This window comes from Euphorbia lathyris, chromosome 7, assembly GCF_963576675.1.
Source record: "Euphorbia lathyris chromosome 7, ddEupLath1.1, whole genome shotgun sequence".
Lineage (NCBI taxonomy): Eukaryota > Viridiplantae > Streptophyta > Magnoliopsida > Malpighiales > Euphorbiaceae > Euphorbia > Euphorbia lathyris.
The window spans coordinates 53,533,466-53,605,554 of record NC_088916.1 but is presented as its reverse complement, the minus strand read 5'-3'; the positions used below and the strand labels follow the sequence as shown (position 1 = coordinate 53,605,554).

Below are 72,089 nucleotides of genomic sequence, written 5' to 3'. Positions count from 1 at the left end.
CCTCTTATTTAATGGACTCTCTCTACCTATTATAATTACAATAATAAACCCTTTTAAAGCAAGATTCATAATCAAATAAAGCCCATTTGAAACATGGACCCATGAATGATTCAAAAGAATAAAGAAAGTAATTCTAGCATATATATATATACATTTAAATCAAAAAGAGAATATGAAAATAAAAGTTAATAAAAGGAAACTATATAATACATATATGAAAATATTAGATAAAATACATTTATACTTTAAAGATGTGAAAATAGTAAATAAATCTCATAAATAAGAACCTAATATTTACCCAAAACAATTTCATTCAATAACCAATAAAATAACCCAAATATCCCAAAACTACATATATACATAACTATTATAGTTTTAAATATCAAAAAATAACATATACTAATATCTATTGATTATTTCCCAAAATGCCCAAGTAAATAATCTTCAAAATAGGATCTAATATAACTCAAATGAATAAAAGAACAAATATATACATATACTTATGTTTTAAAAATTAAATAAAGAATGATATACAAACATCCTAAATAATTATATACACTAAACATCTAAAATAGTTTGAAACACATATATTACATAACTATACATATATATATTAAGGATTAAAAGCTTAGAAGTTGAGAAAAATGGACTGAAATGGCATTTTTTACGTTTTGGCAGATTTACCGACGGAAAATCCGTAGGTAAACAGCAATTAGTGACAGAAATGGAAAATTACAGCAGCACTCTAATTGTTTCCAGATTTATTCAAAAGCTTTAAATTAAATCTAATTCAATCGTTTTCGATTTCCGAACTACCAATAATGGATCATAGTCAATAACAGAAGTTCCTAAAACGATGTTTTTATTTTAAAACATTATTTGGAAATTTCTTTTAAATTAGAAACTTATAATTTCAACGTTTTCGATACCCGAACTACCTTTTTATCGGATCACGGTTCGTATTGGGATATCAAAACGAGGTTTTCTATTTTAAAACAAAACCGAATTTTATTCAACACGAAACAAAAATTAAATAAATACGCTAATTAAATAAAACGTGATAAAATAAATAACTAATCAAATAAAGAAACTATCACCTAAAAAATAGAAGAAGAGAGTAAATGAAATAAAATAAAAGAGTCTAGTCCTCGGATAATACCTTAAATTCGGTATCTGACAGTCGAAGCCGATCGATTCCACGAGTCGTGATCTTCCTTTTTTATATTTTTTAGTAAAAGTTTAACTATAGGAAACTCGGAATTTTTGAGAAAAAAAATATTTTCCTCAAAAAAATTCACTTTCTCTCTAAAAATGTTTAGAGTGAGAAAGTCTCCAAGAAATCCCCCCCTCCTTTTTGCATTGGGATCCGTGCCCCTTATATAGGGAAACGAGTCCCGGAAACTTTGGGCGACGCCCGAGCAAAGTTGGGCGTCGCCCAAAGCCGTTGGGCGGTCGCCCAACGCGCGGGTGGGCGCGCGCGCCCAACTGCCGTTGGGCGTCCGCCCGACGCGGTTGCGCGCTCACGCCCCCCTACCTTTGGGCCTCCGCCCAACGCGATTGAGCACTCGCTCAACGGCCGCCGGGGCGCGCCTCGCGCCGTCGGGCGTGCACGCCCCGCGGCCGTCGAACTCGTGTTCCGCGTCGTCGGGCGTTCACGCGTCGTGACCACCGAACGCGTGTTCCGCGCTGCCGGTTGCACACGTCCCGTGGCCGACGAGCGCACGTCCCGTGCCGCCAAGCTCGTGCATTGCTCGGACACCGAGCACGTACTATTCATGGTTGGGTGCGTGCGTCCGACAGACGTCGAGCGCGTGCTTCGCGTCGTCGAGCGTGCGTCCGACTGTCGTCGAATGCGCGCCGGCCACCGCTAAGCACTCGCACCGTGCCGTTAAGCATTCGCGAGCTATCCGATCGACAACAGCGACCGACTGTAACTTATTTATTTTATTATTTTTGAAACTTTCGGAATCAATCGCTTCAACCGTCTTGTTTTCAGATTTTCGTCACAGGTCCTCCGACTCGGTGTCTACAGTCCCCCTGTCGAACACCACGAGTGCACGAGAAATAACCCTTGGCAACCCCATTAATTAGGATAGAGATTCTAGAAGAATTAAAAATGCTCCGCACCAAATTTTTGAATTTATCACTGAAGCCATAAGAACCCAGAACCTCCATCAAGAAATCCCAATCAATAGTATCAAACGCTTTTCTGATGTCCACCTTACCAACTATATTGCCCCCAAACATGGATTTATTTAAAAGGTTAACCCCTTCAGAGGCTCCAGAGATGCAATCAGTAATAGAGCGGCCTCTAATAAACCCGAATTGTTGAGGAGAAACAATAGATTCAGCGATGATAGCAAGTCTAGCAGCAAGGATTTTAGTCACAATTTTAAAGCAGAAATTGCTCAGGACAATGGGACGGAACTGGTCAATTGTAATTGCATCTGACACTTTAGGTAAAAGCACCATGAGATTAGAATTCCAGCCTGTAGACATCCAACCAGTACAGAAAAAACTATGAACTGTAGCAGAAACATCAGCACCGACAATATCCCAAGCATGAAGTGAGACTGTACTTTATAATAGACCAATAGACTTAAAGTTAACCCAAGTCAAGTAATATGTTATAGGGGTTGGCATATTACTGTTGAGACTTGCATGTAACAGTGTTTTCTGTCGAGACAGAAAGCTGATCTCACAAGCTTTAGATATTTAGATATCTAGACAGTTACATGGATCTGGTGAAGCAGTTCATTAGGATTGGGACCCGACTTGAGATAACAGAATGGATTGATTTATCTAATGTTTCAAATGTTCATCTCATTGGTATTAGTAGGTATAACTAATTCTCAGACTCAAACATTCGTTAATTAGTGATTCTGGATTATGGAATCTGATACTTTGATTCTGTGCGAGCACGATCCAATAGGTGAGAGCCTGGGGTGTGTGAGAGCAGGGTTGGGTATCACACAAAGTAATTACAGAATAGTTAATGTCAGATTGAGCATTCGTCACTCCCGATAAGTGGGAGATATATCCAAATGGCCGCTTGTGGTGAATTAACTGAAATCCTCGCAAGGTGATATAGTTAAGAGTAGAAATGGATATTTCACTTAACTTATCTTTCAAAGTGAATTCAACCTGTACAAGTAAAACCGGACTCTTCAGTATATGTAACCTTGACACGTTCCATGGTTATAAGGAATTGACCGATAGGATATAGTTGATGAAGGATCGTATTATATTGTACCTAATGTAGAAAGGTTAACGTCAGTTATCAACCTGACTTCTTAATTGCTCTGGGGGAATATCATATGTTCTTCTAGTAACAGCTCACAACGGTATTCCGTTATATATATGTTGGAATTAATCGTGATGAATAATTTCAAAGGATATATACGGCTAGTGGCAATAAAGAACCTAATGGGTCGCATATGGGACTTGGAATCGGAGGACGAAAATGTAATTAGTGGGACATGTATGTATGGGCCGAAATTTACATATTAATTTGGGGATAAATTAATTTGATTAATAATTATAATTTGATTATGGTTATGAATTAAATTAAAGGATTATCTGATAATATTAATTAGAAGTTTTTATGTGATTGAAACTCTAATTAATTATCCCTAACATTAATTAATTATTAATTTGATTAATAATAATTATCTAGATATAATTAGTTATTATTTAGATAATAGTGAAGTGTTTATTTAATTATCTAATTAGGAATCCTATTCCGAATAAGATTCCAATTATTTAATTTCCTAACACAACTGGGATTAGGGTTTTGAGAAGTCTATAAATAGACTCCCTAACCCCAGATTTCGGCCAGCACAAAATAAGCAGAGGAGGAATCATTCCGTCATCGTCTCGGCTAATTTACTTTGTTTTCTTACTCCCTCTTTGATCTCGTATCGATTTCTGTTAGAGGCAATCATTGCAATTGCTATACTTTAAAGGTTGATTACTGATTAGTTTTGTTTTTCTGTGTTGAACAAAACGTTCGTTGCTCACGAGTTGATAATAAGAAGTTGTGGGCACTTCGTTTGCAACGGTAGATAGTTCTTCACTAAAGGTATTACTTTCTATCCCTCTTTATATGAAATAACAATTAACAAATCTTGGAAAAGGGAAATAGATAAAATAGATAAAATTTTATTATTCCGCTACGCCTAGGCTTGTCTATTTTCCTTCACAAATGACCAAAGCTGTGTTTGTTCCAATCCCGAATAATAGGTCTAAGTCGTCGAAGCTTATAGCTCAAACGCTGCATGTGATGCAAAGGAGGGGTGGGTTCGGCCCAACTAGAAACAAGAATATCCTGTAAAGATGGGTCAGTGATCCACATTTGAAGAAATCGAAACCGAGGGATAATATTAGTGTTGACCGCACAATCCAGGAGCAAAGGTGTGTGATTGAAACAGTGTCGAGGGAGAGCAACACAATGCATAGAAGTCCAAACATTGAAAAAATTAAAGTTCCCAACCGCACTGTCAAGCTTACATTCAACATGTTGGTCGCCTCTTCTACCATTAGACCAAGTATAAAAAGCACCTCTAGTAACAATATCAGACATATCACACTGAGCAATGCAATTATTAAAATCATCACAAGCAGACCGGTTAGGGGGCAGCCCTAATTTCTCATAGGAACCACGCACCACATTGAAGTCACCAATCATTGCCCAAGGGCCAGAACAAACTTGAGCAACTGAAATCAAACTATCCCAAAGATCACGTTGAGCAATGGGGCAATTAGCAGCATAAACAACAAAGAGAGAAACTTCCATATCATCAACCGTAACATTAAAAGTAATATGTTGTCCGTGTCTAACAATTAAAGAAATAGGAGTATCACAAGTGACGAAGATCCACAAAGAATTCTGTGGATTAGTAAAAACTGAATCCATATTCAAATTCATCCATAAGGTAGGAGGAAGAGAACTGAAACTAACCATTGGCTCCGCAAGACACAGAACATCAGGTTTGTGAGCAAAACAAATGTTATGCAGCCGTCGCTGAGTGGAGGCGTTAGCAATGCCCCTGCAGTTCCAGAAAAGAGCAATCATCGGAGACGGAGAGGTAACTGGGTAGTTCTACCTGAAGTCCATAGAGGAACCAATTGCTGCTGCTGTTTCTTATTCTTATTGCGCTTCTTCTTTTTCGAAGTAACCGAGGTCCAATCCCTATCATCTTTGTCAGATTTGGTTGACTCCTCTTCAAAATCACATTCATCTGCCCAGTTGGATTTTGCAGTCGCGGTCACCTCCTGAGGTGGAAGTTCATTAGTGCTATGAATTGATTGTAAAGGCATTGGATGCTCAATGGCTTTCGGAGGCTCGGAAATAACCATCTGCCCATCATTAGCAATAGTAGTATCCATTGTTCCTTCATACGCCGATTCCGTCTCGTCACAATCTGAGGAGTCATTATCAATTATCTGTTGCTGAATAGGGTTAACTCCAGGAGGTTTGTTTGGGTCAACTAGAGGAGACGAGAGATCACCCTCCTTCGAAAGGGAAAGCGGCGGCATCGGCTGCTCCTTCAAGGCTTGCGGTTCCTTATCCAAGGCAGGATTTTGGAACTCTCGGCCCCTTTTATACGTTGCCAAATTGGGCGTCTAGGTGGCTCCTTCCTTGTTTCTTGTCGTGCTATTACTGTGCTTTTATCAGTAGGTGATGTGCTATCTGGCTTCCCTTTGTCCTTCACTCTTCTGCAATTGACCATCACATGTCCCACAGAATTGCATTCCGAGCAAAAACCTGGCAAGTTTTCATAAAATACTTGTGTCCAAACCATTAGATTATCAGTGTCAACTCTAATCTCCTTCTATAAAGGCTTGGAAAGATCTAAATCAATCAGGATCCTTGCAAAGTGACCGAACTCCCCATCAATTGTGTTCTTGTCAAAACGGAGCGGCAGTCCAATTACTCTTGCAATGTCAGCGATAATATGTTTATCCCAGAATTCCCATGGGAGATGTAAAGCGGAACCCAAATTTGCGCGCTCTTTGTTCTATAATTTACAGGATCGAATCCTAGTTGCCACGGAGAGAGACGTAGAATTCCCGGTTTCAAAGCCAAAGCACCTTTGCTCCAAACAATATTCAAATCGTCTGCAGTATTGAGAATTATATGGAAAGACCCTTTTCCCAGAGAAATCAGTTTCCACTTCATATTCAATCCCCATATAGTATTGAGTTTCAGTTTAAGGTCAGGATGTTTCCAAGGTAAATCACCTTTAGCCAAGGTTATTCTGCCGATAACCGAATGTTTATAGGCTTCCACACGATTATCATAAAAGCTGCTGTGAGATTTTGATTGCTTTAAACCCGCCAATGTCTTGAATAACAGGTGCAGAAGGACTAGGGTGAATAGTTTCTATGGTATTCGAGCCAGATTTTAAAGCATTAACAAAAGAGGCTGTGATGCCAGGTTTTGGTGTCGTTTTGCGAGGGGCAGCAAAGGAAAAAAGAGCCGTGTGACCGACGGGCTCATCCATGGCTCCAACTTTTCATCCGTAAAAATTCCTCAATTGGAACTTTTTCAGAAGCATTGTTTAGCATAGAAGAATAACTTGAGGAAGATTCATAGCACTGACAAAAAATCTCACAGAAACTCTAAGCCAGAATCACAACTGTAATTAACAAGAAGATGGAGGGCAAAATAACCACCAGCCCGAAAGAAACCCCCCACCAATGTGCGATATCAAGAAAATTCCCAACGACACTACAATAGTAACACCACCAAATAGAGAATCGAACAACGCAGGCAACTCAAAACAGAAAACCGAGCTTCGCCGGCAACAACAAAATCAAGACAGACCAAACAAACAAATAACCAACAAATCGCAGATAACAAAATCAGTCAAACAAAAACCAAACGTCGTCGAGACCAGAGAATCATTCAATTGGATTCCAAAGAAAACAAGGAAAACACATAAAACCAGAGAAACTAACCCAAAATGAAGAAACTCAAACCTCTCTCTCTGAATCTGTATCTTCTTCTTCGCCGCAACTTCTGCTTCTTCAACCTCCGATAATGACTGCTCTTCCTTTTTCGATACTGTAAATCCCTTCAAATCTAAATCCCTAACTTCGCAAATGAATCAATCCGTATCCAGAACACGAAAGGCTTCAACCGGATCCCTTACCATTCTTCCTTGACTTGCCATTTTCATTGAAATCTGTTCTTAGATTTGCCCAAAAACATTACTCGAATCTATTTGTGAAAAAGCCCAGTAGATCAACAGGTGTGATGTCGCAAGATTGGGAGCCCGTCGTGCTGCGCAAATCGACACCCAAGGCTCACCACCTGCGCGATCCGAAGGTGGTGAATCAGGCTCTCAAATCAGGCATCGCAGTCCAAACCATTAAGAAATCCGATGGCGAATCCAACAAGAAAGCAGCAGCTCCGGTGGTGAACGCCGAGAGATATATAATATGTATGATACTTGGAGAAAAAAAAATATAATTAATCTTAACAGTTGTGTTTTTCGGGGAGTTAATTTTATAGGTAGTTGAACGTTAAACGATCAAATAAATAATTGATTGCTTAATAAATCTAGTGAATTACTATACCCAGCCTCAATTTCCCACCCTCAGCCCCTCGAAAAGACTAAAATACCCTTCTATCAAATTTTAAAATTCTCAAATCCTCTCAAACACCCTAAACTCTCTTGGATCAAATCCGGACTAATTTATCAACGAAAACATGGATCGGGGGAGGGGTGGAAAAGAAAAAGGACTAGTGATACGTAATTTCATTTGATTTTATTGATTTTTGTACGTTTTTTTGAATCGATTTTGGATTATTTGGGATTTTGGAATCGCGAGGTGGGGCGTGAGGCCATCGCGCCGTAATCTCTGGTGCTGCGTATGAACATCATGACGCACCATAGGTGACGACGTGATAGCCTCACGCCTCACCACAGGCCACGGCGTGATGTTCATACACCGTCACCTGCGATGAGGCGTGATAGCCTCACGCCCTCACCTATGTGAAGGCGTGATGGCCTCACGCCCGTGTGGCAAAAATTCTTAATTTTTTTAATTTATTTTTTTAAAGTTAATTTAATTTTTGTTATTTTTATTTTATTAATTTGATTATTATTTTTTATTTTTGTTAATTTTTATTTTGTTATTTTTAGTTAAATTCTTGTTTTGTCTATTTTATTTTGTTTAATTTAGTTTAATTAAATTTTTATTTTGTTTTTAACACATTTTAATACATATTTGATGCTTCATGTATATTATTTAATTATAATGTTAATAATTATAAGTCAAATTATAATGTTAATAATTAAAATATTTAGAATAATTATAATTGTTTAGAATAATAATAATTAAAATGTGAAATTGGGAAAAAAATTCACACGTGGGCATGTGAACATCACGTTTACAGGTATTTACGTGTTTAATTGAATAACAGACCTATTTTTTTGCCTTCCCGACACGCGGACGTGTGGCTATCATGCCTCACCGTGTGGTCAGGCGTGATAGCCACACGTCTCACCGTATGGTCGAGCGTGTGGCTATTACGCCCAGCCACACGATGAGACGTGTGGCTATCACGCCCGACCGCACGGTGAGGCGTGATAGCCACACGCCCGCATGTCGGGAGGGTAAAAAAATGCCTTTTAACACCCAAAACCCCTGAAAGGGTATTTTCATCCTTTCACGAGGCTAGGGGTGGGAATTTGAGGCTTGGTATAACAACACCCATACGGCAGTAGAATTGGAGCTGGGCTTGACTCTAGGGAGACAAAATAGGTTTGGGGTTACCAATAAGGAAACGAAAGTTCTCTCTGATTATTTTATTTTTTTAAGACAAATTTCTCTTTGAATTAGAACAAGAATTATGTAAAATTTTTTATCAAAATTATAAACCACATTAATTACTATTTATTTAAGAATAGAACAATAATTTTGAGATGTTACACTATTAGGTGGTAAATGAGACGGAAATTTTCCATCCTCGTGTAGGACCCGTCCTGTCAGGGACGGAGAATCTCCAATAGAGATTGTTTTGTCTTCTGCAAATAAGTATCTCCGTTCTATGAAGATCCTCATCCTCGTTCCTGATATGCCCCCACGTCAATCTCTTTTCGAATTCTTTGATTAATTCCCGGTTTAACATTTACTTTTTATATATTTTTTTGTGATTTTTTAGAGGGTAAATTATACCCATTGCCATTGAACTTTACCCATTTTAACATTGTAATCACTGAACTTCAATTTCTTACCTTATCACTGAACTTTGTAGGTTTGTCAGACTCTGGGGTGCTTCAGCCGCTAATTCTTCTCGCTGAATCCTCGAAATAGAGATCGCTGAATCCACTATCAGAGTGTAGACTCATCTTCAAACAAAACTCTAACTCTAAACAACAACTATAATAACTACATATTATATCTCAAACTATTTATACAACTTGCAACTTTATAACAAGTTTGTGTAACACATTAATTCTGAATTTCTACATCTATTTATAATGTTCCACAAGGTGTGTTTGAAGGGTCGTATCCGTTGGTGAAGAGTCGCTTCTATCCGGACGAATAGACGTGTTGTTTCAAATTAAAACATGTAAAATTTGTGCAGGAAAGTTGCTGTTTCTATCGAGATTATTGGAATCTCGATCGCGGCATGGGGTTGAGGGAGAATTATGCACGAATGCATGTTTTCATGTCTGAAAAACGCGTCTCGCGACCGAGATATTGGGAATTTCGATCGCGACAGAGACTTTTGTCTTCGTTCGTAGATCGTTTCCCAACTCTTTATTTCGGTCTCTAAATTGTATGCGCCTTTTAGCTTATAAATGTGATTTCTCTCTTGTTTTTGCTCCGTTTTAGCTCTTATTTGGATTTTTTCAAATAATTAAGTATCTTGCACAATAGAAACAAATATAGACGTAAAAGTATTCTAAATAAATATAATTAACATGATTTTAATACAAAACTAACGTAATTATTAATGATATTTTAAGTATATTTTGGGCTTATCAATCCATCTACCCCAAAATGTAAATAAACGGTCAGCAAAAGTATCTACACTTTTGCACCCCAAAATATAAAGAAACAAACAAAAAAAAACATTAATCAGTTTACATGCGAAAACATCAAAAAGTTAACTACTTCACATGCAACTGAACGAAAAATCAAAAATAAAACTTCTTTATTCACATCTTCATTAATATGCAAGTACATTCTGAAACATAAAACCTAGAAAGAAAACTTTTTTATTCATGCTTTCGATTTTTACCTTTGATTTAAGTATTTCTTCAAATGTGCTTTGTCTCTTGTGCTTCTGAAGTTGCGAAGAACTTGAAGTAAACAGTCGTTCCACACTATCTGTTAGCAATGAGGCTAGGTAAAATACTAAGAGGGTGGGGCCTAGAGTTTGGCAAGTGTATGAGAGAAGGAAGAAGGGCATCAAGAATATCCACGTGGCAGGTTAGGATTGGTTGGGGAAATATGAGAGTGAGTGTATCCTGTAGTGATACTATTAAATAAGGTGTAGGGCAGTGATTATAGGGTGTGTGAGTATTTTGTTAGTTTTGGGGCCTCTCTGTTTTGACAGAGGTCTGGGAGGGGCATTGTCCCTGTGGCAGTTACTACTTTGTAGTATATAATCAGTTATTGTCTTTTATCAATAAACATCCATTTCCATATTCGATATTCTTGTTCTAGCTTATTGTTATTGCAGATATTCCTATCATTGGTCCGACCTGCCGGATGCCACAAACCGCCGGTGAAATGGATCCAAGGGTCCAGAGTAAATTTGACGCTACTGATACAAAGATAGTTGGGATGGAGAGACAACTTTCAGCGGTTGGAAATCAAACAACCACACTTTCACACAATATGAACACCATGGAGGTGTCAATGGAAGAAATTAAAACCCAGTTAACCGATCTGACGAAGATGGATATACTGACCGATGTTGTTGAGGATACGTACTATGCTGACCGAAATCCACGAGAAGCTCGAACAGTTAGAGACAGCGGTACTGTCGAGATTGTGGGCCAGAATCTGACGCCGGAAGCAAGACACCAACTTGCAATGGTGTCTACTACTCCTAGCTCCAGTGGGGAAAGACCACCGATTGATAATTATTTAGGAGGCAGGAAAGTGAAGCTACCCCTTTTTAAGGGAGTAGACCCTAAAGGTTGGCTAACCAGGGCTGAAACTTATTTCCGTATCAACCAGACGTCGGAAGAGTTGCGGATTCCTAACGCCGAGATCTGTATGGAAGGTCCAACAATTAATTGCTTCACTATTTTACAGGAATCTTCTTCACGATTGACTTGGCATGTTTTTAGAGAGGAACAGTGACAGAGTTCACAGAAGATTTTAAGATAGTGGCTTCGCTGGTTCCCCATCAACCAGAGCTGCAATACGTCGAGTATTTCATCAATGGGCTAAAGGAGGCAATTAGTGATAAGGTGCTAATGCACCACTGATAGGGGCGTTTCGTCCCTATCTTTTAGCGTGATTTACGGTTTAATTTTGGATGAAATAAATAAGTTTAATTGCAAAAATAGAACGTTTTAATAAAATAACGAAATAAAAACAAATTCCGTACTTTCGGATAATTTTCCTTATTTTTGATTAATTTAGAAAATAAAACGTCAAGCTAACTCGGCTCTCGAGAATTGTATTTCAGGTACGAGCAAGAAGTGAAAATCTACCAAAATACGCGGGGCGTGGAACACTGAGTCAGAAATAATTGCCTTATCCACAGGTACCACGTGGGATCTACTCAGCAATACGCGAGGCGTATCAACAACCACGCGAGGCGTGGAACATGTGTCAGAAATGATAAGCCTAATCCTGAAAGTCAGACTGCATGGTCTCCCTGAGTCAATTACCCTACACGGGACGTACCACCTTACACGCGGGGCGAGTAAGGAAGTTCTTCAAAGCAAAAAGCTCAGAGACTTATTTACGCGGGGCGTGCCTCAGCTACGCGATGCATAAATGACCCAATTCAAGCAATAAAATCTCAGAAACTCAAACACGTGAGGCGCATCCCAGTCTACGCGGGGCGTGGTTGAGACAACAAGATCTGGATTTGGTCCACATGTAGAAGATTTCTGACGGAATGGGCAATTACGCGGGGCGTACTCCACCATACGTGAGGCGTGTCATGGGAAATCCGCAGAAAATCATGTTCCCCCATGCTTGTATCTCATGAAATTACAACTTTACCCTAGCTTGATGTGTATAAATAAGAGTGACTAGCACTCATTTAGAGCTCATATTTTTACATAACCTTAGACTTTGTATACACCTTTTGATATACAATTGTTATTTTAGTTTGAGATTTTAGTTTACATAGCAATTCTCTTCCACCTTGAGAGCTTGTTTGTTGATTCCGGCATTCCATTAAAGTTCCGTTCCTTCTCCGTTCACCAAGCTCGAAAGCTCCACCTCCAAGTCCTAAGAGACGGCCTTGAGTCCGGTTAGCTAGTTCCGAGGGTGGATTCTTCCCTTTTCACTTGCTAATTAGCTTGTACTCTTCCTATGTACTAGGCTTGGTTGTATTTCACATTTACATCCTCCATATTTATGATTTATGATTCATAATCTCTTTCTCTATATTTGTGTTGATGTTTGCTACTTGTTTTGATACTCGTAATTGATTATTGTGTAGGAGAACGCGATTTCCGATGCCATTCGGGCTATCTTTAGGGATTCATATAGGTGCTGTCTTACCGGAAGTGACGCTCCGAAAACCATAGGAATTGACAAACCACGGAACTTACGGGCCCTAATTTCTGGTCCCAAGCATTAGACACGCCTTGACTAGGAGCCACGTAGTCTAAGTACTTCACGGATCGGTCACACTACACGTAGTCGTCATTGCAAGAGTAAAACATTAACCGTTTATATATTGAGAGTCATTGTTTGTCATATTTATAACTTATCGCCATCCATATCATTTCGTAGAGTTTTGTTATATAAACTTGTCTCACCCGTAGTTAGGAGTAGTTTGTAGTTGTTCCCCGAACCAACTCAAAGTATTCACCGCTTAGATAACATACAAAACCGAGTCGTTTAATACTTGCAGTTATAAATCCCGTGGATTCGATACCCGGTCTTAACCGGATTATTACTTGATACGACGGGGTACACTTGCCCCTAAATAGTGGCGTCTAGTAGAGATAGAGCATTTAGAAAGGTCACATCCATAGTCGTAACGCACTTAACATAATACATATTTTGTCGTTTAAAGAGCTCTACCTTAGCCGCACGCCCCACCAAGTTTTTGGCGCCGTTGCCGGGGATTTATAATATCTTGTTTATATTTTACTAGTTGTATAAATTGTTTATATATACTTTTCATATATATTTTTTACTAGCAACATTTTTCTTGTTTATATTTTATTTCATTTATTTTATGCACACCCGATCTCGGAGTGATACTCTCGTTCCTATTGATCTCGAAATTGAACGTACTCTTTGTAGGATTCGGAGAGAGAAAATGGCAAACCTCAACAATGAAGCTAACCAGCCTGAGGTCAACCAAAGGCCGCCGGAGCAACCCGTGAATAACAACCGCAATGGTGGAGGCAATGACATGCGCTCGATGATGGAGATTCTTGCTCCGCATCGCCCTCAAAATCGCAACGGAATCGTTGCCCCCACCATTCCGGCCGACACATATGAAATAAAGACTAGCATGATCCAACTAATCCAACAACTTGGTCAATTCAGAGGGGAACCCCATGAAAACCTAACGAACACCTTGATAAATTTCTTATGTGTGCCGAAACTTCTCGGCAAAACGGTGTTCCGGTTGAGGCCATCCAACTAAAGTTATTTCCTTTCTCTTTGACAGGACAAGCGTTGGAGTGGTTGCACTCGTTGGAGGCGGGATCGATCACATCATGGGAGGAGCTTGAGAAGGAGTTCCTTTCTTACTACTTTCCGCCTTCCAAAACGGTTAAGTTGAGAAACGATATCACTTCCTTTAGGCAACTTGAATACGAGGCCCTCCATTCAGCTTGGGCTAGGTTCCGAAAGTTGCTCCGAAGCTGTCCCCACCATGATATTCCTAAGCATGATTTGGTAAGTACCTTCTACCATGGTTTAACACCCGCTAATCGTGCAAACGTTGATTCTGCTGCAGGTGGGGATTTGTTTCGAAAATCGACAAGCGATGCTTACGAACTCATCCACGAATTAGCTAGGAAAAGTGTCCAATGGCAAGAAGATCGGCTTGTCGGACCCTCGCGACATCAAACTTTTACCGTGGAAGACGAGGCTCCCCAGCTCTTCATGGTTGAAATAAATAAAAAGTTAGATGCCTTAATGGCACAAATGAGCCTCAAAAATAAGGCACAGGTCCTGATGTGCTCACATTGCGGTGGTGATCACCATGGTAAGGATTGTCAAGCCGGAAGCCCTTTTGCTGGCGATGCCGAAAGCGTAAGTTATGTAGGGAAGCAACAAAGGTATAATTCTCATTATAACTCCTTTCATAACTCGAACACTTATCACCACCGTGACAACGATAACAACGGATGGAGGCCTCAACACCAACACCCGAATTTGTCTTATGGTAATAATCGGAATGTGTTGAAACCCCCATCCGAACCCCATAATGAGTTCAAGGAGCAAAATTTGGGCCAATTCCCTCATGTCCGAGAAGGACAAAATTTTCAACCTCCTAACAATGCGCAAGACTCTATGGTAATTAATCTCCTTAAAGAAATATCTTCCCGTCTTGCTAACAATGAGACATTTTGCAGGGATTTGGGACGTCAAGTGGCCCAATTGAATCGCCAACAACAAGAGAGACAACATGGGTCTCTCCCGACTAACACCGAACTAAACCCGAGGCCCAAGGAGCGGGAGACCGCACAAGCGATAACTCTCCGTATTGGTAAGGGTTTGGAACCACCGGTCCCAAAGGCGATTCCCACCGCTCCAAAGGTAAGCGTCGAACCGGAAGTGGTAAGCAACCCCGGTTCGGATCCGAAACCTATGACTTCCTCGAATAAAAATGAGAATGTGTGTGATCCAATTGGGGCTTACGTACCGAAGCTCCCTTTTCCGCAACGACTTAAAAAGGAAAAATTGGATCACCAATATGGCAAGTTTTTGGAGATTTTTAAGAAAGTCCACATTAACATTCCGCTTGCGGAAGCATTGGAACAAATGCCGACATATGCAAAGTTTCTTAAAGAAATCCTCGCCAAAAAGAGGAAGTTAGATCATAATGAAACGGTAGCGCTCACGGAGGAATGCTCCGCGATTATAAAAAATAATCTCCCACCTAAACTCAAAGATTTAGGAAGTTTTTCTATCCCTTGCACGATTTGTAATGTTGAGTTTAGAAGAGCTTTATGTGATTTGGGTGCTAGTATCAATCTAATGCCTTTATCTGTTTTTAGGAAGCTCGGCTTGGGAGATCCAAAGCCTACCAATATGACGCTCTAGTTGGCCGATAGATCCATTGCCCGGTCAAAAGGAGTTGTGGAGGATGTCTTAGTGAAAGTGGACAAGTTCATTTTCCCCGCTGATTTTGTGGCACTCGATATGGCGGAAGACGATTCGGTACCGATCCTCCTAGGACGACCATTTCTTGCAACAGGTAGGACTCTCATTGACGTCCACGAAGGTAAGCTCATCCTACGGTTGCAAGACGAAGAGGTAGAGTTTAACGTATACAACTCCATGAAATTCCCATCTAATACCATGGAGGATTGTAACTTTTTAAATTCCGTAGACTCTATTGATCTTTTTGTTGAGGATTTTTGTGTTAGGTCTTCTGCGAGACCTCTTCGGAAATAGATGGTAATGAGCATTTGGATGAGGAGCCATTGAACAAGCCATTTGAATACTCCTCCGAAATAGAACGGTGTCTGTTGGCAAGGAGCCGGTTCGAGGGTTTGGACCGGGATAGCAAAGCAAAGCCGAAGTCCTCTCTCGAAGAGCCTCCGACTTTAGAACTTAAACCCTTGCCTCATAATTTAAAATATGTATTTTTGCAACCTCCTAATTTCTTACCAGTTGTTATCTCTTCACTTTTGACAGAGGAAATGGAGGAAGCGTTAATTGCGGTGTTACAAAAACACAAGGGCGCATTTGGATGGACCATTCATGACATTAAAGGGATTAGCCCCACCATTTGCACACACCGCGTCTTTATGGAGGATAAAGTCAAACCCTCCGTGCAGCCGCAACGACGACTTAACCCCAATATGAAAGAGGTAGTGAAGGCCGAGGTAATCAAACTCCTCGATGCAGGTATAATCTTTCCTATCTCCGATAGTCCATGGGTTAGTCCGGTCCAATGCGTTCCCAAAAAGGGGGGCACTACGGTGATTGAAAATGATCAAGGGGAATTAATTCCCACGCGAAAAGTAACGGGGTGGCGAGTATGCATTGATTATAGGAAACTTAATGAAGCCACCCAAAAAGATCATTTTCCCTTGCCGTTCATTGACCAAATGTTGGAAAGAATGGCGGGACATAAATTCTTTTGTACCCTCGACGGCCTATCTGGCTATATGCAAATCCCCGTTGATCCTTCGGATCAAGAAAAGACGACATTTACTTGCCCATATGGGACATTTGCATATAGGCGGATGTCGTTTGGGCTTATTAACGCCCCCGCCACCTTTCAACGGTGCATGACGGCTATATTCTCCGAGATGATTGAGGATTTCATGGAAGTCTTCATGGACGATTTTTCTGTTTTTGGGTCGTCCTTCGAAATTTGTTTGAGCAATCTTGATAAAGTCCTTCAACGTTGCGAGGACGCTAACCTAGCTATGAGTTGGGAAAAGTGTCAATTTATGGTTCAAGATTGTATTGTTTTGGGACACAAGGTGTCCGGGGAGGGAATCGCAGTCGATCCGGCCAAGATCGAGATAATTGAGAAATTGCCTCCTCCAATCAATGTTAAGGGAATCCGGAGTTTCTTAGGTCATGCGGGGTTCTATCGATGATTCATTAAAGATTTCTCCAAAATAGCGACCCCCTTGACCCAACTCCTTTTAAAGGATGCGGAATTTAGTTTTTCCTCCGAATGTTTGCTTGCATTTAACACGCTAAAGGAAAAACTAATTAATGCACCCATCATGGTGAAACCCGATTGGAGTCTCCCCTTTAAACTTATGTGTGATGCGAGTGATTTGGCTGTAGGTGCTTGTTTGGGCCAACGGGTGGATAAAATTTTCTGCCCCATTTTTTATGCGAGCAAAACGCTTAATGAGGCCGTACAAAACTATTCCATTACGGAAAAAGAGATGCTTGCTGTCGTTTTTGCTTTCGATAAATTTAGATCATATCTCGTGTTATCCAAAATTATCGTATACACTGACCACGCAGCTCTCAAGTACCTAATGACTAAGCATGATGCCAAACCATGGTTGATACGGTGGATTCTACTCCTACAAGACTTCGACATCGAAATTAGGGATAAAAAAGGAGTGGAGAATGTCGTAGCCGACCATCTTTCCCGATTACAAAGCGAGCAAGCCACATCTCCGGAAGTTGTGGAGATCAAGGAGACCTTTCCCGACGAAACTCTCTATGCGGTAACGCCTTTACCTTGGTACGCCGATATGGCAAACTTCAAAGCCGGTAATATTCTTCCCCCGCACTTTACTTACGAGCAACGTAGGAAGTTCTTTCACGACGCTAAGAATTATTTTTGGGAAGAACCCTACTTGTTTAAATCTTGTGCTGATAATATCATTCGTTGGTGCATACCGGAAGAAGAGGTAAATCATGTGTTGCATATGTGTCACACCCAAGAGCCGGGGGGCCACTTCGGCCCTAGTCGGACTATGGCAAAGGTTCTACAATGTGGCTTTTATTGGCCTACCTTGTCCAAAGATTCCCAAGACTTCGTCAAATCATGTGACGCTTGTCAACGGAGCGGGAACATCTCCCGTAAACATGAAATGCTCCAACAAGGGATCCTAGTTTGCGAACTTTTTGAAAGACTGGAGCCTAAAACGTATCTTGGAAAAAACGGTTAGTGCCTCTAGGAAAGACTGGAGCCTAAAGCTCGACGACGCTCTTTGGGCCTACCGCACGGCATTTAAAACGCCTATCGGGATGTCTCCTTATCGTTTAGTTTTTGGGAAATCGTGTCATTTACCGGTGGAATTGGAACATAAGGCCTATTGGGCTCTGAAATTTTTAAATTTTGATGTGCAGGCCACGGGGGACCAACGTCTCCTCCAACTCAATACCCTTGATGAACTTCGTATCGGCTCATATGAAAATGCCAAGATCTACAAAGAACGTACGAAGAAATGGCATGACAAGCACGTGCAAATCAGGGAATTCAACAAGGGGGACCAAGTCCTCCTATATAATTCTCGCCTCCGCCTGTTCCCAGGAAAATTAAAAAGTCGGTGGTCGGGACCGTACACCGTTATTAATGGCCACTCGTCCGGAGCGGTCGACATCCAAGGTTCCGACAACGCAACTCACCGGGTGAACGGCCACCGTCTGAAAATATACTGCGGAGGCACTCTTCCACAACAAGGCGAAGCCACATTCCTCCAAACACCGTAAGCATGCACACATCCGAAGAAAGTCGAGCTACTCCGACTCTAAACGTAGCCTCGGTTTGCGTCCCTCAAACCCTTTGTATATATGTATCATATCCGTTCCTTACGCGGGGCGTACACACCAGCACGCCCCGCGCAGTTGGGTCTCTGGCACCATTTTGACAAATCACGCGAAACGTACGTACCTGTGCGCCCCGCGTAGCCAAGTTTCTGAACTTTTTACTAAGATCAAACCTTTGGCCACGCGGGGCGCCCCTCTAAGTACGTCCCGCGTGTTAGTCATTTTTCTTGCATAAAAATCTCAGAAACTCAAACACGCGGGACGCCCTTCTTAGTGCGCCCCGCGTATTTGAGTCTCTGGTCAAAATGCACCTAAAACGTCCCTCCTACGCGGGGCGCCCCCCTGGGCACGCCTCACATAGGACCTGACCTTCAAGGGTCCTATTTTTAATTTAAATTCCATCTTTATTTTTGTTTTTGTTTTTCTTTTCTTTTGCGACGTCCTTGGAATAAACGTCATTTTAATAACGCGGAGGGCCGCGGAACCCCGCACTCACCGTTTGTTTTGCACTAACAAAAACAAAAATAAAAATTAAATAAACAACAAAATAATTAAACTAATTTATTGATTCTTTAATTTTTCCGACACACTACCTCCCTCGGAAATTAATTAAAGTTCCGTTGTTTGTTCTTAGATGTAAAGACATTGATACAAAGGATCGGTTTTAGTAAGAAATTTTAGTCTTAATTCTGAAGCTCTAGAATTTATGCAAAGCTTAGGTTCGTACTAAACAAAAGCATTGAGTCCTAACCCAAAGGTTATCTCTATAATGAAATTTAAAAAGGCAATAAAAACGGGATAGTTGAAAATTTGACGAGAACTTGAATGTACACAATTTAACCCGAAATTTTGTGAGATATTTTTGAGCCTAAAAGAGTTCGCACGAGAACTCTATTTCTTTCACAATTTTTTGGGAGCTTTGACTTCACTCGACTCATAGAATTTGCACCTAATACCGGGTTAAGTACACTTATTTTGGTTAAAATGGCAATAGATGATAAAACGGACCCACTTAGTCTAATTCTTTTCTTAAATTATTTTTCTCGTTTTCATCAACCTCTAAGAAACCCCCTCGAGCCTTTTAACCGACTTTTCTCGTTAATACCCTTTTTAACAATTAACCCTTTTTCCTCTTGTTCAAATACCAACAAAATCAAATCGCACCCGAAATAAGCCAAGGCCTTGATAAGTAAGCACCATAAGCTTTCGAAATCGTTTTTGTGCCGCTCTCAAAACAAAAAGAAAGAGAAAAACACAATAAAGAGCAAAAGGGCATTCTCAAGCTCCACCCGAGCAATTTCGAGTTATATTTTATAAACTTGCCAAGGCCCAAATAAAAACACGGTGCGATCATCAAAATGGTATTTAAACTCGAGTTCTTAAAAATTAACCACTAAAAAGCCACCCACATTACAACCCTCCTCCGGGTTCATTTTTAATATTGTCTAAACCATAACATAGGAGGAAAAACCCGGATGAAAATGCAAATCAAAGTGATCTCGAGTAAGTGCAAAGAAGAGTGCAAAAACACCGACCCACCAAAATTTGAGCGTAAGAGTGAAATCCCTTGGTGAGGTACTATCGGGTTCTCAAAAGATAATCGATCCCCGTTAATATTGCCTATTAAATTTGATCATGGAGGTTTCAAGCAAGTTTTGGTCACTCATTTGTTTGCGTAGGTACTTACCGAAAACTTTGTATAAAACTTTAGCTTCGGAATCACGCACTTGGTAAAACCAACCGACGGTTTGTTTCTTAATAATCTCAATCCCTTGTCTTTCGATTTCTTTTACTTGAGGACAAGTAAAACTTTAAAGTCCGAGGAGGTTTGATAGGGGCATTTCGTCCCTATCTTTTAGCGTGATTTACAGTTTAATTTTGGATGAAATAAATAAGTTTAATTGCAAAAATAAAATGTTTTAATAAAATAACGAAATAAAAATAAATTCTGTACTTTCAGATAATTTTCCTTATTTTTGATTAATTTAGAAAATAAAACGTCAAGCTAACTCGGCTCTCGAGAATTGTATTTCAGGTACGAGCAAGAAGTGAAAATCTACCAAAATACGCGGGGCGTATCACTCCTCACGCGGGGTGTGGAACACTGAGTCAGAAATAATTGCCTTATCCACAGGTACCACGTGGGATCTACTCAGCAATACGCGGGGCGTATCAACAACCATGCGAGGCGTGGAACATGTGTCAGAAATGATAAGCCTAATCCTGAAAGTCAGACTGCATGGTCTCCCTGAGTCAACTACCCTACGCGAGACGTACCACCTTACACGCGGGGCATGTAAGGAAGTTCTTCAAAGCAAAAAGCTCAGAGACTTATTTACGCGGGGCGTGCCTCAGCTACGCGATGCGTAAATGACCCAATTCAAGCAATAAAATCTCAGAAACTCAAACACGCGAGGCGCATCCCAGTCTACGCGGGGCGTGGTTGAGACAACAAGATCTGGATTTGGTCCACATGCAAAAGATTTCTGACGGAATTGGCAATTACGCGGGGCGTACTCCACCATACGCGAGGCGTGTCATGGGAAATCCACAGAAAATCATGTTCTTCCATGCTTGTATCTCATGAAATTACAACTTTACCCTAGCTTGATGTGTATAAATAAGAGTGACTAGCACTCATTTAGAGCTCATCTTTTTACATAACCTTAGACTTTGTATACACCTTTTGATATACAATTGTTATTTTAGTTTGAGATTTTAGTTTACATAGCAATTCTCTTCCACCTTGAGAGCTTGTTCGTTGATTCCGGCATTCCATCAAAGTTCTGTTCCTTCTCCGTTCACCAAGCTCGAAAGCTCCACCTCCAAGTCCTAAGAGACGGCCTTGAGTCCGGTTAGCTAGTTCCGAGGGTGGATTCTTCCCTTTTCACTTGCTAATTAGCTTGTACTCTTCCTATGTACTAGGCTTGGTTGTATTTCACATTTACATCCTCCATATTTATGATTTATGATTCATAATCTCTTTCTCTATATTTGTGTTGATGTTTGCTACTTGTTTTGATACTCGTAATTGATTATTGTGTAGGAGAACGCGATTTCCGACGCCATTCAGGCTATCTTTAGGGATTCATATAGGTGTTCCCTTACCGGAAGTGACACTCCGGAAACCGTAGGAATTGACAAACCACGGAACTTACGGGCCCTAATTTTTGGTCCCAAGCATTAGACACGCCTTGACTAGGTGCCACGTAGTCTAAGTACTTCACGGATCGGTCACACTACACGTAGTCGTCATTGCAAGAGTAAAACATTAACCGTTTATATATTGAGAGTCATTGTTTGTCATATTTATAACTTATCACCATCCATATCATTTCGTAGAGTTTTGTTATATAAACTTGTCTCACCCGTAGTTAGGAGTAGTTTGTAGTTGTTCCCCGAACCAACTCAAAGTATTCACCGAATTAGATAACATACAAAACCGAGTCATTTAATACTTGCAGTTATAAATCCTGTGGATTCGATACCCGGTCTTAACCGGATTATTACTTGATACGACGGGGTACACTTGCCCCTAAGTAGTGGCGTCTAGTAGAGATAGAGCATTTAGAAAGATCGCATCCATAGTCGTAACGCACTTAACATAATACATATTTTGTCGTTTAAAGAGCTCTACCTTAGCCGGATTATTCCTAACGCCGAGATCTGTATGGAAGGTCCAACAATTAATTGCTTCACTATTTTACAGGAATCTTCTTCACGATTGACTTGGCATGTTTTTAGAGAGGAACAGTGACAGAGTTCACAGAAGATTTTAAGATAGTGGCTTCGCTGGTTCCCCATCAACTAGAGCTGCAATACGTCGAGTATTTCATCAATGGGCTAAAGGAGGCAATTAGTGATAAGGTGCTAATGCACCACCCACTTTCTCGAGGCTAGCCAGGATGGCTGAAGCAACGATTAACAGAGAGAAGGGCGGCGCTAGAAATTCCAGAGGAATTAGTTGGACTGGAAAAGATAATCATAACTTTTCTGACATGACACAAGGTGTAAGCAGAAGTCATAATAGGGCTGGAAGTGTAGCAGGCCCAAATAACTCAAGATGGGCCCAATCTGAGGTAAAAAAATTTAATAGCCCAAAAGTTGACTCATCTAGAAATTTCTCTAATTCTTCCACAGCATATAGCACTTCTTCTTCTTCACAAAGCAATAATCTCCGAAATAGAGGTACCAAGCATATTACCCAGTGAGAATGGGATGAACGCAAATGCAAAGGGTTATGTTTCTAGTGCTCTTAACCATATTCACCACAACATCGTTGTGCTGAAGGCAAGCTTCGTATTTTGCTGTTGGCCGATGATGAGGATGTCGATGCGGAGGGAGAGATTGTTATGGCCGAGTAAATTCAGCCGTTGGACATGGAGGAAACAAAGGCCGCTCGTGGTGAATGTCACGTTTTGGAGAGGAATGGAACGATGGAGCTCACGGATAGTGAACCCAAGACGTTTAAAGTCACCGGGGAAATTCAGGAAATTCCAATTTCTATTCTTATTGATAGTGGAGCCACCCACAATTTCATATCCCAAATGTTGGTAAGATCATTGGGTCTACAATCAGAAGAATGAAGAGAGGTTACCATCCGATTAGGTGGAAGGCATACGGTTAGGATAGCTGAGCATTGCCCACTGATTAAATTATCTATGGGTTCCTTCCAATGTCAGATTAAGGAATTAATTTTCGAATTGGGGAAGCTTGATTTAATCCTGGGAATAGAATGGCTACAAACACTTGGCGAGGTCTGTCATGATTGGGGAAAAAGAAGTATGAAATTCTGGCAGAGGGGCCAGCTATTGAGTTAATGGGGGATTCAAAAAATGGTAGTACAATAATATCTTCGCTCCATTCTTTGTTGGAGGCTGACAAGAACACAGTGTCAATTGGGGAGCAGATTAATCCTAAGATGGACCAAGTACTCAATAGTGAGCAACAGGGGAACCTGAAACAGATTCAGGAGAAGTTTGAGATGGTGTTTAGGGAGCCAAGAGGGCTACCACCATCAAGGAAGATATCCCATGCCATCACTTTAATATCGGGAAGTGGGCCCATTTGTGTTCGGCCTTATCACTACCCACATCACCACAAAGACGAGATACAAAGGCAAGTAGTAGATATGTTGGGGCAAGGAATTATTCGAAACAGATGTAGCGCTTACTCGAGCCCGGTCCTATTGGTTAAGAAGAGAGATGATTCATGGAGGCTATATGTCGATTATGGAGCCTTAAACAAGGTGACCGTTCCGGATAAATATCCAACTCCGGTAGTGAATGAACTTCTTGACGAGCTTCATGGGGCACAATATTTTTCCAAAGTGGACTTGAAGTCGGGGTTCCATCAGATTCTGATGAAGGCGGAAGGTGTCGAGAAAACTGCTTTCCGGACACACGATGGTCATTACAAATACTTGGTAATGCCATTTGGATTGACGAACGCTCCAGCATCTTTTCAAGCCATGATGAATGAAATTTTCAGGCCCCATTTACGAAAATTCATTCTAGTGTTCTTCGATGATATTTTGATATATAGCATTGATTGGGACACTCATTTGAGACATGCGGAAGTGGCTTTGGGCATCTTAATGAAACATAAATTCATGGCTAATCTCAACAAATGTCAATTCGGGGGAAGGTCCGTAGAGTACCTCGGTCACATTATTTCGGGAGAGGGTGTTGCCATGGATCCTACCAAAGTAGAAGTTGTGTTATCCTGGCCTATTCTGCAATCAGTAAAAGGCGTAAGAGGTTTCCTCAGACTCATCGGCTACTACCGGAAATTTATTGCTAATTATGGTGAAATTGCCAAGCCCCTTACAGAGTTGACCAAGAAGGACTGATTTGTTTGGACTAAAACTTCTCAACAGGCCTTTGAGACACTAAAAGCAGTACTTACTACTGCTTCTGTTTGGCTTTACTGAATTTCGAGGAAACTTTTAACACCGAATGTGATGCTTCAGGGAGAGGAGTTGGAGCCGTGTTAATGCAAAATTCCAGACCAATCGCCTTCTTCAACAAGGCCCTTGCTGATAGAAACCTCGCTAAATCTGCATATGATAAAGAAATTATGGGACTTGCTCTCACAATTCAACATTGGCGTACATACCTTCAAGGTAGGAAGTTTAGAGTCTTTACTGATCAGAAAAGCCTCAAGCACCTCTTTAGTCAACGTATCACAACATGTGACCAACAAAATTGGGTGGCCAAGCTATTGGGGTATCAATTCGAAATTTTCTACAAACCGGGGAAGTTGAACATGGCAGCAAATTCCCTTTCCAGGAGAGGGGAGGAAAGAGATTTATGTTCCCTAATAGCGTCATATCCACGATGGGAAGATGGAGCACAATTGATAAGAGAAGCCATGGAGGATGCACATTTACGCAAAATCAGGGATGACTTACAAAATGACCCTCAATCCCAATAATTAAATTATTAATTTGATTAATAATATTATCTAGATATAATTAGTTATTATTTAGATATTAATAAAGTGTTTATTTAATTATCTAATTAGTAATCCTATTCCGAATAAGATTCTAATTAATTAATTACTTAACACAACTAGGATTAGGGTTTTGAGAAGTCTATAAATAGACTCCCTAGCCTACATATTTCGCCCAACACAATAAGAAAGGAGGAGGAACCGTTCCGTCTTCGTCTCGGCTAATCTACATTATTTCTTACTCTCTCTTTGATCTTGTATCGATTTCTGTTAGAGGCAATCATTGTGATTGCTATTATTAAGGTTGATTACTGATTAGTTATTCTTTTGTGTTGTTTCTTTTGTTGTTCGTGATACACGGATTAAGAGTTATGGGCACTTCGTTTGCAACTGTAGATAGTTCTTCAGAAAAGGTATTTCATTCTATCCCTCTTTATATGAAATAACAATTAACAGATCTTGGAAAGGGGAAATAGATAAAATAGATAAAATTTTATAATTCCGCTGCGCCTAGGCTTGTCTATTTTCCTTCACACCGGTCTTCTTAAATCAAAGGGATTTGATGCTATCTTAGTGGTTGTTGATAGGTTGAGCAAATACTCACACTTCACACTCCTCAAGCACCCATACTCTGCTAAATCATTAGCTGACATCTTTGTTAAGGAAGTGGTAAGGCTCCATGGAATTCCCAAAGCGATTGTTAGTGATCGAGACCCCATTTTCATGAGTAATTTCTGGATAGAGCTGTTCCAATTGCAAGGGACTGTTTTGAAGATTTCATCAGCTTATCACCCCAAGACGAATGGGGCAAACGGAGGTCACTAATCAATGCTTAGAAGCGTATCTGAGGTGCTTTGCAGTCGAGCAACCCCGTACTTGGGCAATTTGGCTTCCCTAGGCTGAATATTGGTTCAACACGGCCTTTCACATATCCACAAGCATGTCTCCTTTTGAAGTGGTTTATAGTAGGAAACCCCCAACACCGTTACAATTTATTCCAAGAGAAATTAAGGCGGAGTTGTTGCCTGAGAGCTATTTGGCCGCAAGGAAGTTTTGGCCCAATTGAAGTTCAATTTATCTAGAGCTCAGGAAGTAATGAAGCAACATGCTAACAAGCACAGAAGAGATCTGTCCTTTGAGGTGGGGAATTGGGTTTTTCTGAAATTAAGGCCACATAAACAACAATCCGTGGTTAGAAGGGTAAATTAGAAACTGGCAGCTCGATTTTACGGACCATTTCAAGTCAAATGCCGCATTGGTCAGGTTGCTTACGAGCTACATCTTCCTGAACAATCTAAGATCCATCCTGTTTTTCACGTTTCGATGCTCAAACCTGCCAACAAGCCTCGTGTGGTGGAACCTATTTTACCAAATGGTTTTGAGGTCTCAATTGATGAAGCCATCACCCTAGAAAAGGTATCGGCAGCAAGGAAAATTCATCGAGAGGGGGAAGCCATCAGTCATTGGCTTATTAAGTGGAAGGAACGCAGTGCTGAGGAAGCGACTTGGGAAGACGAAATCATCATTAGGGCTCAGTTTCCTAGCCTCAGTCTTGAGGACAAGACTGAATTTTATAAGGGTGGCAATGTTAGCAATGAGGCTAGGAAAAATACTAAGAGGGTGGGGCCTAGAGTTTGGCAAATGTATGAGAGAAGGAAGAAGGGCATCAAAAATATCCACGTGGCAGGTTAGGATTGGTTGGGGAAATATGAGAGCGAGCGTGTCCTATAGTGATACTATTAAAATAAGGTGTGTGGCATTGATTATAGGGTGTGTAAGTATTTTGTTAGTTTTGGGGCCTCTCTGTTTTGACAAAGGTCTAGGAGGGGGCATTGTCCCTGTGGCAATTACTACTCTGTAGTATATCAGCAGTTATTGCCTTTTATCAATAAACATCCATTTCCATATTCGATACTCTCTTGTTGCTTCGATTCGTTGTCCATCATCTTTTGTTGCTTCGAGTCATTCTCCATTGGAATTTGTAGAGAGAATAAGGGGAACGATATTTCAGTCGAACGATTTGCAAATGAAGGTGATTTATGATTTAGGGTTTTCACTCTTTATATGTGTTGCCACATGTACAATTTTTAATTTAGTTTAAAAATAATAATTAATAAACTGTAATTTGTTAATCATCCGCGTGTAATGAACCGACTAACGATACTATACCAAATAAGCATAACGTTTAGATTATGATATTTTTGCTGTAATTTGAAAAGTTTCAGGATAAGTATGTGTATTTATTTGATATATGAGCAGGGGCGGAGACAGCCCGGAGCCCGGGGGGACTCTATCCCCCCGGACTCCAGTACCACCCTTAAGGAATAGTGGTCCAGTTGGTTTAGGTATTATATGATATTCTCTCCATTACCCCAATGGTCCAGGTTCGATCCCTCCACTCCTCACTTTTTTGTCTAATTGTGTATCCCATATTTTTTCCACTTTTTGTCTAATTGTGTATCCCATATTTTTTTTCTTTTCTTTCCCTTGTCTAATGTGAATATTAATTTTTTTTTCATCATTGTCTTTTATCTAATTATAATATTTTTCCTTAAATTAAAATATCAATATTATTATATAATTTAATTATTTTTTCATCATTATTATTAATTAATTGTAATTTTTTCTTTTAATCAAAATGCCAATGTAAATATTCAATTTATAAAGAATAATATACTTATTTAGGAGTTTTAATTTAGAAAATTAGCGTTAAATTTATAGAAAATTAAATATGTATATGCACTAAAACGAAACAATTTATGCTGGAGAGCAAAAAAAAAAAAAATTGCCCAACCCTAACGGGCTGGACATTAGAAAATAACTTTAAACCGTATGGCTAAAATTAGCCCCCTTTGATACGGAATTCTGGGTCCGCCACTGTATATGAGAAAATCTATTTAAATGTAAATCATATAGAAAAATATGTGTATTAACAATTTAAAAACTATATTGTATTATTTACGAGTTAGACAAAAAAATCAAATACTTCGTCAAGTTTAAAAATATTAATCTCAAATTATATTGTTAACCTACAAAAAAAATGCGAAATCTTTTTTTAGAACCAAGTATAACTGGTGCAGAATAAGAAACAAAATATGTGTCATATAAAGATGTAGGAAATTGATCCAACTTGCCAACAAAGGTTAAATTGCTCTTGACTACCAACGTTAGGAGTAAAATTGTACCATTTTAGATGTTAGGGGCAAAATTGTTAACTCATATTAATAATTTAAATAAAAACAAATATATTTGAGTTATCCTAACTATGTGTTTAATATACAGATTGTAATAGAGATTTGTCATTTTGAGATCCAGAAAGTTTTTTTTTACGTTAAACTCCTAAATCCACCTCAATCTCGAGATCAACCAGTATATTATATAATAACAAGGAGTCTTCACTTCATTTCAAAATCTAGCAGAATATGGGTTTGGAGAGCAGCACCAAAGCATTGACCAAGAAAAAGAGTTCATATAACTCCACCAAGATCATTCTATCTATTCTTGCAGGGCTTTCAGTTGTCATACTTGTTCAATCTCAAGCCTCATCTCTCCATTCCTTGGCTTCTCCCACTTTACTGAACAAATGGAGAGGATTAACAATTAATCCCCCTAACAGCCAGAGCCTTGTAGCCAACAAGACCAGTATTCTGATTGAAAAGCTACGAGACTCGGTCACTTTCCTCCCCCTTAAAGATCTGAAGTTGTCCAACAATGCCATGGAAGGCAACACTTGGTTTATGAGCTCCTTGAATGACACCCGCAACGAAAATGAAGCTGCATATCTCTATTTCCCTTCAGAAATGTCAAAGGGAAGGCTTCTATGCATCAAGGGAAACAACACAAGAGATGGCACAGCCAATTCATATGCCTTGGCATGGCCCGAATCTCTTCCACACTCTGCCAAACTCATGCTGGGATTGACCTTTGTGTCCGAAACATATTATGATTATGTGAACCTGTGGCATGGATTGGATGCTATGACCCCTTTTGTAAGTTGGTCTTTGAATAATGAATGCATTAGGCCTGAAAGATGGCTACTTTTTCACTGGGGAGAGCTAAGGTCTAAAATGGGATCATGGTTAGAGCAGTTGATGCAGTCTAGCTTTGGAGAAGTTAAGATGGCTGATTTGGAAGAAGGTGAAGTGCCTTATTGCTTCGAGAGAGCGGTTGTGATGAGACACAATGGAGGAGGTATGGGGAACGAGAAGAAGCTTGAGGTTTGTGATGTTTTAAGATGTAAAGCAAGGAGATTCTGTGGGTTGGACCCAGTTGGTAAAGGAAAAGATGTTAATGAAACAATTATAAGACTGACTTTGCTAATGAGGAGAGGTTCAAGATCTTTCAAGAATGCATCAGCCGTGATTGATATATTTTCAAGGGAGTGTGCTAAGGTTGAAGGCTGCGTATTGAAGGTGGCTCAGTCTGAGGATCTAAGTTTCTGTGATCAGGTTGTCTGTTCAATTTCAATTCCTTTATGGCTTAAAGTTACGAAGACATCATCATCATCATCACTTTCCATTTTGTGTTTTGTTTTCAGGTAAAAGTAATGAGTGACATGTCTTCATCATCATCATCACTTTCCATTTTGTGTTTTGTTTTCAGGTAAAAGTAATGAGTGACACAGACATCGTTGCATCTCCACACGGTGCTCAATTGACAAACATGGTGTTCATGGATAGAAATAGTAGCGTGATGGAGTTCTTCCCCAAAGGTTGGTTAGAGCTTGCCGGTGTAGGCCAATATGCACATCACTGGATGGCAGTTCAATCTGGTATGATCCACCAAGGTACATGGTGGGAACCATTGGACAAAAAGGAATGCCCCTCCCCACATAATACTCTTGCCTGCTTCAACTTCTACAAAAATGGTAAGCTTGGTCACAACCAAACCCATTTCGCACAATGGACAAAAGCTGTTCTCAACCAAGTCAAAGCAAGGAAAAAAGCCAGTCAGAATTCCATACATCTTCCACACCCACACTCAACACCATCATGTTAGTTTGTTTTCTTCACAACTTCAATATTTTACACTTGTATTACTTTTTAATTTGCTAGGCACATCACATTGTTTATACATATATCATAAGCTGGAACAGAAATCATATTAAATCCATTTAGGACAAACACAAGCTAATGGAAAGATTTTACAATGGATTCTATAACTTCGCTTCCAATCCATCCATGGCAGTTCCCAAGAGACTCATCTTCTCGATACTTTGGACCATAGGTAAACCAGAAAGAAACAAATTAGTGCAAAAATAACCACATGGACGACATGGTTTCCGCCGTTTTTAATGATGCTCTTGTTTAGCTTCCTTATGTTGTTCTTCACTCCAGCTTGAGCTCTTATCATGGTCATTTGCTGTTAATACACAAAATTGAGCTATGATACGTAAGTTACAAGATTATAATAGCTTATTCCAATCTCAAAATAAAGGCCAAGTGTCACTATATTCAGCTGATACTCGTGAACCAATCCCAAACATATCTCTATATCAGCAGAGAAAAAAAAAACAGTCTCTGCTTCTAATTTTAGCAGCACGTGGAAAAATTATAATTAGTGCCAAATGTTTGTCACCAGCATGCTTTCAGATGCGGGCAAATGTCAAAGAACTTGTGTTCTTTAGAACATCTACTTACAGCCTGTCTCCCACCAATACATCTACCTAGACAAGAAAAAAGAAGAATCAACAGACAAAGTTGTGACAGACTCCATGATCAAAGACAAAGAAAGCAGTCGAGAAGGAGGTCATTTTGGAAGAGGAAACAGTAGAGGTCAAGGAGGAGATGGAAGAGGAAGAAGATATGGCAGAAATCAACCAAGAGGACCTTTCTCCATTTTCTTTTCAGTAATCTAAGTGTAATTTTCAAACAGCTACTTGGAGATAAATAATAACCAGCATGTAATAAGGAAAAGCACCAAAAATCCTATAATCTCACACTACAGTCAGAAGCTGGACCAGATCCTCTCCACTAATGACATTTTTATGTGGCGAAACCAGCATTCTTTTGTTTCAAAAAGATAAAGTAAGATTTCCGTACGATGATTCAAATAATTACTCCATGGTTATATAAATTAAAAACCAAATGGCATGCAAAATTTATTCCAAAGACTGGTAAAACATTAAAACATAAAGAATCAGTTAGAAAATATACCAGTTGATCCAAGAAATCCTTCTGAAACTTTGCTTCTGATCCTATATCTTGAGCAACCTGCAGCATATAATAACCAAGATCAACTAACAGAAGATTGCAGAAAGAAAACTTAAAACATTTTAGTAACTGTATTAAAACATGGCAAATAGTGGACTCGCCAATGTCAAGTTTCAAAGTGAGAGCAAGGATCCACACATATTTACAGAACCACTGATGCACACCAACAAAGGACTTAAGGTAACATATTCTTTATGCATCATGAAACCCTTAAAAGATAAACAATAACATACACCCTTGCCAACAATTAGACATGCATGAAGTATCATAAAAGGACTATTCAGAAAAAAAAAAAAATAAAAAAAAAATAACTCTTTAATCTAAAAGCATGGGTTAAAATTTCCAGCTTCAATCTTTTTAGGGATAATTTCTAGCATGGGTTGAGCTGGGTGACTGGTTTTTTTTGTTGCAAAAAGAGGACTAAGGTTCTTGTCATTAGCAAAACCATTGACTTTTAGGTTGACACGGTTAGTTTCAATGTTGATGACCTCAAAATAGAAAATTTTATGAATTAAATTTGTTCATGAGTTGCTCTCTCTAAAAACTCACTCTCACTTTCCTAAGCAAACAAGGCCTAAATCTCCTCAAAACTAAAAAGGTTAGAAAATTAAAGTTGCTTAGAATACAATAATTCTTGGAATTGTCTATTTTGAGGGTCAACCTAAAAGTCCTTGGGGCGAGCAAGGATGTCCTCTTTTTGCAACAAAAAACAAGAGTTATCAAATCGGCAAAACCACAAGGGTTAATTTTTGAATTATTCAGCAATGCATGAACATTTTCATACAAAGGTTAGGACACAGTGAAACAAAAGCAAACTGGCATAGAGACCTTAGCTTTTTTCCCTGATATTTTTAGAGCCTCTAAAAGCCACAATATAATTGGCTCTGGCTATTAGGAACTGACTGATTAAAAAAGAATAATCAAATAATCCTCAATAATAGCAGAAAGATAACCTATCCAGCCGTGAGCCGCCATCTTAACGAAAATCCCAAATAATTCCAGTCTGTCATAATTAAATATCAAAAAGAAAATCAGGAATTTAGTCTAGAAGTTAGAAATCAGGGGAAGAAGTTACATTTCTCAATTGCCGGACTTGGCTACGGAGACCAGAAATCTCATCGTCGAAGTCGGTTTGCATCGGATCAATTCGTAATTGAATTTCATCGGAGCCTGCTGCCGATCTCGTGCTGAGTCCTTCCCTGCATGAACACAAATCCAATTAGTAATAAACTTAATTTGGGAATAAGAAATCCAAACAAACAATTTCAGCAAAACCCTAAACCGGTGATCAAGAAATCCAAATCACACCTTGATCTAAAGGGAGCACCACCACCAAAGAAAGAACCATCTCGGCTCGAATTGACGGCCATGAAGGAGAATTCGGAGCTGTTAAATCGAAATCAAAGCAAGTCAAAATATGGAAGAGAACGTCGTCTTCTTCTTTTCCTTTTGCAAAAAATAAGAGAGGTTAACGTAATTCTGTGATATATATTCAGTTGAGATTTGAGAATATCGGATGGTGCTAGAAATTCAGTTAACTGATAGTATCTGCTATATATATATATATATATATATATATATATATATATATATATGGGCGAGGAAAGAGGGGGCAAAAAGGATTGCCCCTACGGCCCTTCCTGTGCAAAGAGTCGAATCATGGAACTTCTATGGTTTACTATATTTGAGGGCATAAACTTATTAGTATCAATTAAATATCGTCGAATCATGTAATTTCTATGGTTTACGTATAAACTTATTAGTATCAATTAGCATTGTGCCCGCGCGTTGCGCGGGTATATAAAGTTTTTTTATACAATTATTTAAGATTGTTTATTTCTTTAATTTTATATCATTTAAATATAATATAACGATATTAATATTCTTTTTAAAATATATATGTTAGGATATTTTGTAAGTTATTTTATTACATCTATTAAATATAAATTATATTAGATATAATATTTTTAATTTTTCTTTGCTACTATTTTGACAAATGTTTCAATACGTGTTTAATCATTTTCTTCAATATGTCACCAACTTCAATAAAATAATATTGTGTGAAACTTTATATCTATTCGTATAAAAATGTATAAAAAATAAAAAATGCAATCCATATCGGTGTTTGTATACTTACAAATCTAGTAAAGTCCTTAAAGAACTTCCTTGTATACTATATTTGCGGCATAATATCTGCAAAATTATCATCGCAAAATCAATTGAAATTAATATTTAATTTCAAACTGAATTAAATTATAAAACTATATTTCAAATATCTCACCAGTTAGAACAAAATGGTTTTCACATCTATCAATAAGCTTGTTAAAAGTAACAAACTCAAACTTTTAGAGAGCAATTTTGCAATCAATCTCATCCACTTGTGTTACTTTAGTTATTAGAAGAAACACAATCTTATGTTCATTAGAAATAGGCCTGTAGTTTTGCGAAGCTGGTATAATTTTGAAGTTCTCAATAACATGATTTTTGCCTTCATGTAATTTGCTTCAAAATTTATAAATTTGAGCTTTACGGATACTTCCATGAATGGTGCCACCCTATTTTGCAACAAAAAATTATATCAATGGATTTTCAAATGAAAAAAAAAATATCACATGAATATACTCTACGTCCAAATGTATACCTTTACAAATTCTTTACATCCACTCACATTTAACCTGTGCATTAACTCATCATCAAATTATTAATATTATTTTATTAATATTCATCCACTCAACTCGATTTTTCTTAGATGTAATATTTAATTTTAATTATAATTTAATTCAATTTTTGTTTAACATAGATTGTAATTCTTTTATATCGTAAATATAATATTTAATTTTAATTGTAGTTTAATTCAATTTTTGGTTTTTCATTATATTCTAATATATTTCTTAATTAATCTCCTATTTTATTATTATTTCACAGAATTTCAATATTTTCATCTCGTAATATCTCATCAAGACATTCGATCAATTTGTTCTTCATTCTTTCACTGTATAGAATATGAGCCATACTCGCAGATATCACTTATTTGACTTCATTAATATTTTCTAATAATTATATATTCTTGAATTTTGTAAGTAAGAAAAACAAACAAAAGAATTGGAAAAAAAAATGAATGGACGAAAAAGATAGTTAGGAGAGAACCATCTTCCTCTCGGTTTTTTTTTTTTTTTTTGAAAATAAGAGAAATGTCGAGACATAAGCGTATAAAGAGGAGAGTGAAAATATTTTTTGCCCATTAATTAAACATTTTATTTTTTCTTAATGAAGTATTAAGTCCATAAATTAATTTTAGTTAAATAGAATTAAATCGCAATTGTAACCACTCAGTACAAAAAAAAACGTTTTATAATTAATATGTGTAATTAATTATATTAATTAGAATCATTATGCTCAACATTTGAGAATTTGAAGAGATTCAAATAATAATATTTTCTTAATTAATATTTTTCAATAATTTGTCCTATGATCATATTTCATTTTCATCTGTTAAAAACTCTTGAAATACTAACAATTTTATACGAACCATAATATAATAGTTAAAAATTAAATAAGCCAATGTTGCAAAAATAATTATCCCAATATCCATAATTAATGTACATTTTTAGGATTTTGAGTATCAAAATTTATTTTTATTTACCTTGATTTTGAATTCGTATCTAGCATAATCCACATTCTTCAAGAATAAACATCTTATCAATCGTATTAGACGCTTACAATCTTCTTGTCTAGAAAATTGGGAAAAAAATAACTTCTTGATAATAATAATAATAATAATAATAATAATAATAATAATAATATAACATAATTTATATTGAAATAAACTTCATTGTAAGTATAATATTTCAATATGTCTTTAATATTTTATTTAATATGTCTCAAACTAAAAAATACAATCCATATCAATTAGCTAAACTCAAACTAAAAAAATGCGTGGATTTCAACATGTTCCGAATTAGAAAAATTAACCTAACTTCAATTAAAACTAAAAATTGAGTTCATAAAAAGCTGAAAATCTAAATTTTAGTTAGAGTTAACAATCAAAACGATAACACCTAGGAACATATACTAAAAAAGAATGCAAATATATAAAATCTTTATTTTAGTCATTTTGAAAAATAAATAAATAAAAAAAGAAAATATGGATAAGATAGCGAGAGGTATGGAATCTGGATAACGACGGAAATGGAATTTCATCTCTCAAAGATGAAACTATAACAACAATTGTTTAATAAAAATAAAACAATAGCACAATTGAGAAAGCCAAAAATTGAGTTCATATAAAGCCGAAAATCTAAATTTTAGTTGAGAGTTAGCAATCGAAACGATAACACCTAGCAACATATACTAAAAAAGAATACAAATTTACAAAATCTTTATTTTAGTCATTTTGAAAAAAAAAATAATAAAAAAGAAAACATCGATAAGGTAGCGAGAGGTATGGAACCTGGGTAACGACAGAAATGGAATTTCATCTCTGAAAAACGAAACTATAACAACTATTGTTTAATAAAAAAACAACACAATTGAGAACAAAAATAACTACAATATATGGAAAAAAATCGAATAATTACCTTGAGAAACATAAGAATTTCTTGTAATTTTTGACACTTTTATGTTTTTCGGTTTTAGTTGTTCATGCATCTTCTATTTCTGTCGGATTTCTTCAATTGAAGCTACCAGTTTGGAAAAAAAAAGACAAATAAAAAAGAAAATATTGATAAGATAGCGAGAGGTATAGAACCTGGGTAACAACAGAAATGAATCTGAAAGATGAAATTATAACAACTATTGTTTAATAAAAATAAAACAACAACATAATTGAGAACAAAATAACTACAACATGTGAAAAAAAAAATTGAATATTTACCTTCAGAAATATAATACTATCTATCGTGACCAATGAATATAATGGTGGAATACTATCTATCATGCTTTATATAGAAGTTTATTTGTGACTTTTGGATTTCCTTTGCTTTGTGTTTTTTCATCTTCCCGTAACTCTTGCTTTCTTTTATTATTTTAATTAATAGGCTAGTAATTATTTAATATATTATAAATATAAATTTGTTATTTTTAATTAATTAAATATTTATTTTTAATTAATTAAATATTTTTAATCTGATTTTTTACTACATTGACAACTCATCAAAAAGACCTCTAAAACACTTCTTATCATTTCTCTCTGCTTCCGTAATTATATTTGTTTAATAAAAAAAACAACACAATTGAGAACAAAAATAACTACAACATATGAAAAAAAATCGAATAATTACCTTGAGAAACATAAGAATTTCTTGTAATTTTTGACACTTTTGTGTTTTCCGGTTTTAGTTGTTCATGCATCTTCTATTTCTGTCGGATTTCTTCAATTGAAGCTACCAGTTTGGAAAAAAAAAAGATAAATAAAAAAGAAAACATGGATAAGATAGCGAGAGGTATAGAACCTGGGTAACAACAGAAATGAATCTGAAAGATGAAACTATAACAACTATTGTTTAATAAAAATAAAACAACAACATAATTGAGAACAAAATAACTACAACATGTGAAAAAAAATCGAATATTTACCTTCAGAAATGTAATACTATCTATCGTGACCAATGAATATAATGGTGGAATACTATCTATCATGCTTTATATAGAAGTTTATTTGTGACTTTTGGATTTCCTTTGCTTTGTGTTTTTTCATCTTCCCGTAACTCTTGCTTTCTTTTATTATTTTAATTAATAGGCTAGTAATTATTTAATATATTATAAATATAAATTTGTTATTTTTAATTAATTAAATATTTATTTTTAATTAATTAAATATTTATTTTTAATTAATTAAATATTTTTAATCTGATTTTTTACTACGTTGACAACTCATCAAAAAGACCTCTAAAACACTTCTTATCATTTCTCTCTGCTTCCGTAATTATATTTGTTTAATAAAAAAACAACACAATTGAGAACAAAATTAACTACAACATATGAAAAAAAAATCGAATAATTACCTTGAGAAACATAAGAATTTCTTGTAATTTTTGACACTTTTGTGTTTTCCGGTTTTAGTTGTTCATGCATCTTCTATTTCTGTCGGATTTCTTCAATTGAAGCTACTAGTTTGGAAAAAAAAAAGACAAATAAAAAAGAAAACATGGATAAGATAGCGAGAGGTATAGAACCTGGGTAACAACAGAAATGAATTTGAAAGATGAAACTATAACAACTATTGTTTAATAAAAATAAAACAACAACATAATTGAGAACAAAATAACTACAACATGTGAAAAAAAATCGAATATTTACCTTCAGAAATATAATACTATCTATCGTGACCAATGAATATAATGGTGGAATACTATCTATCATGCTTTATATAGAAGTTTATTTGTGACTTTTGGATTTCCTTTGCTTTGTGTTTTTTCATCTTCCCGTAACTCTTGCTTTCTTTTATTATTTTAATTAATAGGCTAGTAATTATTTAATATATTATAAATATAAATTTGTTATTTTTAATTAATTAAATATTTATTTTTAATTAATTAAATATTTATTTTTAATTAATTAAATATTTTTAATCTGATTTTTTACTACGTTGACAACTCATCAAAAAGACCTCTAAAACACTTCTGATCATTTCTCTCTGCTTCCGTAATTATATATAGTATAGATTAAATATCGTCGAATCATGTAACTTGTATGGTTTACTATTTGACGCATGAACTTATTAGTATCAATTAAATATGTATAATGATGAATTATTAATAGAAAAAAAATAAAATGTGCAAAATAAAAAATTATTAATAGAAAAAAGAAATAATAATAATGAATTATTAATCCCGGGGTAGTGTGTTTTGGTTGTTGTTTGTTGTTTTTTCCCTTTCCTATAAAAAAAATAGAAAAAAAAAAACAAAATGTGCAGAATAAGGAATTATTAATAGAAATTTTGGGATGTAGTAGGAGGTCATGTTACTGAAGCTTGTTTGTTATGGTTAAATTCTGGAGTGTTGCCTGATGGGATTCATGAAACTAATATTGTATTAATCCCTAAGAAATCAAAACCTAAGATGATTTCTGACTTGAGACCAATAGCTCTTTGTAATGTGATCTACAAAATTGTTTCTAAAGTCTTAGCTAATCGGTTAAAGAAAGTCCTTCATGTTTTTATATCTCCATCCCAGAGTGCCTTTATCCCTGGCAGACTAATCACTGATAATGTTATGCTGGCATTTGAGGTGAATCATTATCTCCATCAGAGGACTAGAAGGGTTTCAAGTGGTATGGCTGCTCTTAAGCTTGATATGTCTAAAGCATATGACAGGGTGGAATGGAGATTTCTTCAGGAGATGTTATTGAAACTTGGTTTCCCATCAAGCTTTGTTAACCTATTAATGCAGTGCGTTACAAAGGTTAAATATAGGGTTGTCCATGGGAAGCATGTAGTGGGCCCTATTGTTCCACAGAGGGGACTCCGTCAAGGGGATCCACTGTCACCATATCTTTTTATTATCTGTGCGGAGGGTCTCTCTCTCTACTTATCTCGGCTGGAGTCAGAGGGTCGGATCCAAGGCTGTGTTGTTGCGGACCAAGCGCCAGCAATCTCTCATCTGTTCTTCGCTGATGATAGTTACTTCTTCTTTGGAGCCAATCGATCAGAAGCTTCAGCAATTAAACAAGCTCTAAATGACTATGAGTGTGCTTCTGGACAGAAAATAAATTTATCAAAATCCTCTATAACTTTCAGTCGAAACTGTCCAGATGGTGGGTGTGCAGAAATTAGTAATATCTTGGGCATTTCCACTGTAGCCATCCCGGATAAGTATCTGGGTCTACCTTCGGTGGTAGGAAGGAATAGGTCACAGATTTTTGGCTTTGCTGAGGACATGGTGCGGTCTAGATTAAAGAGTTGGAAAGCCAGGTTTCTATCAAGAGCAGGAAAGGAGATTATGATCAAATCTGTTGTGTAGGTGCTTCCTACTTATGCTATGAGTCTCTTCCTATTTCCTATGAATATCTGTGATGATCTTGAAAAGTTGATGAATTCTTTTTGGTGGGGATCGGATAGTTCAGGTAAAGGTAGTTTACACTGGAAATCGTGGGATAAGTTGTGCTGCCCTAAAAAATTTGGTGGAATGGGGTTCAGAAAGTTGCATAATTTCAACTTAGCTTTATTGGCGAAACAAGGTTGGCGACTTAGCTCAAATCCTGAGTCTCTTGTGGCACGAGTTTTTAAAGCTCTTTATTATCCGAATAGCTCTTTTCTTGATGCATCGTTATCTGATGGGCCTAGCTTTATCTGGCGTAGTATTATGGGTGCTCAAGAGTTGATAAAGTCAGGTATTCGCAGGTTTGTAGGGGCGGGTGGTGAGGTCCGGATTTGGGATGACCCGTGGCTCCCTGACGATCATTTCCCATATATTGAAAGTGAAAAATTGGATGGTTTAGGGGTGGAAGTGGCGGCTGATCTTATGGAGGAGGGTCGGCGGTCATGGGATGTTGGGTTAGTTTCGGGCATTTTTGTCCCTCGGGATGCAGAACTTATTCTCTGTATCCCCTTATCTAATCGGATTGATCATGATGGGTGGTACTGGAAGGATGACCGACGGGGCAACTATACAGTTAAAAGTGGGTACCGAAAGCTTATGGCTGGATTTGGAACAAATTGGTTCAGTAATTCTCCAGTTTGGAATAAAGTTTGGAATCTTAAAGTGCCCCCTAAAGTTAAGAACCTTCTTTGGCGGGTTCTTGCTAGCTGTTTCCCTTCTAAAGTCGCGCTGAAAGCCCGGAGGGTTCCTATCTCAGATTTATGTGAGCTCTGTCATGGGGCGGTGGAAGATTCTTATCATATTTTTCTCAAATGTAATATGGCTCGAGCTATTTGGACTCTCTCGCCTATTGGGGATGTGGGAACCCAATTTCATAACATTTTTTATTATTGGGGCTGGATCTTTTCTAAACCGGTGGAGCTTGTTGAGCTTGTAGCGGTTTTATGGTGGATTATTTGGTGTTATAGAAACGACATTGTGTGGAATCGAAAGGATTCACACGCCTCGATCCTGTACCATTCGTCCGGTTCCTTTCTACAGGAATGGAAGAAAGCGCAGGCATTGGTTTCTCCTTCAGGCTGTCCGGCTGTGCCAAGTCCGACGGTGTGGCAGCGTCCTCCAACAGGCTTTCTAAAACTAAATGTGGATGGTGCGTCATTTGCGAACGAGAATGTGGCTGGGTTTGGGTGTATCGTTCGGGATGAGTTGGGCCGATTTGTTGCAGCTAAAAATGGTATATTGCAGAATTACCATGATGCATCGTTCATTGATGCGCTATCGGTCCGTGAAGCTCTCAGTTGGATCAAAGAACGCGGATGGAAGGATGTAATCATTGAATCAGATTCTTTGATCGTGGTACAGTCTATTGCCCGCCCGTTAGAGGTTTCATCTCCTTTTAACGTCTTAGCCAATGATTGTCATTTTTCATTGAACGAGCTTTTTAATTGCTCTATTCGATTTGTCTGTCGTTCTACAAACTCTGTTGCTCATTTGTTAGCTAGAAGTAGTATTTTACCTTTACATCGGGGTGAGTGGTTTTCTGTACCCCCTGATTTTATTTGTAATATGCTTCTTCTTGATTCTTAATATATGCTTCTTTGGTTGTCAAAAAAAATAGAAAAAAATGAAATATATATAATAATGAATTATTAAGAAAGTAGAAATTCTCGCTTTTGACGAGCCTTCCCCTTCCCTTCACCTGTCATCGTCGTCCCTTTCGTGTTGATTCTTCTCAGTGGAATCAAGCTCCTCCCACCCAGAATAAACCGCAACAGCCATCCCTTACTCCCACCCAGAAAAAACCGTAACATCCAACCCTTTGCTTCTCTCCCCGATTTCAACCACCCGAGCCCTAAAAACCTAAATTACAGCCACCGCCTTCCCCTATTCGACCGGTGACAGGCCGCTGGACCTCTCCACCATTACCCTCCCTTTATTCAACCATCCACATCAATAAAACCCCCCTCCCAATTTGCATAAACCGATTTCACCAATTTTGCTTAATTGTTTCCCCAGCAGGTGTCTGATATTTCCCCAAACCAATTGCTGCCTTGCTCTAATGGAAAACATCACTAATATGAGTGTTTTACTTACATTGGAGGAAGAAACGAGAGTGGGATTAGTCATCCAGCAGGATGAATATAAGGTCCAAGCTCGCCCAAAGTCCTGGAGTTTCGTTGGCTCTTTTCTCACAGATCGCCCGATAAAGAGCTCTTTTATGAAAACAACGCTAGCTGATGTCTGGAGCCCATCGAAAGGGATATTCATTGAAGACCTGGGGCCTAATTTGTTCCACTTTGAATTCTATCATCCATGGGAAAGATATATAGTGGTTCAGGGAGGGTCGTGGACGTTTGAACAACACTTGCTCCTGCTAAAGAAATTGGATGAAAACCAAAACCCCATGGATATGTGCTTATCCCATACTGACTTCTGGTTACAGGTGTATGATCTTCCAATTGGGTTCATAGTCTGAAAAGGTAGCTGCCAGTATTGGTAATTTTGTAAGAACCTTTGTGGAATCCGATCCGAATAATTTTACAGGGGTTGCCAGAACTTATCTTCGGATAAGAGTCTCTGTTAATGTCCTCGTTCCGCTTAAAAGGAAGATGCAGATTAGTATTCCAGGTGGTACAGTCTATTGGATTAACTTCAAATATGAGAGACTCCCAACATTCTGCTTTGTTTGTGGGCACATAGGGCATGCAGATAAGTTTTATCAAGCTCTCCTACAAGTAGCTGATCCCGAAAAAAGTTGAGAGAGCATATGGACCTTGGCTCAGGGCCCCTACCCGACGGTCCCAAGCTCAACCACAATCTGAATTCCTATTACACCGACCGCTTCAGGCTCTTCCTCAGTCGGGCAACACAAACACAGCAGGCTTCCAAAGTGGTACTATATCTGGGGTAAAGGAGGTCTGCATTCTGAAGATTGCTATAGTAGTCCCGCCAGGCTTTAAAACAAAGGATAAAGGGACAGCAGGAAGGGTGGGAAAGGTAAATAATATATGGGAAGGACCTATGCTGTCAGGTAATATTGCTCAGACTCTAGAGGAAATCGGGATTGAGATAATAGATCCAAAACGGAAGCGTACAACACAACAGTTAGAAGAGTCACTAAATCAGCAGAGTGGGTTCATGGATGTTGAGGATAATGGCATACAGGGACAGGAGACAGTCGCAAAACAAAATATTGAAGCAAGTCGTGGTAGCCCGGCTTGCAAGGAGGTATGAGTACGTTATCTTGGAACTGCTGAGGTATCGGGAACGCTCGGACAGTTCTATAATTAGTAGATTTTGCAATCAATCTATGGCCCGACTTTATCTTCCTGATGGAGGTCAAGTGCAATCGTACCAAGGTAGAAGCTATAAAAAAGAAGCTTGCTTTCCAAGGCCTCTTTTTTGTTGACCCTATAAATAATGGTGGTGGGTTAGCTCTTCTCTAGAGAACAGCCAACTCAGTTCAGTTGTTGGATTATTCTTCTAACTACATTGACTTCAAGGTCACTTTACTAGGTTTGTCGAAGTATCGATTAACCGGTTTCTATAGCTACCCCGAGAGAACTCGTCAGGCAGATTCTTGGCATCTTCTCAGAAGCCTGGGGGCTATCAATTCTGATCCTTGGGTTATTATTGGGGACTCTAATGACATGCTCTCTCATTCAGAAAAATGTGGAGGGAACAGGCATCCTCCAAATTTAATTAGGGGATTCAGTGAAGCTGTTTTGGATTGTGGTTTGTCCGAAGTTAGTATGAAGGGGTACCCGTTCACTTGGGAGAGGGGACGCAGCTCAGTTTACCCTATTGAAGAAAAGCTGGACCGTGCATTAGCAAATGTCAGTTGGTTCTCTATGTTTAGTTCGGCTTCGGTAAGTAATGAAGACGCCCAATGTAGTGATCACACATTATTATTCTTAACTCTTAACAATGCTTCTATCTCCTTGAACCGTCATTTTCGGTTTGAAAATGCATGGATAAATGAGACGGACTGTACGGATCAGATCACCACGGCCTAGTGGAGCCCAGTAGATGGGGGTCTTCTGTGTAAACAGTGGAAGTGTGGAGAAATTCTTGAAGCTTGGGGGAACAATGTCAGAAACAGATTTAAGAGAGAGATTCACAGCTGCAGGTCGAAAATCAAAAGGCTCAAATCTAAAATAGACGTACAGGCTCGTCAGGCTTGTCAAACAGCACGGAATAAGGCTTTATGGCTTTTGATTGGTAGAAGTAAGGCTTTATGGCTTAGTTCTGGGGATCATAATTCCAAGTTTTTTCATTCAGCTGCTAATAACAGGAGGAAAAAGAACGTAATTCACAAATTGCAAGATGAAGCAGGCAATTGGGTTGACTGGCAATCTAGGCTACCATCTCTCATATCAGGTTACTTTAATGATATTTTCTCATCTTCTGGTTGTCATTCTTCTCCTATTATTGATCATGTCCATGCCAAAATCTCGCCTGAGATAAATGCAGAACTGCTTCAACCTTATACTGAGGATGAAATAATAAAAAGGCAATCTTCTCAATGCACCCTGATAAAAGCCCTGGGCCTAATGGCTTTAACCTATGCTTCTATCAACATTATTGGGGCTTAGTTGGTCCGGATGTGGTTTAGTCATGTATACATTGGCTGAATGAAGGGGTATTTCCAGATGATATTCATGACACAAATATTGTGTTAATACCAAAGAAGACAGTACATGTAAAAGTGCATGACCTTCGACCAATTGCACTGTGTAATATGGTGTACAAGATCCTGGCCAAGACAGTAGCAAACAGATTAAAAAAGGTACTTGAGCTAATTATATCCCCAACACAGAGTGCCTTCATCCCGGGTCGGTTGATCATTGACAATGTTATGCTAGCATTTGAAGTGAACCATTTTCTTGAACACAAGACACACGGACGACAATGGTATGTTTCTCTCAAACTTGATATGGCTAAGGCATACGATCGAGTAGAATGGACATTCTTAAGACAAATGATGCAAAAGTTAGTCTTTGATGACATGTGGCTCTGGTTATGCAGTAATATTATCCACGATAATTACTCGATTGGTCCTATTATCCCACAACGGGGTCTCTAACAGGGAGATCCAATCTCCCCATATCTATTTTTGATATGTGCAGAGGGTTTATCAGCATCATTGCAAGCTCTAGACAATCAAGGTCAGATTATTGGATGTCATGTAGTCAGGACAGCTCCTCCGATTTCCCATCTCTTTTTCGCAGACGACAATTATTTATTCTTTAAAGCTTCTAGAGAGGAGAGTTTAGCAGTTCAGCAGTGTTTACTCCAGTATGAAGCTGCTTCGGGGAAAAAAGTGAATTTCTCCAAATCATCAATATCATTCAGCAGAAATTGTAGTGCTGATATACGCTCTACCTTGAGTACTCTATTCGGGATTCCACTAGGGTTGGGCATGGCTAAATACTTAGGACTCCAGACTATGACAGGAAGGAATAAATCATAAGTTTTTCAATATATAGCTAACAAAGTTAAAGCCAGAGTCACTAGCTGGAAATCAAAGCTCCTATCTCGGGCCGATAAAGAGGTACTACTGAAATACATCATTCAAGCATTACCATCTTATACTATGAGTCTATTCCTCCTACCCCAGTTGCTATGTTCAGATTTAGAGAGGATGATGAATTCCTTCTGGTGGGGTTCGTCTACTTCAGAGGGAAGAGGCCTTCACTGGAAATCGTGGGATAAGCTGTGTATTCCGAAGCAGGACAGAGGGATGGGGTTCTGAAAGCTACATCTTTTCAATTTAGCACTGCTTGCTAAACAAGCCTGGAGGCTCCTAACCCACCCAGAATCACTAGTAGCTCGAGTATACAAAGCTAAATATTATCCTTCCTCTTCCTTCCTTGAAGCGAAATTGGGTAATAAGCCTAGCTTTATATGGAGAAGTATCCATGCTGCACAATCTTTGATAGCTTCAGGTGCAAGGCGGGTTATTGGTACAGGTGAATTAATTAACATTTGGGAAGACCCATGGCTTCCGGATCCTGAAAATCCTTTTGTTGTCAGTAATCATTTCTCGGATCTTGATAGTGAGACGGTACGAAGCCTCTAAAGAGATATCGAAGAATGGGATGAAGAGCTAATAAGTGGCATTTTGTGGATAGAGATGCAAACCTCATTCGGATTATCCCACTGTGCATGCGTTCAGTCCCGGACTCATGGGAATGGTCCTTGGGTAAGCGTGGAAGATTTTGCGTCAAGAGCTCGTACAAACGCCTCTGGAATGATCAATTTGGTACTAGCCTGACAGCGGAATAAAACGAAGTAAATTGGGGGTCGGTATGGGCTCTCAAAGTTCCTCCAAAAGTGAAGAACCTGTTGTGGCGGACACTGGCTGGTTGCCTCCCGTCGCTGAAAGCGCTGGCAGCCCGAATGGTTCTAATTATTAATTGTTGTCCGATGTGTGAGGAAGCAGAAGAGGATGAGTTTCACGCTCTCATTAACTGAAGACAAGCTCGCCATCTATGGGGTCTGACGCCTCTTTCTGTACTTGGCAATAGATGTGCAACGTTCAAACACTTCTGGGCGGAGCTGCTTGAACATTATCCGGAGGAAGCGGACAGTGCAGCGATTTGTTGTTGGTTCTTGTGGATCAATCGAAATAATAAAGTATGGAACCATCAGGTTATGACGCCAACTGCTCTCTTCACATCTGTAATGCAATTCTTCATAAGTTGGAAAGCTGCACAAACACGGCAGCAAGGAGCCAGAAGCCCGAGGCCGGTCAGCAGTCAGAAATGGTGCAAGCCTCCTCTTGGTATGTCTAAATGAAATTTTGATGGGGATGTCTTCTCTAGCTTGGGAATTGTTGGGTACAGATTTGTGCTGCAGGGCAGTGTAGGAGACTTCCAAGTTGCGGGTAATGGAGTCATTCACTATAATCTGGATCTGATTCTGGTTGAGGCAATCTCGTGTCAGGAAGCGCTGAATTGGCTTAAAGAGTCCGGAAATCAGAACGTGTTAATTGAATCGGATTCCCAACTACTAGTGTATGCTATCCAGCGAGAAATTAGTGGCAATTCGACTCTCGATCTCATAATTGAAGACTGCAAACACCTAATCAAGGAAATTGCCACTGTGTCTATTTCATTTATTCGTAAAACAGCAAATTGTGTTGCTCATTCTTTAGCCCGTGTAATTACAACTGACACTATTAGGAAGGTCTGGCTTTTAGAGCCTCCCCCCATGTGTATGTTCTACTCTTGCTTCTGATTCTTAATAAAACTTCTTACCATTTCTCAAAAAAAAAATCCAAAAACATGCTCCAATTTCTTATTTATTTAATTCCTCTATATTTTTGTAATCTATATATTATATAATATAAAACAGTAACGATAGAGCTGGGGTGTCACTTCCTCCTCTTTTACTGATAAAAAACATAATATAATATATAATATATTAATTTTAATTATATTATTATATTTATTTATAAAAAAGATTAGTTTATCCGTACTATATCTAAGAGTTTTACAGAATTTAAATTAATCCCTAAAATCTTTCTAATTCTCTGCATATCTATCTATATATAATATAAAACAATAACGATGGAGCTGATGTGTCACTTTCTCCTTTTTTACGGATAAACAATATAATAAAAAATATAATATATTAACTTTAGTTATATTATTATATTTATTTATAAAAAGATTATTTTATCCGTACTATATCTAAGAGTTCTACAGAATTTAAATTAATCCCTAAAATCTCTCTAATTCTCTGCATATCTATATCTAAAAGTTATACATAATTTAAATTAATCCCTAAAATCTCTTTAATTCTCTACATATCTATATATAATATAAAACAGTAACGATGGAGCTGAGGTGTCACTTCCTCCTTTTTACCGATAAAACATATAATAAAAAATATAATCTATATATATAATATAAAACAGTAACGATGGAGCTGAGGTGTCACTTCCTCCTTTTTTACTGATAAAACATATAATAAAAAATATAATATATTAATTTTAGTTATATTATATTATTATATTTATTTATAAAAAGATTATTTTATCCGTACTATATCTATGAGTTCTACAGAATTTAAATTAATCCCTAAAATCTCTCTAATTCTTTGTATATCTATATCTAAAAGTTCTACATAATTTAAATTAATCCCTAAAATCTCTCTAATTCTCTGCATATCTATATTCTATATATAATATAAAACAGTAACGATGGAGCTGAGGTGTCACTTCCTCCTTTTTTACTGATAAAAAATATAATATAAAATATAATATATTAACTTTAGTTATATTATTATATTTATTTATAAAAAGATTATTTTATCCGTACTATATATAAGAGTTCTATAGAATTTAAATTTATACCTAAAATCTCTCTAATTCTCTGCATATCTATATATTCTATATATAATATAAAACAGTAACGAATGAGCTGAGGTGTCACTTCCTCCTTTTTTACTGATAAAAAATATAATATAATATATTAACTTTAGTTATATTATTATATTTATTTATAAAAAGATTATTTTATCCGTACTATATATAAGAGTTCTATAGAATTTAAATTAATCCCTAAAATCTCTCTAATTCTCTGCATATCTATATATTCTATATATAATATAAAACAGTAACGAATGAGCTGAGGTGTTACTTCTTCTTTTTTTACTGATAAAAATATAATATAAAATAGTAACGATGGAGCTGAGTTGTCACTTCCTCCTTTTTTACTGATAAAAAACATAATATAATATATAATATATTAATTTTAATTATATTATTATATTTATTTATAAAAAAATTATTTTATCCGTACTATATCCAAGAGTTCTACAGAATTTAAATTAATCCCTAAAATCTCTCTAATTCTCTGCATATCTATATCTAAAAATTCTACATAATTTAAATTAATCCCTAAAATCTCTCTAATTCTCTGCATATCTATATTCTATATATAATATAAAACAGTAACGATGGAGCTGAGGTGTCACTTCCTCCTTTTTTACTGATAAAAAATATAATATAAAATATAATATATTAACTTTAGTTATATTATTATATTTATTTATAAAAAGATTATTTTATCCGTACTATATATAAGAGTTCTATAGAATTTAAATTAATCCCTAAAATCTCTCTAATTCTATGCATATCTATATATTCTATATATAATATAAAACAGTAACGAATGAGCTGAGGTGTCACTTCCTCCTTTTTTACTGATAAAAAATATAATATAAAATATAATATATTAACTTTAGTTATATTATTATATTTATTTATAAAAAGATTATTTTATCCGTACTATATATAAGAGTTCTATAGAATTTAAATTAATCCCTAAAATCTCTCTAATTCTCTGCATATATATATATTCTATATATAATATAAAACAGTAACGAATGAGCTGAGGTGTCACTTTTTCTTTTTTTACTGATAAAAATATAATATAAAATCTATATATAATATAAAACAGTAACGATGGAGCTGAGTTGTCACTTCCTCCTTTTTTACTGATAAAAAACATAATATAATATATAATATATTAATTTTAATTATATTATTATATTTATTTATAAAAAGATTATTTTATCCGTACTATATCCAAGAGTTCTACAGAATTTAAATTAATCCCTAAAATCTCTCTAATTCTCTGCATATCTATATCTAAAAGTTCTACATAATTTAAATTAATCCCTAAAATCTCTTTAATTCTCTACATATCTATATATATATATATATAATATAAAACAGTAACGATGGAGCTAAGGTGTCACTTCCTCCTTTTTTACTGATAAAAAATATAATAAAAAATATAATATATTAACTTTAGTTATATTATTATATTTATTTATAAAAAGATTATTTTATCCGTACTATATCTATAAGTTCTACAGAATTTAAATTAATCCCTAAAATCTCTCTAATTCTCTGCATATCTATATATAATATAAAACAGTAACGATGGAGCTGAGGTGTCACTTTCTCTTTTTTTACTGATAAAAAATATAATATAAAATATAATATATTAACTTTAGTTATATTATTATATTTATTTATAAAAAGATTATTTTATCCGTACTATATATAAGAGTTCTATAGAATTTAAATTAATCCCTAAAATTTCTCTAATTCTCTGCATATCTATATATTCTATATATAATATAAAACAGTAACGAATGAGCTGAGGTGTCACTTCTTCTTTTTTTACTGATAAAAATATAATATAAAATATAGTATGTTAACTTTAGTTATATTATTATATTTATTTATAAAAAGATTATTTTATTCGTACTATATCTAAGAGTTCTATAGAATTTAAATGAATCACTAAAATCTCTCTAATTCTCTGTATATCTATATCTAAAATTTCTACATAATTTAAATTAATCCCTAAAATCTTTCTAATTCTCTGCATATCTATATATTATATAATATAAAATAGTAACGATGGAGCTGATGTGTCACTTCCTCCTTTTTTACTGATAAAAAACATAATATAATATATAATATATTAATTTTAGTTATATTATTACATTTATCTATAAAAAAGATTATTTAAGGTAAATGTGAAAATAAAATAATAATATTTAATTTATATAGCACCTTTATACCATTAATTGTAATTATTAGATTATATTTTTTGTTAATATTTATATGGTAAGATGAATCCGTGCATCGCACGGGTCAAAAACTAGTTTATGTTTTAAAATGTTAAGGACGGTGTTCTAAATAATGTTACATATGTTCTAAACTTTATAATTTGTGTTCTAAAAATTAAGTATAATGTTTTAAAAAATCAGTAAATATCTGGATCATTTTTGCACAGGAATTTTCACATGCACCTTAATGAACAAGTGAATTTGCTCATTCACCGTTAGATCTAGGCTTATTAAATTTAAGCTTCTAGATGCTTTGAATCTCCACCTTAGGATTCTAATAAGCCTAGATCTAATGGTGAATGAGCAAATTCTACATGCTCATTAAGGTGCATGTGATCAAAACTATATTTTTGCATTTGTTCTATAATATAATTTAGGTCTAATGCTTCTTCAGCCCCCTTAACTTGTTCAAATTAGTCATTTTACCCCTCCAACTCATTGAGTGTCCTATTTACCTCCTTAACTTCATAAAAATGGTATTTCTCACCCCTTAACTTGTCCAACTTGGTCATTTTACCCCTCCTCAACTCATCGAATGTCCTATTTACCCTCTTAACTTCATAAAAATGATATTTCTCACCTTTTATGATCCTGTTTATCCCCTTAACTACATTAAAGTGATATTTCTTACCCCTTTACAGTGTCAAATTAATAGGACTTATTCAAATGAGTTTGAAAATATTTTTTTTTTAATATCAACTTTTTTATTTTATTTTAATTTGATAATTATATTGATACTTCGTGTGTTTATTACAATAATATTGTATTATAATAATTAGATAATCAAATTTAACTAGCCAAAAAAGTTGAAAAGAGAAAGAATTAATAAAATATACAAATAACAAGAACATTAATATAAACAAGTTAAAAACATTATATGTATGGATAAGGTGCCAAAATAGGTCTATGGTTTTTGGGGAAGTATCAATTAGGTTCCACGTACAAAATAACACCAATATAGGTCTAACATTAAAAAAAGTATCAATTTAGGTATCGATAACGGATTGTAAGGGGTGAGAAATACCACTTTTGTGGAGTTAAGGGGGTAAATGGACAAGTTGAGGGGGTGAGAAATACCACTTTTATGGAGTTAAGGGGGTAAATATGACATTCGATTAGTTGAGGGGGTAAAATGACCAATTTGGACAAGTTAATGGGACTGGAGGAGTATTAGGTTTATAATTTATAACTCATGTTCAACATAACGCATGTTCTAAAAAAAACATAATATATGTTCTAAACTTTATAGTTTGTGTTCCAAAAATTAAAATATATAATTAACGTATGTTCTAAAAAATATGTCGTATGTTCTAAACTTCATAGTTCGTGTTCTAAAAGTTAAAATATAGGGATAAGGTACCAAAATAGGCCTAAGGTTTTAGGGGAAGTACCAATTTAGGCTCAACGTTCAAAATAGCACCAATATAGGCTTAACGTTTACAATATAATATCAATTTAGGCTTAACGTTTACAATATAGCATCAATTTAGGCCTCACATACAAAATGGCACCAATATAAGCTTAACGTAAAAATAATACGAATTTAAGCTTAACGTTTTACAAAATATATACAACTTAAGCTAAACGTCATAATTAAATTAATCATATTATATTCTTTCCCTATTAACTTTATATTTTATCTTTTTATTTAGTTCTATATTCTTATTTATTATAATACAATTAATTAGTATTTTTGTCCATTAAAATCTTCTATTCGTTTTTCATAAATGATTCCATGACTATTAAATTTCATTGCTCATGTAATATATGCAAACTAAAAGTAATTGAATATCCATAATATTTCGAACACTGACATGTATCAATATTATTTTAAGTGGGCGACTATATACCGCACTAAAATTCCGGTTCACCGCCCTGTATTGACCTTTTTGCCCTTCTCATTATTTCAAACATAAGTTTTGAAATTCCAAATCCTCTCAACATCTTTTCCATTCTAAAAAAAACCGACCAAAAACGAGATGGCACGAAGAGGAGGCATCGGCAAAGGATACATGGGTATTACGGTAAGTATTTCCATAAAAAAAATTATCAAAATCGTGAGTAATCGGGCCGAAATTCGGGATTAAAATCCCAGAATTTCGCCTAGGCGGGCGCCGGAATCCATCTCCGCCTACGGTGGAACGCATGAACTATGCGTTCCACCGTAGTTGGAGATGCATAGTGTCGAGCGATCCACCTTAGGGTGGATCGCACGGCGCACGCGCTCCACCGTAAGGCGGAGCGCGCGGCGCATGCGATCCACCTTAGGGTGGATCGCTCGACGTACGCGTTCCACTTAAGGTGGAACGCGTACAACGCATGCGCTCCACCTTATGGTGGGGCGCATGCGCCACCCGTTTGGTCTAAGGGCCAAACATTTGCGGCGCACTGGTCGGCCCTAAGGCCGACTGGTGCGCCGCACCCGTTTGGCCCTTAGGGCAGGTGGTGTAAACCACCCGCCCAGGCCAAAAAGGGGCAAATTTTGAATTTTTGTAAAAAAAAATTGCACGGACCGGGCGTAGGCAAACCCGAACGTATAGAAAAAAAAATTATGTTAAATTGAATATACCTTATAAATAAATAATATTACAGGATAAGGAGGGAGCTGACCCTAGACGCACGTCTTCACGTCCTGTTACTGCATCTGCTCGGCGGGACCGGGAGGAGCAGCAGCGGTTTATGGCGGACGCCCGGAGGGCACATGCTGCACAGGCGGAGCGTGCTGAGGGACGGGATGAGGCGGCTGGTATAGACATGGATGGGGATGCTTCTATGCATCATCCTAGTGCTGATACTATCCCCATAGATCGTGGCGTTGTGACGAGGGGTCGAGACGGACGATTTTCTTCTACCGCAACATCTTCTTCTGGTAAGAGAAATTAAAAAATGTGTTTATTTGTATTTGTGTTAATCGTGATTATTGAAAAATATACTAAAAAATTAATGTCTACCGTTTGCTGTAATTTCAGGTAGCAGCAAGCGATCGAGGAGTGTAGAGGATGACTGGGTTGTGAAGGACCCCGTCCCGGGGGTCCATTTGATGGTGCTGTGATCCCGAGCTTTTTGGGACATATTGCATGTGCTATATGGGCCGGTCAGGACAGGGGCGTCCTTAGGTGTCATACCAGATCAGGGTATTGCACGAAGCTGAGATTATGGTACAGTGGTTCTTCCCGGACGATTCAGTCGCGTATCGAGTCATCTGGCTTGTTCCATTTACCTGGTATTATGCACAGTCACATAGATGCTGCACTGATCACAGCATTTGTTGAGCGGTGGCAGCCAGACACGTCATCATTTCACATGCCATTTGGCGAGATGACCATTTTGATGCATGATGTGTGGGAGATATTGCGCATCCCCGTAGATGGTGCCATGGTGACTGCTGATGCGACTGTTGATGAGCTTAAGGAGTGCGTGATGGATTTGTTTGGGGCGACTCGGGTTGAGTTAGATGCCCGTCATTATGCTTCTGGTGGTATACGAGCCGCTTCCGTCATGGAGCGCTGTGGAGGTGATCGGATTCCTGAGACCCAGGCTATAGCTTGGACGTGGCTGATGCTCGGTTCCACCTTGTTCGTAGACAAGAGTGGTGACCGCATCCGACCTTCTTGTCTGTTAGAGGTGCAGGACTCGGCGGCTGGAGCCGTTGGACTTTCTTGGGGATCAGCTGCACTAGCATATCTATACCGTCATCTTGGTATTGCTACCAGAGGAGATTGCGGGCAGATGACGGGTTGTATGACATTGCTCCAGTCCTGGATTTACGAGTATTTTCCTTGCTTCAGGCCACATCGAGAGGCAGTTACAGTTGACCCGGATCTTCCTAGGGCTTCGTTGTGGCCATCTATATCGATGGAGAAGAGCGATGAGCGGTTGAGAGCATTTCGTGCCCGGCTTGATGTGTTGACAGCAGATGAGGTATACTTGCTTTATAATTATAAATACTATTCAATTAAAACAAATTTGTGTATTACTTGTATGTGTTAATGTAATTTTATACATCTGTAGGTCATGTGGATGCCGTATGGCCCTGATGCCATTACTGAGACCCCGAGGACTCTATATTCTGGATGGATACGGTATCGGGATGTGATCGAGCCGTACATGCCGGGGCGATGCCTTCGACAGCTTGGACATGTGCAGACCATTCCTAGACCGATATTGCAGCCTTCTAAGGCTGTTCGCCCATGGACCAGTTTGAAGTATCGTGTAGAGGTGCCAGCTGTGATGGTGCAGGGTATTTGGGACTCTTTTCCCCAGTCGTCCGTCCTTATACTGTCTGTATTCACTCCAGCACATACTCCATCAGATTGTGAGGATCAGTACATGCATTGGTACACCCGTCACTCACACCCTCGTCTACTTCCGGAGATTGTTGCACCCGGACCGGCTGTTTATACTCGCTCGAACAGTGAGATTGTAAGTTATTTTTGGTTTTCTTGACTGGTCTAGTAATGTGAAATGATATTTACTGAAATGTGAAATGATATTAACCTTGTTTTTTGTTCCTTACTTTTTTACAGTGGGTTAGTCGATTATCTGGCTGGGGTGAAACTGTGCTGGATCACATGAGTCATCTGGACGAGGATGCTGCGATTGTATATAGGCAGTCGTTAGAGGAGATTATGGATGCTTGGCATTTGGCCAAGTGAGTTATGACTGTATTTTGTAGTATTTTAGTACTATTTTGACAGAATTTGGTGGATTGATATTTTAGTACTTTTTTGTGGTAACATTACAGAACCATACAAAATTCATCACAATTCACCTGTAACATTACAGAACCACACATAATTCATCAGAATTCACCTGTAACATTATAGAATATCAACCACTAATATCCCCTAAGTTGGGCCAATCTGGTCCACTGTGTCACCCTATCCTGATAGAAGCGCTCCCATCCTACAACGCTTTGGCCTCGGTGCACAAACCACCAGTGTACTATAGGGGGCACCGGAAAGTTAGGCGATAAATTTAAACGTATGTAGTGCTGGCAGTGATTCCCTAAATGAGCTATACAAATCTCACGTGATGGTCTTGTAGCAGTCGATGCGGCATACAATGGTAAGATAGTACCACACAACGCTAATGTGTCCCCACCTGAGAAGCCAAATAACATGATAGCAGAATTGTACATGGTAGCAACCGGCCACAAGTCATCCCAAACGATCATCCAATAATCCGGCGTACAACCTGCACCGTCCCAACTTACTCTACGAAGAGCTGCATCAACAGTATCAACAAACACTCTTTGATACAAACAACGGTTAGCAATTACTTCATTTCGAATGTGATGCCTAACTGTCTGCCACGCTTCTTCGTCACCAAAAATGTAAGTTGCTACCGTACGGAAACCACAATTTCCATCACCTACAACATCGTAGTATGATTCGATGTATGGTTTAATTATGCCAACTATTTTATCGGAATGTACGAATTCAGAACCATGATACGTTTTTCCATCTGCATTCATGTATATTAGTGTAAAACAACTCTATATTGCAAAACAGTTATAAAAAAAAGTTAGGTTTATCAGATATAATTTACCTGATGAGGCAGCATTATGTACCGAGGATGACGAGCTAATTCTGCCACTTCTACCATGACTCCTAGATGAACTAGTAGAACGAGCCCGTCCACGACGAGTTTCATTATATTCCCAAGAACTCGGCATACGTTTTGTGGATTTGCTCACCTTAGGTCGCCCCCGCACGTTAATTTTGACATCGGGTTCGGTGTACTGAGCTTGATCAGGGTGTAGTTGATCATGGATAAACATTGAAATATTACGCATTACGGATGGGTCGGCTTTAGAGACTTGGTCCACTAAGGACTTAAAATATCGCTGCTCCTCGTTCAGATCATTACGCCCGTCATTTTCATCAGTGTGACCATGATTGATTAAAAGTGTTCTCCAAAACACGTGAACACTCTCAGAACTGATCATTTGTTCCAGATCACAAGCTCGTTTCAGTTCACATGCACATGGTATCTTATGCGATGTTCTCAATACACAACCGCAACGCACGTACACTTCATGGCTCAACCCTCTCATACGCTCTAACTCTTGATTCAACAACTGCAGACAATAATGAGAGACTTTGAATACAAGTTGGCTTAATGGGCGTCCGGTGAAAGTGACTGATTGACGAAGCCGCGACTGTTCAAGCATGTACCTGATACGAAGACAAAATTATTATTAGTTAGTGAAATGATACAACCCTAAATGCAAATTCCAAAATCGCAGTAGAAGAAATTGCAAATACCTTATATTGGTTGCTTGTGATTCAATCTGCTTGTGAACCTTCTGCCATACCGTGTCAAGGGACCCAGTTGCCGTATTGAGCCATTGCTTTAGACTAGCATGTTCGCTCTCCACTCGACAAGTAGTTGTGTTACCAAAATGTAGGAACTCCTTTATCCAAGCAACAACAAACTTCTCCTTATGCACCAACCACGTCTCCTCAACATACGAGATAACTCCTTTGAACCTGCTCATCTTTTCCTTCATCATCATAAGATTGGTCTCGTACTCCTCAATGGTTAATGATTCTAATATTGTTCTCCATTTGCCATTCTTGAATTTAGAGGCAAGGCCTTTATCTCCAATGATTCTATACACACGATCTTCCACATCCTTATTAATATGCCAAGTGCATAGCAAGTGCGCTGCTTGTGGAAAAACTTCTTGTATCGGCTTTAATAACCCAAGCTCCCTGTCACTAACAACAACGGTCGGGTTAAGATCATCCCCAAGCAAAATCTTCAGCCTTTGCAAAATCCAACGATAGCTCCCTTCGGTCTCGTCTTTAACAATAGCATACGCTATCTTGAAGTTATTATTGCATGGCGTCATCCCAACAATCTCAACAAACGGCATTTTGTACTTGTTTGTTTTGTACGTTGAATCAATGCCGATGTACCAGTGGTAAGTCCTGAACATATCAACTGACTCTGGATGTGCCATGAACAGATGCGTTATCACACCTGAATCAGCCTGTGTGTAATTGACATATTTGTTCTCCACAGCAATATGGTAGAATTGACTAGCCAGGTCTCTACCTTCAAACGCGTCCCTCCTCATTTTGTCCCTGTAATTATATATGTGTTTAATTACTGAGTTGTCCTCTGGGTGTTTTTCTTTAACTGCTGCTAAAATAGCACAAGGCTTTGCTTGAGCTGAAGACATATCACGCACAATTTGTTTAGATGCGATACTGAGTCCGCTCATTTGCCGACTTCCCTCTGGATACATACGCATTGTATGGTTATGCATTCCAGTTAACCCAGCCTTAGCCTTTATCCCCCATCCCGAAAGGTCTGCATATTGATAGACTTTAATCTGAAATTTACATCGGCACGCTTTAGTTTTACTTTTCCTAATTGCAGGATCTTCATCATTTTTCACAACACCTCTATATCGTTCACCCCGTGAACAGCGCAACAACTTCTGTTTACCCCCATTTTTGTGCGAAGATATTACAAGCTCAAACCCATTCTGAATAGCTATCTTTTTTGCCCAATCAATAGCATCCTGACTGGAGGGGAAAACGGTATCCGTTATAAAACGCGAACTATAATCAATGTTATCGGGGTTCCAATCTTCTATCGGTACCTGAATATACGAAAAATTTACATTAAAATTACAAAAAAAAAATACTTCGGGCCTATTTCTCCCGTTCGAAATTAGTTCGGGGCAATTTCTGTCCACTTTTGCCTGAACGGGCAGCGCGTACTGCCCGTTCCAAAGGTGGAACGGGTGGCGCGTACCACCCGTTCCATGGGTGGAGCGGGTGACCCGATCGGCCTAAGGAACGGGTGGTAATCGCCACCCGCCCAGGCAAAATTCGAATAAAAAAAAATAAAAAAATGATTAATAACGTTTTTAATTCTCGTAATATTACCTCGTGTTCGAACTCATTGTCTTCGGGAATGTTTTGATCCATTTTTTTCAAATCCGGGATTTGTGCTCGGGAGAGAAAACTAGAGAGAGTTTTTAAGGTTTTAGGGGGGAAAAAAGTGGCAAGGGTAAAATGGTCAAAACAGTGCGGTGAAACGGAAATTAAGGGCGGTATTTAGCAATACCCTATTTTAACTAGTGTTCAAAATATATTGGATATTCAATTACTTTTAGTTTGCATATATTACATGAACCATGGAATTTAGGAGTCATGGAATGGTTGATGAAAAACAAATATAAAGTTTTAATGGGCAAAAAAATTAATTAATTGTATTATAATAAATAAGAAAATAGAACTAAATAAAAAGATAACATATTTATTCAAAAAAAAATAACATATAAAGTTAATAGGAAAAGAATATAATATGGTTAATTTAATTGTGACGTTTAGCTTATATTGGATATATTTTGTAAACGTTATACTTAAATTCGTATTATTTTGTAAACGTTAAGCCTATATTGGTGCTATTTTGTACGTGGGGCCTAAATTGATACTATATTGTAAACGTTAAGCCTAAATTGATATTATGTTGTAAACGTTAAGCCTATATTGGTGCTATTTTGAACGTTGAGCCTAAATTGGTACTTTCCCAAAAACCTTAGGCCTATTTTAGTACCTTATCCCTAAAATATATGTTCTAACCTATGTTTTAAAAAATATATCGTATATTCTAAACTTTATAGTTTGTGTTCTAAAAATTAAAACATATGTTCTAAATTTCATATCATAAGTTCTAAATATATCGTATGTTCTAAAAATATTAATATGAAATTTTATTAAAATATATAATATATTTTTATTTAAAAAATATAGTATTAGATTTTTTTTTGCAACAGATGCACTTAATAATATATAAATAAAAGAATTGTATAATGAACAAACTAAAGCAAGTGTATTTTTATTTTAAAAATATAATATTGGATTTTTTTAGCATCAGAGGCACTTAATAATACTAGTCGAAAACCCGTGCGATGCACGGGATATCAATTTTTTATAGAATTTAGATAAATAAATAAATTGATATATTTACTTTATAATTTATATCATGTTATGAAATTTTTTTATATTATGTATATTTAAAATTAATATATATATTTACTGATAATTCAAATTAAATTAAATTAAATTAATTTTGAAAATAATTGATTAATTTTTTATTGAATTTTAATTAAAAGTGAATGATTTATTTATTTTTTCAAAATTCAATGATTTCTAATTTTTAGTAATTTTAATACATTTTCATATTTTTTTATAATTGGAATTCTATAAAACAATAATAATAAAATAGAAGATTAATTAAGAAATATATTAGAATATAATGAAAAACCAAAAATTGAATTAAACTATAATTAAAATTAAATATTATATTTACGATACAAAAGAATTACAATCTATGTTAAACAAAAATTGAATTAAACTACAATTAAAATTAAATATTATATCTACGATACAAAAGAATTACAATTTATGTTAAAATGGAAGCAACATCAATATATATGCTATAAACTATTGGCATCAATACTTTTCTAATGTTGCACATGAAAAAATTTTATCAATTCAATATGTTACATATAAAAAAATAAAATTTATAAGAATTTGTCATAAATTCATCTTGATGATAATTATTTTGCTTGATGGAATTTCATGATCACCAAGTATTCGAATTCAATTATTCATTCTGCTATAACTAGGGCTATAATCGAGCCGAGCCGAGCCGAGCTTTGGCCTGTTCAAACTCGGCTCGCTATAAAATTAACGAGCTCGAGCCCGAGCTGAGCTTGCTATAAAATTAACGAGCCGAGCCCGAGCCGAGCTTTGGCTTGCTCAACGAGCTTGAGCCGAGCTTCGAGCTTGTTTCGAGCCCAAAATCCTCTTTTGGACTTGGTTCATTAAGAAAATTATCTAACCATGAATTATTTGTGAGTAAATTGTTAGTTATATTTGTGAAGTTTGCTCGTAAATAACTCTTTAATTGTGTACATAAACAAGCTCACAAGCAAAGTTCGTGAATAAATAAACAAGATGCTTACAAATAGTTCGTCTATTACTCATTTATTATGTTTGTGAACGACTCATCTAATAGCAAATGAAATAATATTAAGTTTAGTTATTTGTGAACTAACACAAAACTATATAGTTTTATACAAAACTAAAATTTGTTCATAAATATCCTAACCGAGCCTGCTCGCGAGCTTTCGAGCCGAGCTTTGGCCTGCTCAAGCTTGGCTCGTTTACGAACCGAGCCAGTAAATCGTGTTCACGAGCGGCTCGTTTACAAATCGAGTCGAGTCGAGCCGATCACCGAGCCGCTCATGAGCGGCTCTGTTCATTTACAGCCCTAGCTATAACAACCCAATATATCCAATTGAATCAGCTTAAAATGATGATTTCTCCTATTTTCATCTCGTAATATCTCATCAAGACATTTAATCAATTTATTCTTCATTCTTTCACTGTATAGAATATCAGCCACGCTCACAGATATCACTTATTTGACTTCATTAATATTTTCTAATAATTATATATTCTTAAATTTCGTAGGCAAAAAAAACAAATAAAAGAATAGAAAACAAAAATGAAGGGGAAAAGATAGTTAGGAGAGAACTATCTTCCTCTCGTTTTTTTTCGAAAATAAGAAAGAATGTTAAGATATAAGCATATAAAGAGGGAGTTGGAAATATTTTTTGCCTATTAATTAAAATTTTTATTTTTCTTAATGAAACATTAAGTCCTTAAATTAATTTTAGTTAAATAGAATTAAATCGCAATTGTAACGAGGGCCTCTGAGTGGCTGGTTCGGAGCGGGGGTTGCAGTGTTAGGGTCTCATTTATCGCCTTTCTTTTGCGGGATGCTTTTGGGGAGTCGTAGTGTGCCGAATTCCCCTCCCGGATGACATGGATTTCCCCTTGAAATCTCGGCCTCTTAGTGTCTTCGGTCCGGTTGGTGTCTCTCTGCTTCGGGCTCTGCTCTCTCTATCTGGGGAGCCTCGGGGGAGCACCCTGCTCCATGATTCTGTCTATTTCTTTCTACAGCTGGTGACATCTCTCCGTCGAATGGCCAAAAGACTTGTGATATTTGCAATATTCTTTCTCGACACGGCCCTTGCCCTTATCCCCCGGTGAGGTCTGATGTGTGTATCTTCTTGGGGCGTGCTGCAAGGTGTAATGGACCTCATTCCCATGTGCCCAGTCGCGTTTCTCGTTAAAGGCCACCGCTTTGATCCGCGGGTGGTAAGGGATGGGAGCATCTTCCTTACATCCTTGCCCCGCGTCGCGGGCATCTACCGACACCTTACCTTTTTCCTCCCTCCGAGAATCTCCTCTAGCGTTGTCTTTCTCTGACTCCTCGTAGCCTGCTGGTCGATCGAAATCGTCGTACCGGATGAAAGTTCGTGCCATAGTCATCAGTTCCTCGAATGATCGAGGAATCTTCCTGAAACACTTCTGCTTGAGGGGCTCGTAGGTAGTGCCATTTGCTAGAGCGTCATGTGCCACTTCTAAGTTAAGCCCTTTGACCTGAGAGGCCATATGGTGGAACCTGGAGAGGAAGTTACGCAGCGGCTCTGTGGGTCACTGCTTGAGTCCGTTGAGGTCCGAGCTAATCTTTCTCACCTTTGCGGCCGCAGAGAATCTTGAGAGGAAAAGATCCTTTAGGAGATCAAAAGAATCGATGGACTCGGGCGCCAGGCCTCGGTACCATTCTTGTGCGCTCGTGGAGAGCGTTATAGGAAAGACTTTGCACATAATATCCCCGTCCTTGGAATAGAGGTTTATGGTGCTCATAAAAGAGGCAACGTGGTCGTTGGGGTCCTCAGTCCCTGTATACTGTGATAGGTGAGGTGTCTTCCAGTCTCGCGGAAACCTAGTTTCGATTATCCTTTGCACCAGCGGGGTTTTGCTGGACGTGATGTTGCCCCCACGACCCCTCCGAGGGCCCGAGAAACACTGAATTTTTAGTTCCAGTAGCTCTTCGCTACCTGCGATTGCCGGAGGCTCGGGGCCTACCGCCCTCCCAGTTGGCGGGACCATCGAACTTCCCAGAGGGCCTTCTGTCGAAGTAATCGAGGTAGCGGGCTCTCCAGCAGCCATTTCCGTCCATCGCGGCTCCACGACGACCTTAAGATACTGCCAGATTTTAGCGTTGTTCTCCTGCAGGCTCCTCTGCTGTTCGATGATTTTCATCTGGGCTGCCGTGTGAACGGCCTGAGTAGTTTGGAACTTGCGTATCGCACTGAGAAGCTGCGAGGTGTTGTATGCCTCTTCCTCAGCTGGGTCAACTTCTTCCAAGAGAGGGCCCAGGTTTCTGGAGGAAATGGGCTGCGCCGGCGCCGGCCGGAGCTCATTGGTCATGGAGCTTGCGGCTCCGATTACGGGCTCTTTCGTCGGAGTCGACTCAGTCAGCATCTGCATTCTTTCTGATGTGCTGAGGTCACTCGTAGTCCACGCTCACCGCACTAAATAATTGGGTATTAAACTATAGTGGCTCGGATAGGTCCCACTTCGTCCCGAGTAGCTCTTGGAGACCTCAGGTCCTTCGAATGTCGTCTCTGTGTGGGGATCGGTCCCTGTAGACACTCCGACGATCAAGAAAGTCAGTAGTTCAAGGTGGGATCTTTAGTATATAGTCGAAGTGAAGAAGATAATCGAGAGAGAGTTACCTTTACTTACTGAGTGTATTTATAGGCTTTCGTAAGTGGGCTTGGGCCTCAATCTATACTATGGTGGGCTTAGTGGGCTTGATGGACCCGTTTCATATACTCTATGAAAATGTATTTTGGAAAAGTCACAAAAAATAGTCTAGATATGTAGTAGGTTGGGTAAATAGACTAAATATGTAAAAGAGTTTCCATTTGATCCAATTTTATAATTTTTCCATTTATATATCACTGCTAAACTTCAATGAATTTTTTTAATTCCGTTGAAATGAAAAAAAAAAATGTAAATAATTTGTTTACGTATTATTAATTTATAATATATATAATTTTATTTAAAGTGCTAATTGTTAATCTCATTTATTTACATGAATTACTTCCTTCTAATCTCCATAACTAGCAAGGCTTCCATGGCCCATGGCTGATGTGAAAAAATGCTTAGAGCCCATGGTTCGATATTCTATTAGTTACAAATCAATGTTTAAAAAAAATTAAAAAATTAATGGAAACTTGCTTGAAAATGAAATATTAGATATTGAATTTCCTTTAAATGGTAAAATACTATGTTTAACATTAAAAAAAAACTTTATTAACTATATAAATCTATCTGTAGAGACGCTCGTCAATAGTGACGACATTTGTCTTAAGGAAACTGCTAATACATCCCTTTTTAATTTCTAGTTTTACTGTTTGTATATTTTCTGTGTTTGATTTGTTTTTTGGTTAATCACATCTAACATTTTTAAGACAGATGAATTGGTTTATGACTATCCAAAGATATTGCTATCTTAAGAATCCAACATTTTTGAGACAGATATTTTGTTTTTTTTTTTTATGAATCTAACATTTTTAAGACAGACGTAATTGTTTGTCTAACATTCTTAAAACATAATAATTTTGTTGGTGATTTCTAAAGAACACATATAGAAGTATTGTTTGGAACGAATTTTGAAATGTTGACAAAAATATGAAGTTAGGATGATCAAAAGCTAAGGGTTCGTTTGTTTTACCTACTGTTTGCTGTTATGGTTTGCTGTTTGCTGTTGCTACTTGCTGTTTGCTGTTACGGTTTGTTGTTTACTGTTGGAAAAATCTGCTTTTCCAAAAAAAAAAAGATTCTCTGCTTTTGTACAAAGTTGTTTTTCAGGTGTAAAAAGCAAACAAGAGGTCACTAACCAAATATCTAATACTGCTTTGTAAAACCCAAACTGGAATGTCACTAATCAAACACCTAAAACTTTCTATTTCGAACTGAAAAAGCAAACAGAAGCACGAAAAGGAGCACTCAAACACCCCTTAAATAATAACAATAATAATGATAATCAGATGCTTCTATACTTATTTTAATTTTGACAAAGTAAAATTTACTTTGTTTTTCATACCATTGGATAACCTTACTTTTATCAAAATTTATCATAATCAAATGGTGGTGGAAAAAACAAAATAATACCGCCCTAATCATAAAAAATACTTACTTAAGTAAAATAGTAAATACTATATATTTCAATTATCATAATTTAAATTATTACAGATAGTCATAAAAAATACACACAACATAGAATATGAATCAGGGGGCAGCAAAAGCATCATCCACCCATCGGACATGAACCTTATCATTGGACGTCGATGAACCTGAGTAGCCGCCGGCACCGACGAAACCTTGAAGAGCAGCTCGTACCTTGTTTACGCGCTTTCGTTGTCTAATTCGGCGCAGAACCACTTTTTTATCTAGCTTTTCAGTCGAGTTCGCTGGTTTTAACTGGATATGCCTAGTAACCACTGCGCTTGACATTTCCGCTTCTTCTTCCTGATCCTCGACCGAGTTTTTGTTGATGGCCATGCCGGAATTATCCTCCTCTGGTGCAGCTGGTTGGGATTTGCCGATCAAGAAAGACATTTTTTTAGCAGACAGTAACTATTATAAGGTGTAGAAGAGGAAAAGAAGTGCGGATTTTATCTATTTATAGATTATGTTGATGGATTGATTGAGGCAATTTATTTAAAGAGATAGGATATGGTCGGTGCGACTGGTTCGAGGTTGTCTGAAGAAATCACATGGTTTTTGTCTTTTCTAGTCGGTTGCTGGTTCGGAAGTTGCAGGTGATTTCAGTAGTGGATTGTTTAGAAATTTGGTTTGAGAGCTCAGCTCATTTCCTTTTTAAAAATTTTAGTGCGGGACATATAGATGATAAGTATCAGATTCCATCATATCACAATTTGCTAAATTATTTATTAACTTAATGTAGTTGGATCTCACTGTTTGGACTCCGATATTCTTCTATTAAAAAAGGAAAAAAAAAATGGTAAGGCGGGCTGGGAATTTTTTTTTGGGCGGGCGTTTTTGAATTGTAAGGCGCAATGAAATTAAACTATGGAACCTGATTATAAAAATTAACATGGGTGGAAAAGATTTTAACAAAATAAAAATGGGTCAAGTTATGGAACCTGATTATTGTGCGGTATTCGCGTCGCCCACGTCGTGCGGTTGCACCCCTAATCCAATGGTTAATCGATTGCACCCCATGTGCGTGAGAGAGCCTTTTCCCTAGTAATTGGTTAAAGGATTGTAAAGCCAATTTACTTATAAACTAATTAAGTTTCTCATTTCTTTCCTATGTGGGATGTAGATGTTTAATTTCATTATATCTTCTTCCAAACCATTTTAAGTGGTTCATTTTGAGCATCAATTTCTCATTCATCATTTGTCCGTTTTGAGTTTATAATATATCTTTAAAAATATCTTATGACATAGAATACGTTGATATATTTTAATTTATTCTGAATTTAATTTATTCGTTATATATTTAAGACTCAAATTAACAAAAAAAAAATAACAAACCAAAAGTTGTTTATAATTTATTTTGGATATATATAATGTATAAAAATAATTTTAAATTAATTATATATATTTAATGTATATAAATATTATTTATTTATTTATTACGTCATCCGGTTCGATCAATCCGAGCCATCCGATCTGACCAAGTGACCCGTGACCCAGTCATCAATCCGGTTTGATATCCGATCCGGTTCTGATAACATTGGAGAAATGTATGATGTCTTTCATTGAAAGAAAAACTGATACCATTAAAAAAAGTTTAATGGTTGCTCGAATTGGTTTAAAAATTAGATTGACCCATAAATTTATAAAGTATCATGTTAACATTTTTTTTTTTTTTAAAGATGATAATTGATATTCGGCAGTGCTGGTTTGTTAGGATATGGCTTCATTGCACGGGATGCTAGAATTAGCGGTTCGTTCTTCGCTTGCAGAAATGTTCTACTTGCAGGTCCATTCGAGCCACTAACAACAGAAGCTCTGGCATTTTGGGAAGTCTCATGCCGGGCAGAACAAAAAACTAGTCTCAAATATTTTGAGACAGATTCACAACTTCTTGCTCAGTTTACACATCATCAATTGCCTGTCAATTTATTTTTTTCTTTTAAATAAATTCTATTTTTTTTAAAGTAACACAATTAGTTTTAAATCCGTTTATCAAAGCAAGAATTTTTTTTGATCATATTGAAACGTAGACCACTTTACTAAAGTTTAAAGAATCCATAAAGCACTTTAAGAAAATTTAGGGTCAATACGTGACTATAATCAAATTTAGCTAGCCACTAGGTTAAGTTGAAGAGACTAATCCATTTTTGAACTAAGTTCACAGTCACTTATGTATTAAGTAAAAAAAAATTATTCATATTATCATATCATCAATTTAATATGTCATATCATCAAGTCAATAAATATATCATGTCAATAAAAATCAACGATCAGTGATGTATTACCAAGTCAACAAATTGAATAAATAACTCATAAAAATCTACATCGTTACAACAGTGAATACTAACACCATTAGTAGAATTATTTAGTGTGTAAAACACAGTATTCTTTTTGCAACCAAAGAAAATATCGCATTCCTATATTTATATAAATATTTCATTGAAATACACTTTTATCTTTATAAAATTTTTTTTTCAATTACTACTACCATTTTCTCTTCTCAATTTCGCTCTCTTCTTAGATGAATTTTTTTTAAGTCTTAGATTTTTTAGGAAAAAAGTGTCTTTAGATTGCGTACGTTATTTGTCAGAAAACATTGTGATTTGAAAAAATACTTTATAAGAGAAAAAACTTTACTAGAAAAAATATTTTTCAATGTTTAGCTACCGTACCGAAAAATAAGAAAAAATTATGAATGATTAATATATTCAAAAAGATAAAAAAGAATAGAGTAATATTCAAAAGTTTAAGAAAATATTTTACGTTTTTTAAAAGCATAAACATTTTTCGCTGTTGACTTATTTTTATAAATAAATAAACATCAGAAAATCAAGAACCTACATAATATTTTTTGGAAAATAAAAACCTAAACAATATTTTTGGACAGTAAATTTTTTTTTTTTTTAATATTTTTCTTAGCAGCCACCCCCACCATTCGGTAGAAAGCCCATATAAAAAAGGGTCGATGGAGAGAGAATATTGGTTTTAGACGAAGACCTAAGAATGTTGGATCTGGGCCTCAATGTTGTGTTGATGTATGCCTTGGATGTGGTGGTTGTCATCAACGAATTACATCCAAAGTAGAGACACAAAAATTAAATAAATAAAAATTCATACACGATTTTCTATGTTCCTCAAAATTTAACCATGAGGGGAGAACTATGACTAAGGAAGATTAAGGGCTCATTTAATTTACATGTTATTTGCTGTTGTCATTTAATGTTACAATTTATTTTTGGAAAAAACTGATTTTCTAAAAAAATTATTGTAAACAATAGGTGCTTACAAGAACTATAGAGTAGGGTAAGCCAAATTTTGGCATATTCATACACTGTTCATCAAAAAATTGACGAGCTCATATTCGAGTTTAATATTTTATTCGTGAGTTGTTCATTAATTTTGTTCATTAACTTTGCTAATGAACCGTTCATTAATTTTCGTTCAACTGTTTATTATGTCGCAGACTAGGGTCGTTGTAAAACACCACGCCGCTCTGCTAAGAAACAGTCCACTGTTAGTAAATCTTCCGTTGAAGCCGAGTACCGCAGTATAGTACGAGTTGTGAATTGAAGTGGTTGTCTTACTTACTTCGTGAATTTCGTATTCCTTTACATCTACCCATCCCTCTTCATTGTGATAACAAGGCCGTTATTTATATTGCTTCCAATCCCATTTTTCACGAACGTACCAAACATTTAGAGATTGATTGTCACATTGTTCGTGAACTCCTACTTTCCGGTTTTATTTCCACTCCTCATATTTCCACAAAATTACAACTTGCTGATCTTTTTACTAAACCTCTATACGCTTCATCTCTTCACTCTTTTCTTCCCAAGTTGGGTCTTGTTTCATCACAACCTCCATCTTGAAGGGGGGTATTAGATTATAATTAGATATATTTTATATGTAAGGGTATACATGTAAATTTACCCAAGTAGTATGTAATAGTATAAATACCTTTGTCTCTTATTAATAAAATTAAGAGAGTATTATTTCACTTCATCATTGTTTACAGGTTTTGAAACCAACAAAACTAAAGTTTAGCACAATATTACATAGTCTTACATTTCTTCCACTATAGAAATACTATAATTAAAAAAATAATTGAACCAAATTGTTTGGCTCTTTCGTAGGAAATTGCGGGTGTGCTAAAGAATTATAGTATTCTCGAACTATGGAATGAAATTGAATGCGCTTTCTTTTTCTAAATATCAAACGACTGTAAGGAATAAAGGGACTTAAAATTCTAAAGGATTCAATTATCAAAACGATATTGACCTTATAGAAAATGATTAAAGAACAAAGAAAATAAAATTGTACTAGAGGCATGAAATTGAATCTGAAAAATTGAAACTAAGGGAATGACTGGGAAAATTAAATTGTTGAAGTCTAGAGATAATTTGCTAGAGTTTTGCTTGGGTCTGTTGAGTTGTTTTGTTGTGTTGAGTTCATCATGATTCCTTGCTTTTATAGATGTTGGGGTAACTTCCTGCTTCATTCCAAAAGTCACATTCTCCACCATATTGAGCAACTGGTCCACTTTGACTTCCAAGATGAAATTGATTATAACACTTTCTAACTTTTCTGATTTTAATTGGCTCACAAAACACATGTTAGAAATATTAAATGGCATCATGATCCCCTAGGTTTACCTCAAGTATCACATGATGTTCACTCTAGGAAGTTGGTTTCCCACGAGGTACACTATATATGAAGTTGGTTTCCCACGAGGTACACTATATATGAAGTTTGTTTCCCACAAGGTACACTTTATAGGAAGTTGGTTTCCCACGAGATACACTATATGAAGTTTGTTTCCCACGAGGTACACTTTATAGGAAGTTGGTTTCCCCACACTCTTGAGATGTTTTCTAAGTGAACGATGTAATAGGAAAATATGAAAAGTTTTCTAAAATGAAATGTTTTTTAAACATGCATCTTAAGAAAAAGTTTCATAAAATATTATTTTAAGAAAAAGTTTCCTAAAAAGAAATATTTATCCGATGAAAAGTGTATGCCATGATATGCATCATGAAAATTTTATTTTTGGTGCAAACATAAATTTATATTTATGAACATTATAATCGAGGCTGTTCATAAATCTATAACTGAGTCTGTTCATGAGCTTTCGAGTCCGACATTGTGTCACTGATGAGCGATGAGTGCATGTTTTCTTATGGAAGTAATGGAAGCACGCAATAAAAACCAGGGCCGGCCCTGAGGGTTGATTTCTGGGGCAGTTGCCCAGGACCCATCATCTTAAGGGGCCTAAATTTATAAAAAAAAAATTCAGTTTTGTTTTTTTTTTCTAATTTCAACCAATAGTATTATAAATTGTAGGGTGGCAACTATTTCAATATTAATATAAATCACCATATATTAATGGCCTAATGCATATCCAGCCTCTAAAGTTGTCCGTTTTGTTCATTTAACCCTCTCACCTTACGGGACAACCCTTTAACCCCCTAAACTTCATAAAAATGGTATTTCTCACCCCCTTAACTTGTCCAAATTTGTCATTTTACCCCTTCTCAACTCATCGAATATCCTATTTACCCCCTTAACTCCATAAAAGTGGTATTTCTCACCACTTATGATCCTATTTACCCTCTTAATTTCATAAAAATGGTATTTCTTATCCCTTTATAGTAGTAAAAAAAGTTGAATGGAGAAAGAACGAATAAAAAATACAAATAACAAGAACATTAATATAAACAAGTTAAATACATTATATGTAGGGATAATGTACCGAAATGGGCCTATGATTTTTAGGGAAGTATCAATTTAGGTTCCACTTTTATGGAAACATAAATATAGGTTTAACGTTTAAAAAAAGTTATCAATTTAGGTTTCGATAACGGATTATAAGGGTGAAAAATACCACTTTTATGGAGTTAAGGGAGTAAATAGAACATTCTATGAGTTGGGAGGATAAATGGACAAGTTAAGGAGGTGAGAAATACCATTTTTATGGAGTTTAGGGGGTTAAAGGGTTGTCCCGTCAAGTGAGAGGGTTAAATGAACAAAACCGACAACTTTAAGAGGCTGGGTATGCATTAGGCCTATATTAATTGCCTAAAAACTCAAATTTCAACTTATATCCAGAACAACTGTTTCAATTTTAACATTGTGCTTTACTTTGGACTCCATTGGATTATTTATTTTGAGGGCTTTTACATAACAAAATCATAATTACTTATAAAATTATAACTAAATTACGGGAAAATTTAAATTTCATTTTTCAAAAATTATCTATCATTATTATGTTAAGTAATAATTTCAATCATGTCAAATTAAGTAAATTATTATTTTTAATATATTATAAAAAACTAGGTTTTATAAATTAGGAGTCTAGGATTTATTTGTTCTGATATCATCTTTGTTCTAATTTGTGTTTTGATTTCGTTAATGTTTGATTAATTTTTCGAAGAGAGTTGATCATTGTGGTAAAGTGGTTAAAATTTAAGAATGTATAACTTTAATCGTTTAGAGCAATTTTGTTTTTGTTAGTCCCTTTTGGAATTGTATTCTTAACTTTTTGTTCTTATTCTTTGCGTTGTAATAAAATTCAAACTTAGGTATATTGGAAGATTCGTTAGGGTGTACAAACCTAGTTGGAATATCCGGCTATTTTCTTTTCATCTAACTTTTAACTTGTAAAAAAAATTTAAAATGTATATATGAAGGGGCCCAAATTTATCATCTCGCCCCGGACCTTTAATAAGTCAGGAACCGCCCTGATAAAAACCCTTCCTATGCACTATATTTGGCTGGTATTTAGATGGTGGAGATGTCAGAATAAAGAAGAAAGACAAGAACATAGTTTCTTAAGTAATGAATACATACAATAATGGTGGGAAACGTGGCAACCCAATAGTGAGTTGGTTGTAATGGTCCATAACCTACACAACAGTACCAGGTGTGTTTCTGAAACCTACCAATCATATTTTCTCAATTAATATTTTGAACTCTATTACGTGTCATCTGCTGAGTATACATTCGAAAATGGTCAACACAAGTCAGATTCTAATTGGCTGCTCATTCTGCATGGAAATATTTAATTAAATATCTGATGTCACTCAGATTTCCATTTTTAGTATATTAAGTGTATTTATATTAAAGGGTAAGCAACAGCTATGATTAATACAAAATGATTGCTATTTTTATGGTTTTACTCTCTATTCATGAATCATGATATACTGTTAGTTCAAGCATTACCAATTTATACGGTTTTTAGCATTCCATTTCCCAAGAATAATGGCGATGTTATTCCTATTTTATATAGACATAAATGATTCGGTTTATGTTAAGGACATCAACGGGTAAATTATAACCAGGTTTATGAAAGGTTTAATATAACATTTGTACATTGAATTTGTGTCAAAAGATTGATTAGCCTTCTGAACTTTCAAAGTATTTCGATAGCTCTTTAAATTTGTATAAAATGTTAACTTTCCTAAATTTGCATAAAATGTAATCAATCAGTCGCAAAAAAGTAAGTTAAATGCAAAGATGTATTAAATGCATCTCAGAATGTTATTAAATAATTCAAAAATAAATTAAAAATGAAGTTATTACTTGCTCAACTATACAACTTGTCTTTTCTAATATTAGAAATGCATATCCCGATTTTGGTCGTTTTACTTTTTTAAGACTCGTGCAATACATCTTCTGCATTTAACTTACTTTTTTTTTGCGATCGAGTGATCAATTGATTACGTTTTACACAAGTTCAGATAGCTAATTGAACCTTTTATGCAACTTCAAGGGGCTAATTGAACCTTTTATGCAAGTTCAAGGGGCTTATTGAACTTTTTATACAAGTTCTAGGAGCTATCAGGATACTTTGAAAATTCAGAGAGCCAATCAAGCTTTTTGGACAAGTTCAGTAAGCAAATGATGTATTAAGCCTTTATGAAATTATGACCATTTTTTTTCTAAGGTTGATTAATATTATTACTCTAAAATTGTTTAAAATGATATTTTGGGTAATTTTAATTCTTGAATTTGTT

The 72,089-nt window shown here is 36.8% G+C and overlaps 2 protein-coding genes across 2 annotated transcripts; one reads left to right on the top strand and one right to left on the bottom strand.

Moving 5' to 3' along the window:
- Positions 1–29,994: 29,994 nt before the first annotated feature.
- Positions 29,995–32,914, bottom strand: LOC136201168 (bet1-like protein At4g14600). Its single transcript, XM_065991758.1, has 4 exons — positions 32,574–32,914; positions 32,341–32,464; positions 31,209–31,265; positions 29,995–30,414 (listed from the first exon to the last, which is right to left on the bottom strand). Exons 1-4 carry the CDS (start codon positions 32,633–32,635, stop codon positions 30,253–30,255), a joined length of 405 nt encoding a protein of 134 aa, XP_065847830.1. The 5' UTR covers positions 32,636–32,914; the 3' UTR covers positions 29,995–30,252.
- A 20,073-nt stretch (positions 32,915–52,987) lies between these two features.
- LOC136200738 (serine/threonine-protein phosphatase 7 long form homolog) lies at positions 52,988–54,681 on the top strand. Its single transcript, XM_065991167.1, has 3 exons — positions 52,988–53,878; positions 53,969–54,379; positions 54,484–54,681. The coding sequence occupies exons 1-3, from the start codon at positions 53,186–53,188 to the stop codon at positions 54,610–54,612; spliced, it is 1,233 nt and encodes a 410-aa protein (XP_065847239.1). The 5' UTR covers positions 52,988–53,185; the 3' UTR covers positions 54,613–54,681.
- Positions 54,682–72,089: the final 17,408 nt, after the last annotated feature.

What these genes read in the sequence shown, in the direction of transcription:
- LOC136200738 (XM_065991167.1), top strand. Translation starts at nt 53,186, where the DNA reads ATGCACAGTCACATAGATGCTGCACTGATCACAGCATTTGTTGAGCGG. An exon ending in ATGTGTTGACAGCAGATGAG is followed by an intron (nt 53,879 to 53,968) that starts GTATACTTGCTT and finishes ATACATCTGTAG; the next exon opens with GTCATGTGGATGCCGTATGG. An exon ending in CTCGCTCGAACAGTGAGATT is followed by an intron (nt 54,380 to 54,483) that starts GTAAGTTATTTT and finishes ACTTTTTTACAG; the next exon opens with TGGGTTAGTCGATTATCTGG.
- LOC136201168 (XM_065991758.1), bottom strand. Translation starts at nt 32,635, where the DNA reads ATGGCCGTCAATTCGAGCCGAGATGGTTCTTTCTTTGGTGGTGGTGCT. An exon ending in AAGTCCGGCAATTGAGAAAT is followed by an intron (nt 31,266 to 32,340) that starts GTAACTTCTTCC and finishes TATATGCTGCAG; the next exon opens with GTTGCTCAAGATATAGGATC. An exon ending in AGGATTTCTTGGATCAACTG is followed by an intron (nt 30,415 to 31,208) that starts GTATATTTTCTA and finishes GTGTATTAACAG; the next exon opens with CAAATGACCATGATAAGAGC.